This window comes from Henckelia pumila, chromosome 4 (genome assembly GCF_033568475.1).
Source record: "Henckelia pumila isolate YLH828 chromosome 4, ASM3356847v2, whole genome shotgun sequence".
Taxonomy (NCBI): domain Eukaryota; kingdom Viridiplantae; phylum Streptophyta; class Magnoliopsida; order Lamiales; family Gesneriaceae; genus Henckelia; species Henckelia pumila.
In genome coordinates, this window is record NC_133123.1 from 53,949,663 (window position 1) to 54,021,751 (window position 72,089).

Consider the following 72,089-nt stretch of genomic DNA (forward strand, 5'->3'; position numbering starts at 1 on the left):
TGGAGACTCTATATGCTAGTACTGTGCTTTGACTCGTTTACCGACTCTGAGGGGGTCATCAGGTGTCGAGATTGGGTACAGTTACGACACATATAGGAGTCAATGCATTGTTGTCAAGGATTCACCACATACTTGCGAGTGTGGATATCCTATGCGATCTGAGGAGATATTAGTGTGACAAATCTCTGGCCAGAGTACTTGATGTGATTTAAGAAATGGTTTCTTAGTAGCACATGCGATGTCACTAATTTGATCTTCAAGATGCATTGCATAGTTATCGAATCTTGAGCGACTCTCGATATACCAATGGTTGTTGATTCGATCGGGATATATGGATGAAGGGACCGTACTGTACGCTAACCAAAATCTACTGGTTCTTGTAGGCACTATCAGTGATACCTAGGGAATCATGGGGCGATGTTGCTAGGCGCTTTACCATGATTCGTTGGGCAAGTCGGAAAGTGTTGTTCCGAGTCACAAGGAGTTGTGAGCCCACGGCTAGCTGTATCCCTGAACCATTGAGGGTCACACAGTGTAATGGAGTTTTAATCCCCGTTGAGATAGTTAAATTTAAAGAGTTAAATTTAATGAACTAAGGAGTTGGACTTCTTAAATAAGAGTAAGGGAGTAGGATTTCCTAAAATGACATAGGGATGGACATTTTTGGAAACCACTGAATTCGGATTCAGGAAAATTTATTTTGACTTTAAAACGTGCAGAAATGGTTTCTGTGCACATTGGTGAAATCGTTTCATCAATCGGAGTCACGATGAATTTTATATTAATTTCTGAACGAGCGGGCTTTGCTTGTCGGGCCCCAGCTTATGACTAATGGGCCCTAAGGTGTTAGTGGCCTGCATTATAAATAAGTTATTTCAGTACAGAAATTACAACACAACAGGTCATTATTTTGAGAGCAATTTTTCGAAAACCCTAGCCTCTCAAAACGTTTTTTGGCCGCCCCCTCCCTACTCTGTCAGAGAAAATTCCGGTCTGTGATTTTGAATCGCAGTAAGGAATAACGAATCAAATTCGTGTATTCTCTTCGCAGAAAACTTCTGATAGATTTTCTAGTGCAATCTATCAGAGGGATTAAACCTCTGTTCGTGGACCTGATTGAAGGCGTTCATCGGTTCCAGGGAGAGACAACAAGAGCAGAATTGTTCTGTTGGTGTCCATTAATCTCGTTGCGAGATTTGAGGTAAAATTTATTTAAATTGTTATTTAAATTTTACACACACGTAATTCAATCGATGAACGGTTGATACCCATACCATGGAAACGTTCCATGAAAAATTTTTAAACTTCCGCTGCACCGGGTATCAATCGTAATTGGTCTGGGAACTCGCCAGTTTTCCAACAGTGGTATCAGAGCCAGGTTGCTCAGATCAATCGATTGAATAATCAATTGTACAAAATTTTTGAGTCTCGGTTTATGAAACAAAATAAATATTTTTAATAAAAAAAAATTTTTTTCGGGGCAAAACCCGGGCAGCGATTGGATCGCTGCCCGGTGGGGCAGCAATTGTTGCTGCCCCGGGCGGCGCACGGCGCCGCCCAAAGGGGGCGCACAGCGCCGCCCAAGGCGGCGACCGTCGCCGCCCAGGGCGGCGCACGGCGCCGCCCAGGGCAGCGCTGTGCGCTGCCCAGCGCAGCGCTGGGCGCTGCGCAGGGCAGCGCTCGGCGCTGCCCAGGGGCGGCGCTCGGCGCCGCCCAGGGCAGCGCACGGCGCCGCCCAGGGGCGGCGCCAGGCGCTGCCCTAAGGGGGCAGCCGGGCTGCCCCCGGCCCGCGCCCCGGGTGCGGGCCGACCCGGGAGTGTCCCGGGTGGCCCGCGGGAAAAATTAATTTTTAATTTTTATTAATTTTAATATTTAAAATTTTATTTTTGGTCCGGTCAAAAATTGTTTTTGATTGGTTCACGAGATTTCGGATCGAATTGTTCGAGTCCGTAAATTTTAAAATTGATTTTGGATAAATTTGAATTTTTGGAAAATTTTAATATTTTATCCGTAAATTGAATTTTGAAATCAATTATTTTGGTACAATTGATGATAAGATATGATCTTATGATATATTAGATAAAATATGATTTTATTTGTAAAATTGGATTTTATAGATAAAATATGATTTTATTTGATATGGAGATAAAATATGATTTTATATGTGAAATGTGATTTTATATATAAAATATGATTTTATCTTGTTTAAATTTGAATTGCCACAGCATGTTATCCAATAAATTAATTTTGAATTAAATGTTATTGGATAAGGATGATCGATTGCCATGACCAATTTTGTAGGTGTATGTTAGGAATTTACATTTTGTCTTTATTGTTGTTGGTTTTATTAATGGGCCTGGTTTATGGCCCGATATGAATGTCATATGTAATAAAAGTGGGCTTGGTTTATAGCCCGTTCCCACCCCCTAAAAATGTATCCCCTACTTGTCATTGTTATTTAATTGTAATTACATTAGATTTAGTGGGAGATCAAGATTTGAAGATGGTGGGCCCAGCAGACAATGAAGACTGAAGAAATGTAAATTGGAAGCATATGTAATAGGATTGCATTTGCATACTGCATATTACCTAGGATTGGACTAAGACCCGTGATTGGCAACCACGGGTCAATTAGAAATGGAATCGATCATCCTATATAATATGTGATATTATGATTGTATGCATGTTTAGACATAAATTGCGTGAATCCGGCAATGCATGCAATAAATTAAAAATGATGAGACAAATATTTTTATAAATAAAATCCCTCATTTTAAATATGATTTAAAATTTATATCAAGATAAATAAAGGAAATTTAAATATTGTTTAAATGTTCCTACCTTCCATCAACGGTCAATGTATGTGATGCTACCCGCGGATACGGTCCGGCTCATATTATTGGGGGGGCCCGTTTGTCGGAAAGCTGTACATTGGATCGACAAATGTTGTAAGTTGGGTGGAACTCCCATGGGATCGGCTCATATTATTGGGGATCCACATGGCGACCGTCCATCACAACTTAATATTGATGGGTCATCTTGACATGTCACTTTAAACGGCGTCATATTATTGGGCCCTTATTGGACATGAGGTAAATACATGGGGGTTGCTTTGGAAGCAATTGGGCTCTACCTTTTGAGAATTATGGTTGGCTGATATTATTCGGGACCATAAGTTTGTCAATTGGACTCCATGTTCTCACTAAGGAAAAAGTTTCCCGTTTTCACTAGAGGGTGGTGAAATCGTTAAAATAGTGGGAGTGAGATTCATAAAATAAAATTCGCCAATTTTATGTCTTAGTAAATTATTTAAACAATCATCGATAATTGTCTGTTTTATCTCAGTAATCCACATGTTTCTGTTCTCCAACAAAACAAACTTATTGACGCAAACAATACAGAATGATTCCATAAGTTAAGATTGTCCTAAGTTCGGGAAAAGATTTTCTAAGTGTTAGAAAAGGCTTCTCCGAAAACAGCCCCGGCTGATGTAACTGCCGAAAGGTTGGCCGAATTAGAGAAATGGTTGGACCATGATCTCAAGGCCAAATGTTACATGCAAAATTGGACAAGTCTAAACAAGTTTGCCATCACTGCAAGAAACCCGGTAATTGGAAACGTAACTGCAAGGAATACCCCAAGCAGTTGCGAACTGCAAAGGGTATGTTTTACATTGAAATAAATGTTTTTCTTAATACTACTTCTTGGGTATTGGATACCAGATGTAGATCTCATATTTGCAATGAGTTGCAAATGATGACAAGAAGTAATAGGCTAAGGATGGGTGAGACCCAGTCAAGGCTCGGGAATGGTTCCAGAGATAAATCCAAAGCTATAGGAGACATTTTTGCAGAACGGTTTTAAATTATTGTTGAGAGATGTTTTATTTGTGCCAGATTTAATTAAAAACATTATTTCTATTTCTATGCTTGATAGAGATGGTTATTCTTGTAATTTTGTGAATGGGATTTGCAGTATTTACAAGAATGAATGTTTAATTGGAAATGGACAACTTGAAAACGATCTATACAATTTAAAACTAAAAGACGTTCCAGTGAATTGTATTGACAAACCGGCAACAACAAACAAAAGGAAAATCGATAGTCAAAACCCGGCAAACCTTTGGCACGCTAGACTAGGTCATATTTCCTCAAGGAGGATGAACAAGCTAGTGGGAGAGGGCATGTTTGATATGTCTGATATTAACTCTCTACCTACTTGTGAATCCTGCCTAAAAGGGAAAATGACTAAATCTCCTTTTAAGGGGAAGCCTGAACGTAGTCAAAATCTGTTGGATTTGATCCATACAGATGTTTGTGGTCCATTTAGAGTAGGGACTCAACATGGCCACAACTACTTCATTACCTTTACTGATGATTATTCAAGGTATGGGTATTTATATTTAATGAAATATAAGTCTGAAGCATTTGAAAAGTTCAAAGAATTCAGGGCTGAAGTAGAAAACAAGCTAGGTAAAAATATTAAAGCACTTCGATCGGATCGAGGTGGAGAATACTTGAGTACCGAGTTTTTGGACTATCTAAAAGAGAATGGGATTCTCTCTCAGTGGACTCCTCCTATGACACCACAGCTTAATGGTGTATCGGAGCGCCGTAATCGAACTTTGTTGGACATGGTTCGATCCATGATGAGCTTCACTGAGCTTCCACCTTCGTTTTGGGGCTATGCGCTTGAAACGGCGGTATTGTTGTTGAATAACGTCCACACTAAAGCAGTGGACAAAACACCATACGAGTTATGGAATGGCAAAGCTCCTAAGTATTTATACTTGAGGATTTGGGGATGTCCTGCTTACGTGAAGCGGACAGTGGGAGATAAGTTGGATAGTCGATCCAGCCTGTGTTATTTTGTGGGGTATCCGAAGAATTCAATCGGATATTATTTCTATTATCCTGCTGAAACAAAGGTGTTTGTTTCGCGGAATGCCACCTTCTTGGAGAAGGAGTTCTTATTGGATAAGAAAGGCGAGATGATGGAACTCGAAGAAGTTCGAGAAGAACCCGAAATACAAAATAACGATCCCACACCTCAGGAACCATTGCTGGACACGCCTGCACCTAGAAGATCCGAGAGGACTTCTAGACCTCCAGTTCGATATGGTCTTCTTCTTGAAGAGGGTCAAGATGAACCCGACATTGGATGTGATCCAAGAAGCTTCAAGGAAGCAATTTCTGATGCGGATTCGAATTTATGGCTTGAAGCTATGCAATCAGAATTGGATTCGATGCATACTAACCAAGTCTGGACTTTAGTGGATCCTCCCGATGGAATTGTTCCAATAGGGTGTAAATGGATCTACAAAAGAAAGCTTGGGCCTGATGGTAAGGTATTGACCTACAAGGCGCGATTGGTGGCGAAAGGTTATACTCAAAGGCAAGGAGTTGACTATGATGAAACTTTTTCACCAGTTGCTATGTTCAAGTCCATAAGAATCCTTATTGCCATAGCTGCTTGGTATGACTATGAGATATGGCAAATGGATGTGAAGACTGCTTTTCTTAATGGAGACATTAAGGAAGAAATCTATATGAAGCAGCCTGAGGGGTACACATCCATGGGAAGCGAGCATAAGGTATGCAAGCTTCAGAGATCAATTTATGGTCTAAAACAAGCATCAAGAAGTTGGAACCAGAAATTTGATGAAACAATTAAAGACTTTGGTTTCATCAAGAACCCGGAGGAACCTTGCGTGTACAAGAAAGTAGTTAAGGATGCGGTGACATTCTTAGTACTTTATGTTGATGACATCCTACTCATTGGGAATGATGTAGGGATGTTGCAGTCAACAAAGATATGGTTATCAGGTAGATTTTCGATGAAGGATTTGGGTGAGGCATCCTACATTCTTGGGATACAGATCTATAGGGATAGATCTAAGAGAATGATAGGACTCACTCAATCAACCTACATCGATACCATATTGAAACGGTTTTCAATGGATGGGTCCAAGAGAGGACATCTACCCATGTGTCATGGAGTTTCTCTATCCAAGTCTATGTGTCCCAAGACTGATGCAGAGATAGAGAATATGACACATGTACCATATGCGTCAGCTATAGGTAGTATCATGTATGGGATGATATCTACCAGACCGGATGTAGCATTTGCTCTGAGTGTCACGAGCAGATATCAGTCTAATCCTGGTCAGATGCATTGGAAAGCCGTGAAGGACATTCTTAAGTACTTGCGAAGGACTAAGAATATGTTCATGGTTTATGGAGGACGAGAACTCAAACTGGAAGGCTATACCGACTCTAGCTTCCAAAGTGATGTGGATGACTCGAAGTCAACCTCTGGATTTGTGTTCATGCTCAATGGCGGTGCTGTCTCTTGGAAGAGTTCCAAGCAGGACACCACAGCGGATTCCACCACTGAGGCTGAATACATTGCAGCATCAGCTGCTGCTAAAGAGGCCGTTTGGATGAGGAATTTCGTCCAAGAGTTGGGCGTCATTCCTGAATTTGTTGGTCCAGTCCCGGTGTACTGCGACAACACGGGTGCCGTTGCTCAAGCAAAGGAACCAAGGTCTCATCAAAGATCCAAACACGTACTGAGGAAATACCACATAATCCGGGAGATTGTGGAAAGAGGAGACATCAGTGTCGAACGAGTGGCCTCTGCAGACAATATCGCTGATCCACTTACTAAGCCTTTGCCAGGACCATTGTTTGACAAACATCGCGAAGCAATGGGTCTACGTAGTATGACTAGTTGGCTATAGGGCAAGTGGGAGATTGTAAGAGTGGGTGCCCAGTGAGCCAACTGTGTGGCTATGGGCTTTGTTGACTCTTTGTATAAACAATCTTTTGTTTAATATTATTTACACTTTTATGGCAATGACTTTATATTACTTCATATTGTTATATTGTGATATACTATTGTTGTTTTGATAAAGACCTTGAATATACTATAGTGTATGTAAGATGTGGTAGAACATGGAGATGTCTATCATGAAATACATCTTATAGTCACTGTATATTCTAAAACCGTTCCTAGTCGATTGAGCCGTCCGATAATAAGGATAAGGATCGCTCGAGTTTGAGACTAGCATTTGCGATGCGGAGTACCACGTTTCATTGGTAGGGAACATGGAGATGTTCGAAGCATGCAAATGGATATTCATAGGATGAATAGTCGAACTACCCTATCCGGACTTTCCAAGTGGTTATCACTTATCGAGTGGATAAAGTCCGCGGTTTTGGTTGTACACCATTAGTCCTTACGACTTGAAACATCATGGAGACTCTATATGCTAGTACTGTGCTTTGACTCGTTTACCGACTCTGAGGGGGTCATCAGGTGTCGAGATTGGGTACAGTTACGACACATATAGGAGTCAATGCATTGTTGTCAAGGATTCACCACATACTTGCGAGTGTGGATATCCTATACGATCTGAGGAGATATTAGTGTGACAAATCTCTGGCCAGAGTACTTGATGTGATTTAAGAAATGGTTTCTTAGTAGCACATGCGATGTCACTAATTTGATCTTCAAGATGCATTGCATAGTTATCGAATCTTGAGCGACTCTCGATATACCAATGGTTGTTGATTCGATCGGGATATATGGATGAAGGGACCGTACTGTACGCTAACCAAAATCTACTGGTTCTTGTAGGCACTATCAGTGATACCTAGGGAATCATGGGGCGATGTTGCTAGGCGCTTTACCATGATTCGTTGGGCAAGTCGGAAAGTGTTGTTCCGAGTCACAAGGAGTTGTGAGCCCACGGCTAGCTGTATCCCTGAACCATTGAGGGTCACACAGTGTAATGGAGTTTTAATCCCCGTTGAGATAGTTAAATTTAAAGAGTTAAATTTAATGAACTAAGGAGTTGGACTTCTTAAATAAGAGTAAGGGAGTAGGATTTCCTAAAATGACATAGGGATGGACATTTTTGGAAACCACTGAATTCGGATTCAGGAAAATTTATTTTGACTTTAAAACGTGCAGAAATGGTTTCTGTGCACATTGGTGAAATCGTTTCATCAATCGGAGTCACGATGAATTTTATATTAATTTCTGAACGAGCGGGCTTTGCTTGTCAGGCCCCAGCTTATGACTAATGGGCCCTAAGGTGTTAGTGGCCTGCATTATAAATAAGTTATTTCAGTACAGAAATTACAACACAACAGGTCATTATTTTGAGAGCAATTTTTCGAAAACCCTAGCCTCTCAAAACGTTTTTTGGCCGCCCCCTCCCTACTCTGTCAGAGAAAATTCCGGTCTGTGATTTTGAATCGCAGTAAGGAATAACGAATCAAATTCGTGTATTCTCTTCGCAGAAAACTTCTGATAGATTTTCTAGTGCAATCTATCAGAGGGATTAAACCTCTGTTCGTGGACCTGATTGAAGGCGTTCATCGGTTCCAGGGAGAGACAACAAGAGCAGAATTGTTCTGTTGGTGTCCATTAATCTCGTTGCGAGATTTGAGGTAAAATTTATTTAAATTGTTATTTAAATTTTACACACACGTAATTCAATCGATGAACGGTTGATACCCATACCATGGAAACGTTCCATGAAAAATTTTTAAACTTCCGCTGCACCGGGTATCAATCGTAATTGGTCTGGGAACTCGCCAGTTTTCCAACATTGTCAAGAAGGCATTGGAATGCTTGAAGATCACTTTGAAGGATGTTACAATATGATTGAAGTCCAAAAAAGTCAAGAAAGTAGAGAAAATGTCAAAGAGAACACAAAAATAGGTGACAAAGCCCGAGAGGCATGCGTGTCTGTGCCTTGTTCCACGCGCGCCCGCACGTCCTTGCAGGTTTGAAGACTTTGAGGCAGAGTGTTATATGTGCCCGCACCACTTCCACACGCGCCCGCGCGTCAATCCAGGGAGCTATGCGCGCCCGCGCGTCAACTTCGTGCGCCCGCGCCTGACCCAAGTGTTTTCAAGATTTCTGGACAGAGTCTTATGCGCGCCCGCGCCTGTACCTTCTCTCTGACATAGTTCGGCATTTTGTGTGTGTGCGAGACTTTTTGATATTTTTGGAATGATTTTTTTTATTTTGAGTCTTTTATTCCTACTAGGAAGCTTTTAGGAAGATATTATCATATCTTTAGATATATTTTTGAATTATTTCACGATATCTTTTATTATTTTTAGTTGTATTATAAATACAACAAAAACATTCATAATTAATATAGAATTCAGATTTTTGATATTGATAAATTAAAATTCTCTCTAGAATTTTTATTAAGCTTTTTTTTTACTCAAAAATCAAACTTATCAAAGTTTTCAATTTTGTGACGTTTGTCGATTGATTATACTCGTGGGTTGTCAGAAACAGGTTTTCTGAAGGTCCCGTTGTGATCAATTGTTTTCTCTTCGTGATTGTTTGTTGCTAGTTTCAAGTAAGCTAGAGGTGAATAATCCAAACCTATTACTTGTTTTCAAGATTGTGCAAATTTCTTGTTTTCTTTTGTTATTGGATTGAGGGTACGATTTTAATATAGTCGTGTTTGTCTTCCATACATTAATAATTCATATCATTTGGTATCAAAGCCAAGGTTTTGAATCAAGTAAGTATATATCTTCATCTATATCTGTTCTTCGTATTCTTGTTCTTCATCTTTTATTCTTCATCTTAGTCTATTTTTTTCCAAAATTCTAATTCGTTTCTGTGTCAATCTTGTCGCCCAAGTTTTCGTGTCTTGTGCTACAAGTTATCTAAAAAAAAAAAAGAAAAAAAGGTGAAAAAAATCGGTCAAAAAAAAAAATAGAAAGACTGAAAGCTTCAAAAAAAATAAAAAATAGAAGAAGCAAGGTAACTTGTGGACAAATTTTGTTCTTGTTCATCCTTGGGTGCAAGTCAAAATTCGAGCATCTATAAATTTCTTATTCTTGTTTTTTTGTTTGTCAATCTTCGAGAGTCGATCTTCAAGCGTTTAAAATTTGTGCACTTGAGAGTTTGATTCACTGTTATACCAAGCAAAAGCCTACATAAATTTTGAGTGGAAAGAAAAAGAGTGATTGAGTGAATTCGTTTGGAGGGACTTGTGAGAACTTGTGTGATGAATTTTATTACTAACTTTTCTTTCAGGTACGATGAGTTCTAATATTCAAAATTTTTCAAAGGAAGATTTGAGTACGATGATAAGGGAAGCGATGAGAGCTGAGTTGGAAACGATGCATGAAAGAATAAGTAAACTTGAATTTATTGAGGATGATGAGAGTTTTGGTGAGAATTCGGGTAGGAATAGACGAGGTCAAGAGGATGGAAGAAATAGAAGAGAAGCAATGCGAGGGAGATATACTAAAGGGGTAGAGAAGATGAGAATATTAGTGGAATTAAGATGAAAATTCCATCATTTCATGAGAAATCTGATCCAGAGGCTTATTTAGAGTGGGAGATGAGAGTGGAGTCGGTGTTAGATTGCCACAACAACAGCGATACGAAAAAAATAAAGTTAGCGGTTGTTGAGTTTGTGGATTATGCTCTAATTTGGTGGGATCAGCTGGTTACAATTAGGAGGAGAAATCGTGAGAGGCGTGTTGAAACATGGGAAGAGATGAAGCAAATAATGAAGAAAAGGTTTGTTCCTAATTACTATTATCGTGATATGTTTAAGCGATTGCAGAATTTGAAGCAAGGCTCAAGAAGTGTAGAGGACTACTCCAAGGAGTTGGAGATTACTATGATTCGGGCTAACATTGTGGAGGATAGTGAGGCAACCATGGCTCAATTTCTGTGTGGTTTTAATAGAGATATTCAAGACCAAGTGGAGCTACAACATTGTGTGGATCTTGAGGAGATGGTACAATTAGCTATGAAAGTGGAGCTACAACTTAAAAGGAGAGGCATTGGTCGATTGTCCTCGGTTGGAGGAACTACTACACCTTGGCGTCCAAACGTTGGCAAACGAGAGGATGTCAAGCCGGTGTCCAAACCAAAAGTTGACACCAAGCAAGAAACACTAAAGCAAGGAGTGCAAGGTAAATATGAAACTCCCAATAATCGTTCTAGGGACATTAAATGCTTTAGATGTCAAGGTCTTGGTCATATTGCTAGTCAGTGTCCTAATAAAAAAATAATGATTGTGAATGATGGTGGTGAGATTGAATCGGAGAGTGAGGAGGAGAATTATGATGATATGCCTGCGTTGGAGGATCCCGATGACGAGGGATATAATGCAGTTTTTGGTGACTAGCAGAGTGTTGAATGTGCAACAAAAGGAGGAGGAAGAAAATCAAAGAGAGGACTTGTTTCATACTAGATGCTTTGTGAAAAACAAAGTGTGTAGTGTCATAATTGATGGGGGTAGTTGTACTAATGTGGCGAGTAGTGAGCTTGTTGAAAAATTGAGTTTGCCTACTTTAAAGCATCCTCAACCATATAAATTGCAGTGGTTTAATGATAGTTCCAAAGTGAGAGTGACTAGGCGAGTTGTGGTGCCTTTCTCAATTGGTAAGTATGAGGATGAAGTGTTGTGTGATGTTGTTCCTATGCAAGCTTGTCATATCTTGTTGGGTAGAACGTGACAATATGATAGGAAGGTGACACATGATGGTTTTAAGAATCGTTATTCTTTTACTATGAAAAAGGAATCTGTTGTATTGTTGCCTATGACTCCAAAACAAATATTGTAGGATCAGTTGAACAAGAAAAATAAAGAAGAGGCCGAAAAAAAGAGTGAACAAAAAAGTGAGATGACCTTAGAAAAAAAGAATGAAAGAAAAAAAGATGAGAAAAAAATTGAGAGGAAAGAGGCCGATAAAAAAATATACATGACCCAAAAGAGTGAGTTGCGAGAGATTTTACATGTGCATACTCCACTTGTGTTGATTTTGTATAAGGAGATTCTTCTTAACACAAGTTATATAGCCGGAAATCTTCCGAGCAGTGTTGTTTCTCTCTTGCAGGAATTTGAAGAACTATTTCCGGAGGATCTACCTCAAGGATTACCACCTTTGAGGGGAATTGAGCATCAAATTGATCTTATGCCCGGAAGTGAATTACCGAATCGTCCAGCTTATAGGAGTAATCCGGAGGAAACAAAAGAGCTACAAAGGAAGGTAAGTAAACTTCTCGATAAGGGATTTGTGCGTGAGTCTATGTCTCCTTGTGCTGTACCTGTTTTGTTAGTACCTAAGAAATACGGTTCATGGAGAATTTTTGTTGATTGTAGTGTAGTAGCCCGTACCCTAATTGAGTAATTAAAGGATTAATGCTAATTAATTAAATTGGGTATTGGACGGATCGGAAGCTCCGAAGGCACGATCGGAAGCTCCGAACAGGATCGGAAGCTCCGATGAGCGATCGGAGGCACCGATGTTATTACGTCAGGCATGACGTGTGGTTGGATCGGAAGCTCCGATCACCCCTATCCGGAGTCAACAAGTGATATTTTGACACGTGGCAGATCAGGATCTTCTGAAGCTCCGATGGCAGGATCGGACGCTCCGATCGAGGTTCGGACATTCCGATCAAGGATCGAAAGTTCCGATCGTTGTCTATAAATAGAAGGCCGAGACTTCACTTTCATTTGCCAATTCCGAGTTCTCCTTTCCTTTCTAGTCCTTTTGGAGCTGTTCTAGTCTTCTTAGGCTTGGTCCGGAGGTCGGCGAGGCGTTTGGTAGTCGTAGCGGAGTTGTGCCCAAGTTCTGGAGGCATCGACATCAAAGGGCTAACGACGGACGAAGGTATAGCTTTTGCTTCCTATAAATATTTAGGAGTATGCAATAGCTTAGTTAAGGCTTTTAGAGCACTTTAATGATAGTAGTATCATTTGGCAGTGTAGAGCAGACTATAGGCGTGGACCTAGAGTTGGTAGATCTTGCACTGTATTGATATACGAAAGTACTGTTCGAGATATCCTGACTGAGTATGCATGTATTATGTGACCGCATGATGCTGCATTTATTTGCATCTTGCTGTATCTCCTTCGAGATGTCTGTTAGTAGGGTTGTACCCTATCCTATTAGTGGATGGACTTCCATCGATTTGGGTCCGGCGTTTCCACGGTTATCTCGGTATGGGAGCAACCTCCTGAAGCGACGGCACATCGTGCTACATACCAGGGCCCGGTCTGTCTCTGTTATCTGATCCTTGACCTCGAGTCTATAGGGAGTTCACTTTGCATGCATGTATATTCATACTCTCGCATTGAGCGTTTTATGCTCACGTCTCGTACTCTGTATTTTCTGGACACCCTATTCCATGGGGCAGTTTTGCGATTGGACGAGGAGGGTGGATCTAGGAGGGGCTAGTCAGCGGTTGGCCGGCTGGAGCTTCGCTTAGGTTTTATTACTGTTGTTTGGGTTTATACAGCTATTCGATTTGGTTGTATATTATTGGATAAATTACAGATTCCTTTACTTGGGATTGTATTTTGTTTATGGATTCCGCAGTTTTATTCTGATATCTGTTTTATTAAGTTAATTGCATGCCTATGTTCTGTTTAGTAGGTGATCCGGGTAAGGGTCACTACATTTATGGTATCAGAGCATGCAAAAGATTTCTTGGGATTTAGTCTCATCTTAAGGTATTTTTGTAGATGTCAAACGTGACGACCAGAGTTCTCATGGCAGTGTTGGTGGGCGTTGGGGTGATGCCGACAAGGAGCCTCGTCGAGAACGGCGTCATCGTCACCATGACGACGAGCGTTTCACTGTGCGTCGATTCTTAGCTATGGGTCCTAAGCCCTTAGTTGGAGGTGAGTCTCCGGAGGATGCGGAGAACTGGTTAGACCGCATGGAGATGACTTTTCAGACTTTCCAATGCACCGATGAGCAGAAGGTGGAGACCCTTGGCTATCTTCTAGATGGGCGTGCGCGCAGGTGGTGGAGGTTTACTTCTGCACCTTTTGTTACGGCGAGAGGAGTGGCCACCTAGGCCGAGTTCCGCACAGCTTTCCAAAAGCGGTATTTTCCTCCTGCACTCCGTCAGTCGAAGGCAGGAGAGCTACTGAGTCTGCGACAAGGAGCCATGTCTATCGATGAGTATCAGCAGAGGTTCTTTGATCTGCTATCCTATTGCCCCGAGATTGCTGATAGCTCAGAGATGAAGTATAATCTGTTCCTTCAGGGCCTTAACCCTGAGATCCATGACCGTGTGGCGGTTGGCGACGACATGTCCTACGAAGGTTTGGTGAGCCGTTGTCACCAGGCGGAGGACAGCATTCGGCGGAACAGGTCTTTCTCTCAGTCGAGACCTGCTAGTTCTTTGGGTCCCCGTGCCCAAACTTTCAAAAAGTCTGGATCTTCTTCTTCCTCTGGTTCTAGAGGTGTTGTCCGTTTCGGTAAGAAGGACAAGTGTGATCACTGTGGGAAAAACCATCCATCCGACAAGTGCCGTAGAGCTTCTGGAGCTTGTTTCCGTTGTGGAGAGACTGGTCATATCCGGAGAGATTGTCCACTGTCTGGGGGAGGCGGTTCTGGTTCAGGATCGGGTTCTCAGGCCACCGTACAGCAGAGGTCGCAGGGACAGTCTGCTGGGAGTTCCCATTTGAAGCCACGAGCTTCTGGCCAGGTGTTTGCCCTGAGACATGATCAGGCAGTGGAGGAGAATGAGAAAGTCATCGCAGGTACATTTCTGCTTTATGGTATACCTGCTCTTGTACTTATTGACACTGGTGCATCTCATTCCTTCATTTCTGCACGTTTTGTTAAGAGGCATAAGTTACCATGCATTGCACTAGACGTAGTGATGTCTGTTTCTTCTCCGACGGGCCAATCTGCTTTGGCTAAGCGTCTAGTGATGGGTTGCCCTTTAGAGTTCGAAGGGAACATTCTGTTAGCGAATCTCATGGTCCTGGCGATGGACGACTTTGATTGCATTCTGGGAATAGATATGTTGACTACCTATCGAGCTTCAGTGGACTGCTATCAGAGATTAGTACGCTTTCATCCGGAAGGGAGTGAGAGTTGGTTTTTCTATGGTGAAGGAGCGCGACCCCCGATGCCTTTGGTATCAGCTTTGAGAGCCTGTCGAGCTCTAGAGTCTGGCGGGGAAGGCTACCTTATCTATGCAGTTGATTCGTCCGCTGAGAGTATTGGGATAGAGAGCATTCCTGTTGTAGATGAATTTCCAGATGTGTTTTCTGATGAGATTCCGGGTTTTCCTCCAGCTAGGGAAGTTGAGTTTGGCATAGAGTTGATGTCGAGTACTTCGCCTATTTCTAGAGCACCGTATCGTCTGGCTCCGTCAGAGATGCGTGAGTTGAAGAATCAGCTACAGGATCTTTTGGACAAGGGGTAAATTCATCCTAGTGTATCTCCTTGGGGAGCTCCTGTTCTCTTCGTGAAGAAGAAGGATGGGTCGATGCGGCTGTGCATTGACTATCGGCAGCTGAATCGAGTCACTGTGAAGAACAAGTATCCGTTGCCTCGTATTGATGACTTGTTTGACCAGCTGCAGGGCACGTCATTTTACTCCAAGATTGACTTGAGATCTGGGTATCATCAGTTGAGAGTCCGTGATCAGGACGTAGCCAAGACTGCATTCCGTACTCGGTATGGGCATTACGAGTTTCTAGTGATGCCATTTGGTTTGACTAATGCGCCGGCTATATTCATGGATTTGATGAACCGTGTCTTCAGGGAGTATTTGGACAAGTTTGTCGTGGTCTTCATTGACGATATCTTGGTGTATTTGCGTAATACGGAAGAGCATGTTTCTCACTTACGGTTGGTACTACAGACTCTTTGAGATGAGCAGTTGTACGCCAAGCTGAGCAAGTGTGAGTTCTGGATGGATAGAGTGGTCTTTCTTGGCCATATCATATCCAGGGAGGGGATTTCTGTTGATCCAAGCAAGATTGAAGCAGTACTTAATTGGTCGCGTCCGACGACAGTTGCTGAGATCCGTAGTTTTCTGGGTCTAGCAGGGTATTATCGTCGCTTCATTCTGAACTTCTCTCAGTTAGCTCGACCGTTGATGCAGCTTACCCGCAAGGGTGTGGATTTCGAGTGGTCCTCCGAGTGCGAGGAGAATTTCCGTGAGCTTCGACGGCGGTTAACTTCTGCGCCGGTGTTGGCATTACCGTCAGGATCTGGAGGGTATGTAGTTTACACGGATGCTTCTCTTTAGGGGTTAGGTTGTGTCCTGACTCAGAATGGGCATGTGATCGCATACGCTTCTAGACAGCTGAAGCTTCACGAGGACAATTACCCAGTCCATGATTTGGAGTTAGCAGCCATTGTGTTCGCTTTGAAGATCTGGCGTCATTATCTGTATGGCGAGAAATTTGAGATCTTCACCGACCATAAGAGTCTCAAGTATTTGTTCACTCAGGCGGAGTTGAACATGAGGCAGAGACGTTGGATGGACTTGCTTAAGGATTATGATTGCGAGATTAAGTACCATCCGGGAGCTGCTAATCTCACCGCTGATGCTTTGAGTCGCAAGGTGCGACTATCTGCACTTCACACTTGTTCGATGTCTAGTGCGATTAGTGACTGTTGTACTTCAGGTTATACCTTAAAGCATAAGAAAGGTATGCAGAGTATCCAGATGTTTGCGATATTATCTGAGCCAGCCTTGTATTCGCGGATCCGAGATGCTCAGATGTCTGATTCGAAGACCCAGCGTTTAGCTCGTCTAGCTAACGAAGGTAGCTCGTCTGGATTTCATTATCAGTCAGATGGCTTTTTGTGTTTGTCTGGTAGGCTTGTGATTCCGCAGGATGAAGAGTTGCGAGAGGAGATTTTATCTCAGGCACATCGCACTAAGTTGAGTATTCATCCTGGGAGCAACAAGATGTACAAGGATCTACGTACTCGTTTCTGGTGGAAGGGAATGAAACGCAGTGTTTATCAGTTCGTTTCGAGATGTTTGGTGTGTCAACAGGTCAAGGCAGAGCACCGACGACCAGGAGGATTGCTTCACAGTCTGCCTATTCCTGAATGGAAATGGGAGTTTATCACAATGGACTTTGTGACCCATTTGCCGGTATCCCCGAAGAACTGTGATGCTATCTGGGTTGTGGTGGACCGACTCACCAAGTCAGCGCATTTCATTGCCTATAGCCGAGAGTACTCTGTGGATCGCATGGCACGGATGTACATTCAGGAGATCGTTCGACTTCATGGAGTGCCTGTGAGCATTGTCAGCGATCGGGACCCCAGGTTTACTTCTAGATTCTGGGGGAGTGTTCAGCGTGCGATGGGTACTACTCTCAGTTTGAGTACAGCCTATCATCCGAAGACTGATGGTCAGTCAGAGCGCACTATCCGTACATTAGAGGATATGCTTAGAGCGTGCGTCTTGGATTTTGGTTCAGTCTGGCATGATCATTTGCCGTTGATCGAGTTCGCTTACAACAACATCTATCATACTAGTATTGGGATGACACCTTTTGAGGCGTTGTATGGGCAACATTGTCGTACTCCACTCTTCTGGGAAGAAGTGGGGGAGAGACAGGCTGAGGGACCGGAGTTTATCCAGCAGGCGATAGACATTGTTGATCAGATCAAGAAACGGATTAAGACTGCACAGGATCGTCAGGCCAGCTATGCTAATATCATGCATAGGCCTTTGCAGTTCGAGGTCGGGGAGAAAGTGTTTCTGAGAGTGTCACCTTTCCGCAAGATTCTCAGATTTGGCCTTAAGGGCAAGTTGTCTCCCAGATTTATCGGTCCGTTTGAAATCTTGGAAAGCATTGGCGATTTGGCTTATCGACTAGCTTTGCCACCGCATCTATCCAGTATTCACGACGTGTTCCACGTATCTCTATTGCGACGGTATGTGGCGGATGAATCTCATATTCTGCAGCGGTCTGAGGTTCAGATAGCCAAGGATTTGACTTATGTTGAGAAACCTCTTCGTATCCTGGATTATAAGGATAAGGTCTTACGGAACAAAGTCATTCCTTTGGTTTTAGTTCAGTGGCAGCGCAGAGGCACTGAAGAAGCTACTTGGGAGCTTGAGGACAGGATGCGTAAAGACCATCCTGAGTTGTTTTGATTTCATTCTTTAAGTTGTATTCAGTTGCAAACTCTGTAAACGTTTGATTTGAATAAAGAATGTTTTTGATTTCTGTATTTGCATTCGGTACTTAAGATCTGTTTTCGAGGACGAAATATCTTAAGTGGGGGAGAATGTAGTAGCCCGTACCCTAATTGAGTAATTAAAGGATTAATGTTAATTAATTGAATTGGGTATTGGACGGATCGGAAGCTCCGAACAGGATCGGAAGCTCCGATGAGCGATCGGAGGCACCGATGTTAATACGTCAGGCATGACGTGTGGTTGGATCGGAAGCTCCGATCACCCCTATCCGGAGTCAACAAGTGATATTTTGACACGTGGCAGATCAGGATCTTCGGAAGCTCCGATGGCAGGATCGGACGTTCCGATCGAGGTTCGGACGTTCCGATCAAGGATCGGAAGTTCCGATCGTTGTCTATAAATAGAAGGCCGAGACTTCACTTTCATTTGCCAATTCCGAGTTCTCCTTTCCTTTCTAGTCCTTTTGGAGCTGTTCTAGTCTTCTTAGGCTTGGTCCGGAGGTCGGCGAGGCGTTTGGTAGTCGTAGCGGAGTTGTGCCCAAGTTCTGGAGGCATCGACATCAAAGGGCTAACGACGGACGAAGGTATAGCTTTTGCTTCCTATAAATATTTAGGAGTATGCAATAGCTTAGTTAAGGCTTTTAGAGCACTTTAATGATAGTAGTATCATTTGGCAGTGTAGAGCAGACTACAGGCGTGGACCTATAGTTGGTAGAGCTTGCACTGTATTGAGGTACGAAAGTACTGTTCGAGATATCCTGACTGAGTATGCATGTATTATGTGACCGCATGATTTATATGCCATGATATTATGCTGCATTCATTTGCATCTTACTGTATCTCCTTCGAGATGTCTGTTAGTAGGGTTGTACCCTATCCTATTAGTGGATGGACTTCCATCGATTTGGGTCCGGCGTTTCCACGGTTATCTCGGTATGGGAGCCACCTCCTGAAGCGACTGCACAGCGTGCTACATACCAGGGCCCGGTTTGTCTCTGTTATCTGATCCTTGACCTCGAGTCTATAGGGAGTTAACTTTGCATGCATGTATACTCATACTCTCGCACTGAGCGTTTTATGCTCACGTCTCGTACTCTGTATTTTCTGGACACCCTATTCCATGGGGCAGGTTTGCGATTGGACGAGGAGGGTGGATCCAGGAGGGGCTAGTCAGCGGTTGGCCGGCTGGAGCTTCGCTTAGGTTTTATTACTGTTGTTTGGGTTTATACAGCTATTCGATTTGGTTGTATATTATTGGATAAATTACAGATTCCTTTACTTGGGATTGTATTTTGTTTATGGATTCCGCAGTTTTATTCTGATATCTGTTTTATTAAGTTAATTGCATGCCTAAGTTCTGTTTAGTAGGTAATCCGGGTAAGGGTCACTACATGTAGAGCCATTAACAATATTACCATCAAGTATATGAATCCTATTCCTAGACTAGATGATATGTTGGATGAATTGCATGGTTCTAGCATCTTTAGTAAAATTGATCTTAAGAGTGGTTACCATCAAATTCGGATGAGATAAGGTGATGAATGGAAAACTGCTTTTAAAACTAAGTATGGATTGTATGAGTGGTTGGTTATGCCATTTGGGTTAACTAATGCACCTAGTACTTTTATGAGGTTAATGAATCATGTTTTGCGTGCTTATATTGGAAAATTTGTTGTGATATATTTTGATGATATCTTGGTGTATAGCAAAATTTTGAATGAGCATGTTGAACACTTGAGAATTGTGCTAATCACACTAAAAGCTGAACATTTGTATGCTAATTTGAAAAAGTGTGTGTTTTGTACAAAAGAACTTGTGTTTCTTGGTTTTGTTGTGAGTGCTCAAAGTGTCAAAGTTGATGAGGACAAGGTAAGTGCAATTCGAGATTGGCCAACGCCTACTTCTATTGGTCAAGTTTGGAGTTTTCATGATCTTGCAAGTTTCTATAGGAAATTTGTAAAATATTTCAGCACTTTGGCGGCTCCTATGACTGCGGTGATAAAAAAGAACGTTCCATTTCATTGGGGCGAGGAGCAAGAGAAGTATTTTGATATTATTAAACAAAAATTAATTAATGCTCATTTACTTGTATTACCTGATTTTTCTAATACTTTTGAAATTGAATGTGATGCGTCAGGTGTAGGAATTGGTGGTGTTTTAATGCAAAGTGGACGACCAATTGCATACTTCAGTGAAAAGCTAAGTGGAGCAGCATTGAATTATCCTACATATGATAAGGAGTTCTATGCCTTGGTTCGTGTGCTTGACACGTGGCAGCATTATTTGAGGACAAAAAAATTTGTGATTCATACGGATCATGAATCTTTGAAGCATCTCAAAGGACAAAAAAAGCTGAACAAGAGACATGCCAAGTGGGTGCCGTTTTTAGAGACTTTTCCCTACATTATAAAGTACAGCAAGGGAAGGAAAACGTGGTAGCGGATGCTCTATCGCGACATTATGTGCTTCTATCTACTCTAGATTCTAAGTTTTTGGGATTTGAGTATGTGAAGGAGTTATATGCTAGTGATCTTGATTTTTGTGAGATTTATGCTGTTGGAACACGGTCGTTCTCCGGATTTAAAAATAAAGTGAAACCCGGTGCAGCGGAAGTTTTAAAATTTTATATGGAACGATTCCATATGGGTATCAAATTCCTACGATTAAAATTGATAATATAAAATTTAAACAATATAAATTTTACCTTAAAATCTCAAAACGAGATTATGGACACCAACAGATTAAATTGCTCTTGTTGTATATCCCAGGAACTGATGAACGAACAATTCTTCAATCAGGTCCACGAACAGAAGTTTAATCCCTCTGATAGACTGCACTAGAAAGTCTATCAGAAGTTTCTACGAAGAGATAGAACAGATATGATATGCTAATTCAGACTGCAAATTCGAAATTCGCAGACTGAAAATTCTCCAAGACAGAGAGGGGGGGGGCGGCCGAAATTCCTAGACTAGAGGCTAGGGTTTTCGAAAATCTGAGTGTAAGTTGTGTGTAATTTCTGTACTGCAATAACTTATTTATAATGTGGGCTGCTAACAGCTTAGGGCCCATTAGTCCTAAGTTCAAGCCTGACAAGCAAAGCCCGCATGTTCAGAAATTAATATAAAATTCATCGTGACTCAGATTGATAAACCAATTTCACCAATGTGCACAGAAACCATTTCTGCATCTTTTAAAGTCAAGATAAATTTTCTGAATCCGAATTCAGTGGTTTCCAAAAATGTCCATCACTATGTCATTTTAGGAAATCTTACTCCCTCTACTCTTAAATAAGAAGTCCCACTTATTTATTCACTAAATTTAACTCTTTAAATTTAATTATCTCAACGGGGATTAAAAATCCATTACTTGTGTGACTCTCAATGGTTCAGGGATACAGCTAGCCGTGGGCTCACAGCTCCTTGTGACTCGGAACAACAATTTCAGACTTGCCCATCGAATCATGTTAAGAGCGCCTAGCAACATCGCCCCATGATTCCCTAGGTATCACTGATAGTGCCTGCAAGAACCAATAGATTTTGGTTAGCGTACAGTACGGTCCCTTCATCCAAATATCCCAATCGAATCAACAACCATTGGTAAATCGAGAGTCGTTCGAGATTCGATAACTATGCAATGCATCTTGAAGATCAAATAGTGACATCGCATGTGCTACTAAAAAACCATTTCTTAAAACACATCATGTACTCTGGCCAGAGATTCGTCACACTAATATCTCCTCAGATTGCATAGGATATCCACACTCGCAAGTATGTGGTGAATCCTTGACAACAAAGCATCGACTCCTATATGTGTCGTAACTGTACCCAATCCCGACACCTGATGACCCCAATAGAGTCGGTAAACGAGTCAAAGTACAGTACTAGCATATAGAGTCTCAATGATGTTTCAAGTAGTAAGGACTAATGGTGTACAACCAAAACCGCGGACTTTATCCACTCGATAAGTGATAACCACTTGGAAAGTCCGGATAGGGTAGTTCGATCATTCATCGTATGAATATCCATTTGCATGCTTTGAACATCTCTATGTTCCATACCAATGAAACGTGGTACTCGGCATCGCAAATGCTAGTCTCAATCTCGAGCGATCCTTATCCTTATTAACGGACGGCTCAATCGACTAGGAACTGTTTAGAATATACAGTGACTATAAGATGTGTTTCATGATAGCCATCCCCATGTGCCACCACATATTACATACACTATAGTATATTCAAGGTCTTCATCTAAACATCTTATAGTATGTCACAACATAATAATATGATAAAAGATAAAGTAAATGCCATTATAAAAGTGTAAATTATATTAAACAAAAGATTGTTTATACATAGAGTCATAAAAGCCCTTAGCCACAAGTTGGCTCATCGGGCACCCACTCTTTCAATCTCCCACTTGCCCTAAAGCCAACTAGTCATACTACGTAGTCCCATTGCTTCGCGATGTTTGTCAAATAATGGTCCTGGCAAGGGCTTAGTAAGTGGATCAGCGATATTGTCTGCAGAGGCCACTCTCTCGACAGTGATGTCTCCTCTTTCCACGATCTCCCAGATGATGTGGTATTTCCTCAGTACGTGTTTGGATCTTTGATGAGACCTTGGTTCCTTTGCCTGAGCAACGGCACCCGTGTTGTCACAGTACACCGGGACTGGACCAACAGCTTCAAGAATAACGCCCAACTCTTGGACGAATTCCTCATCCAAATGGCCTCTTTAGCAGCAGCTGATGCCGCAATGTATTCTGCCTCAGTGGTGGAATCCGCTATGGTATCCTGCTTGGAACTCTTCCAAGAGACAGCACCGCCATTGAGCATGAATACAAATCCAGAGGTTGACTTCGAGTCATCCACGTAACTTTGGAAGCTAGAGTCGGTATAGCCTTCCAATTTCAGTTCTCTTCCTTCATAAACCATGAATACATTCTTAGTTCTTCTCAAGTACTTAAGAATATCCTTAACGGCTTTCCAATACATTTGACCGGGATTGGCTTGATATCTGCTCGTGACACTCAGAGCAAATGCCACATCCGGTCTGGTGGATATCATCCCATACATGATACTCCCTATGGCTGACGCATATGGTATGTGTGTCATTTTCTCTATCTCTTCGTCAGTCTTGGGACACATAGACTTGGATAGAGAGACTCCATGACACATAGGTAGATGTCCTCTCTTGGACTCATCCATTGAAAACCTTTTCAATATAGTGTCGATGTAGGTAGCTTGAGTAAGTCCTATCATTCTCTTAGATCTATCTCTATAGATCTGTATCCCTAGAATATAGGACGTCTCACCCAAATCCATCATCGAGAATCTACCTGATAACCATATCTTTGTTGACTGCAACATCCCTAAATCATTCCCAATGAGTAAGATGTCATCAACATAAAGTACTAAGAATGTCACAACATCCTTAACTACTTTCTTGTACACGCACGGTTCCTCCGGGTTCTTGATGAAACCAAAATCCTTTATTGTTTTATCAAATTTCTGGTTCCAACTTCTTGATGCTTGTTTGAGACCATAGATCGATCTATGAAGTTTGCATACCTTATGCTCGCTTCCCATGGATGTGAATCCCTCGGGCTGCATCATATAGATTTCTTCCTTAATGTTTCCATTAAGAAATGCAGTCTTCACATCCATTTGCCATATCTCATAGTCATACCATGCTGCTATGGCAATAAGAATTCTTATGGACTTGAACATTGCGACTGGTGAAAAAGTTTCATCATAGTCAACTCCTTGTCTTTGAGTATAACCTTTTGCCACCGTCGTGCCTTGTAGGTCAGTACCTTTCCATCAGGCCCAAGTTTTCTTTTATAGATCCATTTACACCCTATTGGAACAATTCCATCGGGAGGATCTACTAAATTCCAAACTTGGTTTGTATGCATCGAATCTATTTCCGACTGCATAGCTTCAAGCCATAAATTCGAATCTGCATCAGAAATTGCTTCCTTGAAGTTTCTTGGATCACATCCAATGTCGGGTTCACTTTGATCCCCTTCAAGAAGAAAACCATATCTAATAGGAGGCCTAGAAGTCCTCTCGGATCTTCTAGTAATAGGCGTGTCAATCAATGGTTCCTGAGGTGTAGGATCATTATTTTGTATCTTGGGTTCTTCTCGAATTTCTTCAAGTTCCATCATCTTTCCTTTCTTATCCAATAAGAACTCCTTCTCCAAGAAGGTGGCATTCCTTCAAACAAACACTTTTGTTTCAGTAGGATGATAGAAATAATATCCGATTGAATTCTTCGGATACCCTACAAAATAACATAAGGTGGATCGACTATCCAACTTATCTCCCACTGTCTGCTTCACGTAAGCAGGACATCCCCAAATCCTCAAGTACGAATACTTAGGAGCTTTGCCATTCCATAACTCGTATGGTGTTTTGTTCACTGCTTTAGTGTGAACGTTGTTCAACAACAATACCGCCGTTTCAAGAGCATAGCCCCAAAACGAAGGTGGGAGCTCAGTGAAGCTCATCATGGATCGAACCATGTCCAACAAAGTTCGATTGCGACGCTCCGAAACACCATTAAGCTGAGGTGTCATAGGAGGAGTCCACTGAGAGAGAATCCCATTCTCTTTTAGATAGCTCAAAAACTTGGTACTCAAGTATTCTCCACCTCGATCAGATCGAAGTGCTTTAATCCTCTTACCTAGTTTGTTTTCTACTTCAGCCTTGAATTCTTTGAACTTTTCAAATGATTCAGACTTATATTTCATCAATATAAGTACCCATACCTAGAATAATCATCAGTAAAGGTAATGAAGTAGGTGTGACCAAATTTTGTACCAATACTAAATGGTCCGCAAACATCCGTATGGATCAAATCCAATAGATTTTGACTACGCTCAGGTTTAGTCATTTTTCCTTTCAGGCAGATTTAGTCATTTTTCCTTTCAGGCAGGACTCACAAGTAGGTAGAGAGTTAATATCAGACATATCAAATATGCCCTCTCCCACTAGCTTGTTCATCCTCCTTGATGAAATATGACCTAGCCTAGCATGCCAAAGGTTTGCCGGGTTTTGACTATCGATTTTCCTTTTGTTCGTTGTTACCGGTTTATCAACATAATTTATTGGAACGTCTTTTAATTTTAATTTATATAGATCGTTTTCAAGTTGTCCATTTCCAATCAAACATTCATTCTTGTAAATATTGCAAATCTCATTCACAAAATTGCAAGAAAAACCATCTCTATCAAGCATAGAAACAGAAATAATGTTTTTAATCAAGTTTGGAACAAATAAAACATCTCTCAAAAGTAACTTAAAATCGTTCTGCAAAATTTAAATAAACGTCTCCCACAGCTTTGGCTTCAACTCTAGAACCATTTCCGAGCCTCAACTGGGTCTCACCCATTCTAAGCTTGCGACTTCTTGTCATCGCCTGCAAATCATTGCAAATGTGAGATCCACATCCGGTATCCAATACCCAAGAAGTAGTATTAAGTGAAACATTTATTTCAATATAAAACATACCCTTCGCAGTTCGCAACTGCTCTACATATTCCTTGCAGTTACGTTTCCAATGACCGGGTTTCTTGCAGTGATGGCAAACATCCTTGGACTTTTCCATGTTTGAAGCCTTTGTCTTGTTCTTCTTCTCGGGTCCGGTTTTCTTGGATGGGGCAGAACGTTTCTTACCCTTTGTACTTGGCCCCTTCTTAGCAGAAGAAGAGGAGCCCACCAAGAGAACCGGTTTATCCTTTTTTAAAGTGGCTTCATAAGTTACAAGCATATTGACCATCTCTTCAAGGGAGGCCTCTATCTTGTTCGTATTGAAATTCACCACAAAACCGTCAAATGATGAAGGAAGAGAGAGAAGTAATAAGTCCACATTGAGTTCATGCTCCAATACCAAATCAAGCGTTACCAACTTCTGAATGAGCCAAATCACACGTACCCCATGATCACGGACCGAAGTCCCTTCACGCATGCGACACGTCATTAACTCTTTTACAGTAGCGAACCTTTCAGCTCTCGATTGAGCCCCAAAAAGTTCCTTGAGTTGTACGTGAATGTCAGCAGCATTCACGGTATCCTCAAATCGCCTCTGGAGTTCATCAGACATCGAAGCTTGCATATAGCATTTGGCCTTGATATCATGGTCCCACCATTTATCAAGTTTGGCCAACTCTTCCGGACTTATATCAGCTGGTGCTTCCTTCGGAGGAGATTTTTCTAACACGTAGAACATCTTCTCCGAGGTCAAGACAATCTTCAACTTACGGAACCATTCCGTATAGTTTGCGCCAGTCAGTTTATTTTGTTCGAGAATAGAGAATAGTGGATTGCGCGAATTCATCTTAATGAAATACTCAAAAGAAACAGAAAATAATCAGTGATTGTTTAATTAATTTACTAAGACATAAAATAGGCGAAATTTATTTTATGAATCTCACTCCCACTATTTTAACGATTACACTACCCTCTAGTGAAAACGAGAAACATTTTCTTTAGTGGGAACATGGAGTCCAATTGACAAACTATAGTCCCGAATAATATCAGCCAACCATAATTTTCAAAAGGTAGAGCCCAATTGCTTCCAAAGCAACCTCCATGTTTTTACCTCATGTCCAATAAGGGCCCAATAATATGACGCCGTTTATTGTGACATGTCAAGATAACCCATCAATATCAAGTTGTGATGGACGGTCGCCATGTGGATCCCCAATAATATGAGCTAATCCCATGGGAGTTCCATCCAACTTACAATATGTGTCGATCCAATGTACAACTTTCCGACGAACGGGCCCCCCCAATAATATGAGCTGGACCATATCCGCGGGTAGCATCTCATACATTGATCGTTGATGGAAGGTAGGAACATTTAAACAATATTTAAATTTCCTTTATTTATCTTGATATCAATTTTAAATCATATTTAAAATGAGGGATTTTAATTTTGAAAATTTGTCTCATCATTTAAAATTTGTATGCTTGTGGGATTCATACAATTTAGTCTAAACATGCATACAACGATAATATCATATATTATATTTTAGGATTATCGATTCCATTACTAATCGACCCGTGGTTGCCAATCACGAGTCTAAGTCCAATCCTAGGTGATATTCAAGTATGCAATGCAATCCTATTACATTGTGCTTCCAATTTACATTTCTTCAGTCTTTATCATTGCTTGCTGGTCCCACCTCCATCTTCAAAAACTCCCACTATTTCTAGTGAATTTACAATAAATTACTATGACAAATAAAGAGATACATTGTAGGGGTGGGAACGGGCCATAAACCAGGCCCACTTTTATTACAAATGATAAAATCAAATTTGGGCCATAAACCAGGCCCATTAATAAAACCCAACAATCAATAATAAAGTCAAATGTAAACAACCTAACATACACCTATAATATTGGTCATGGCAATCGATCATCCTTATCCAATAATATTTAATTCAAAAATTAATTTATTGGATATCATGCAATGACAATAAATATAAATAGATAAAATCATATTTCATACATAAAATCTTATTTTATATATAAAATCATATTTTATCTAGTTTATCCATAAAATCATATTTTACATATAAAATCCAATTTTATACATAAAATCATATTTTATTATCAATTGTACCAAAATTAATAATTAAAGATTTAATTTATGGGATTAAATTTATAAATTTCCAAAATTCAAAATTTATACAAAAATTAATTTTCTTAAAAATTTTGGGCTCAAACAATTTTGACCCATTGCCTCGTGGACCAACTGAAACAATTTTCAATCGGGCCAAAAACTGGGCCCAAAACCATTTTGGGCTAGAATTCATAATTCACGAAAAAATTTAATTTTTAATAAAAAAAAAATTTTCTGGGCAGCTCGGGACAATCCCGAGCTGCCCGCCCGTCGCTGGGCTGGACTCGTCCAGCCCAGCCGCTGGGCCGCTCCATGCGGCCCAGCTGCGCGGGCTAGGGCAACGCTTGCCCTAGATCGCGCAGGGCTGCTGCGTGCAGCCCATCTGCGCGCAGCCAAGCTGCGCGCAGGGCTGCACGCGGCGCTGCCCGCTGCCTTCGGGCAGCGGGCAGCCCCGAAAATATATATATATATATATTTTTTTTCCGTTTTATTTTTCTGAAAAATCGAGGCTTTGTACAATCGATAAAATTTTAATCGTAAAATCCGAGAACAGCCTGGCTCTGATACCACTGTTGGAACACGGTCGTTCTCCGAATTTAAAAAGAAAGTGATACCCGGTGCAGCGGAAGTTTTAAAATTTTATATGGAACGATTCCATATGGGTATCAAATTCCTACGATTAAAATTGATAATATAAAATTTAAACAATATAAATTTTACCTTAAAATCTCGAAACGAGATTATGGACACCAACAGATTAAACTGCTCTTGTTGTATATCCCAGGAACTGATGAACGAACAATTCTTCAATCAGGTCCACGAACAGAAGTTTAATCCCTCTGATAGACTGCACTAGAAAGTCTATCAGAAGTTTCTAAAAAGAGATAGAACAGATATGATCTGCTAATTCAGACTGCAAATTCGAAATTCGCAGACTGAAAATTCTCCAAGACAGAGAGAGGGGGGCGGCCGAAATTCCTAGACTGGAGGCTAGGGTTTTTGAAAATCTGAGTGTAAGTTGTGTGTAATTTCTGTACTGCAATAACTTATTTATAATGTGGGCTGCTAACAGCTTAGGGCCCATTAGTCCTAAGTTCAAGCCTGACAAGCAAAGCCCGCATGTTCAAAAATTAATATAAAATTCATCGTGACTCAGATTGATAAACCAATTTCACCAATGTGCACAGAAACCATTTCTGCATCTTTTAAAGTCAAGATAAATTTTCTGAATTCGAATTCAGTGGTTTCCAAAAATGTCCATCACTATGTCATTTTAGGAAATCTTACTCCCTCTACTCTTAAATAAGAAGTCCCACTTCTTTATTCACTAAATTTAACTCTTTAAATTTAATTATCTCAATGGGGATTAAAAATCCATTAATTGTGTGACCCTCAATGGTTCAGGGATACAGCTAGCCGTGGGCTCACAGCTCCTTGTGACTCGGAACAACAATTTCCGACTTGCCCATCGAATCATGGTAAGAGCGCCTAGAAACATCGCCCCATGATTCCCTAGGTATCACTGATAGTGCCTGCAAGAACCAATAGATTTTGGTTAGCGTACAGTACGGTCCCTTCATCCAAATATCCCGATCGAATCAACAACCATTGGTAAATCGAGAGTCATTCGAGATTCGATAACTATGCAATGCATCTTGAAGATCAAATAGTGACATCGCATGTGCTACTAAGAAACCATTTCTTAAAACACATCATGTACTCTGGCCAGAGATTCGTCATACTAATATCTCCTCAGATTTCATAGGATATCCACACTCGCAAGTATGTGGTGAATCCTTGACAACAAAGCATCGACTCCTATATGTGTCGTAACTGTACCCAATCCCGACACCTGATGACCCCAATAGAGTCGGTAAACGAGTCAAAGTACAGTACTAGCATATAGAGTCTCAATGATGTTTCAAGTAGTAAGGACTAATGGTGTACAACCAAAACCGCGGACTTTATCCACTCGATAAGTGATAACCACTTGGAAAGTCCGGATAGGGTAGTTCAATCATTCATCGTATGAATATCCATTTGCATGCTTTGAACATCTCTATGTTCCATACCAATGAAACGTGGTACTCGGCATCGCAAATGCTAGTCTCAATCTCGAGCGATCCTTATCCTTATTAACGGACGGCTCAATCGACTAGGAACTGTTTAGAATATACAGTGACTATAAGATGTGTTTGTAAGAGTGGGTGCCCAGTGAGCCAACTGTGTGGCTATGGGCTTTGTTGACTCTTTGTATAAACAATCTTTTGTTTAATATTATTTACACTTTTATGGCAATGACTTTATATTACTTCATATTGTTATATTGTGATATACTATTGTTGTTTTGATAAAGACCTTGAATATACTATAGTGTATGTAAGATGTGGTAGAACATGGAGATGTCTATCATGAAATACATCTTATAGTCACTGTATATTCTAAAACCGTTCCTAGTCGATTGAGCCGTCCGATAATAAGGATAAGGATCGCTCGAGTTTGAGACTAGCATTTGCGATGCGGAGTACCACGTTTCATTGGTAGGGAACATGGAGATGTTCGAAGCATGCAAATGGATATTCATAGGATGAATAGTCGAACTACCCTATCCGGACTTTCCAAGTGGTTATCACTTATCGAGTGGATAAAGTCCGCGGTTTTGGTTGTACACCATTAGTCCTTACGACTTGAAACATCATGGAGACTCTATATGCTAGTACTGTGCTTTGACTCGTTTACCGACTCTGAGGGGGTCATCAGGTGTCGAGATTGGGTACAGTTACGACACATATAGGAGTCAATGCATTGTTGTCAAGGATTCACCACATACTTGCGAGTGTGGATATCCTATGCGATCTGAGGAGATATTAGTGTGACAAATCTCTGGCCAGAGTACTTGATGTGATTTAAGAAATGGTTTCTTAGTAGCACATGCGATGTCACTAATTTGATCTTCAAGATGCATTGCATAGTTATCGAATCTTGAGCGACTCTCGATATACCAATGGTTGTTGATTCGATCGGGATATTTGGATGAAGGGACCGTACTGTACGTTAACCAAAATCTATTGGTTCTTGTAGGCACTATCAGTGATACCTAGGGAATCATGGGGCGATGTTGCTAGGCGCTTTACCATGATTCGTTGGGCAAGTCGGAAAGTGTTGTTCCGAGTCACAAGGAGTTGTGAGCCCACGGCTAGCTGTATCCCTGAACCATTGAGGGTCACACAGTGTAATGGAGTTTTAATCCCCGTTGAGATAGTTAAATTTAAAGAGTTAAATTTAATGAACTAAGGAGTTGGACTTCTTAAATAAGAGTAAGGGAGTAGGATTTCCTAAAATGACATAGGGATGGACATTTTTGGAAACCACTGAATTCGGATTCAGGAAAATTTATTTTGACTTTAAAACGTGCAGAAATGGTTTCTGTGCACATTGGTGAAATCGTTTCATCAATCGGAGTCACGATGAATTTTATATTAATTTCTGAACGAGTGGGCTTTGCTTGTCGGGCCCCAGCTTATGATTAATGGGCCCTAAGGTGTTAGTGGCCTGCATTATAAATAAGTTATTTCAGTACAGAAATTACATACAACAGGTCATAATTTTTGAGACAGGATTTTCGAAACCCTAGCCCCTCTCAAAAACGTTTTCGGCCGCCCCTCCCTCCCTCTGCCCGAGAAAATTCCGGTCTGTGATTTTGAATCGCAGTAAGGAATAACGAATCAAATTCGTGTATTCTCTTCGCAGAAAACTTCTGATAGATTTCTAGTGCAATCTATCAGAGGGATTAAACCTCTGTTCGTGGACCTGATTGAAGGCGTTCATCGGTTCCAGGGAGAGACAACAAGAGCAGAATTGTTCTGTTGGTGTCCATTAATCTCGTTGCGAGATTTGAGGTAAAATTTATTTAATTGTTATTTAAATTTTACACACACGTAATTCAATCGATGAACGGTTGATACCCACACCATGGAATCGTTCCATGAGAAAAATTTTAAACTTCCGCTGCACCGGGTATCAATCGTAATTGGTCTGGGAACTCGCCAGTTTTCCAACAGTGGTATCAGAGCCAGGTTGCTCAGATCAATCGATTGAATTAATCAATTGTACAAAATTTTTGAGTCTCGGTTTTTGAAACAAAATAAATATTTTTAATAAAAAAAAAAAAAATTTTTTTCCGGGGGCAAAACCCGGGCAGCGATTGGATCGCTGCCCGGAAGGGGCAGCGATGGTCGCTGCCCCCAGGGGCGGCGCACGGCGCCGCCCAAAGGGGGCGCACGGCGCCGCCCAGGGCGGCGACCGTCGCCGCCCAGGGCGGCGCACGGCGCTGCCCAGCGCAGCGCTGGGCGCTGCGCAGGGCAGCGCTCGGCGCCGCCCAGCGGCGGCGCCAGGCGCCGCCAGGGCAGCAAGCGTTGCTGCCCTAAGGGGGCAGCCGGGCTGCCCCGGCCCGCGCCCCGGGTGCGGGCCAACCCGGGAGTGTCCCGGGTGGCCCGCGGGAATAATTAATATTTTATTAAAAATTAATTTTAATATGTTAAAATTTTATTTTTGGTCCGGTCAAAAATTGTTTTTGATTGGTTCACGAGATTTCGGATCGAATTGTTCGAGTCCGTAAATTTTAAAATTGATTTTGGATAAATTTGAAATTTACGGACTCGAACAATTCGATCCGAAATCTCGTGAACCAATCAAAAACAATTTTTGACCGGACCAAAAATAAAATTTTAACATATTAAAATTAATTTTTAATAAAATATTAATTTTTCCCGCGGGCCACCCGGGACACTTTATTAAAAATTAATTTTAATATGTTAAAATTTTATTTTTGGTCCGGTCAAAAATTGTTTTTGATTGGTTCACGAGATTTCGGATCGAATTGTTCGAGTCCGTAAATTTTAAAATTGATTTTGGATAAATTTGAATTTTTGGAAAATTTTAATATTTTATCCGTAAATTGAATTTTGAAATCAATTATTTTGGTACAATTGATGATAAGATATGATCTTATGATATATTGAGTAAAATATGATTTTATTTGTAAAATTGGATTTTATAGATAAAATATGATTTTATTTGATATGGAGATAAAATATGATTTTATATGTGAAATGTGATTTTATATATAAAATATGATTTTATCTTGTTTAAATTTGAATTGCCACAGCATGTTATCCAATAAATTAATTTTGAATTAAATGTTATTGGATAAGGATGATCGATTGCCATGACCAATTTTGTAGGTGTATGTTAGGAATTTACATTTTGTCTTTATTGTTGTTGGTTTTATTAATGGGCCTGGTTTATGGCCCGATATGAATGTCATATGTAATAAAAGTGGGCTTGGTTTATAGCCCGTTCCCACCCCCTAAAAATGTATCCCCTACTTGTCATTGTTATTTATTGTAAATACATTAGATTTAGTGGGAGATCAAGATTTGAAGATGGTGGGCCCAGCAGACAATGAAGACTGAAGAAATGTAAATTGGAAGCATATGTAATAGGATTGCATTTGCATACTGCATATTACCTAGGATTGGACTAAGACCCGTGATTGGCAACCACGGGTCAATTAGAAATGGAATCGATCATCCTATATAATATGTGATATTATGATTGTATGCATGTTTAGACATAAATTGCGTGAATCCGGCAATGCATGCAATAAATTAAATATGATGAGACAAATATTTTATAAATAAAATCCCTCATTTTAAATATGATTTAAAATTTATATCAAGATAAATAAAGGAAATTTAAATATTGTTTAAATGTTCCTACCTTCCATCAACGGTCAATGTATGTGATGCTACCCGCGGATACGGTCCGGCTCATATTATTGGGGGGGCCCGTCCGTCGGAAAGCTGTACATTGGATCGAAAAATGTTGTAAGTTGGGTGGAACTCCCATGGGATCGGCTCATATTATTGGGGATCCACATGGCGACCGTCCATCACAACTTAATATTGATGGGTCATCTTGACATGTCACTTTAAACGGCGTCATATTATTGGGCCCTTATTGGACATGAGGTAAATACATGGGGGTTGCTTTGGAAGCAATTGGGCTCTACCTTTTGAGAATTATGGTTGGCTGATATTATTCGGGACCATAAGTTTGTCAATTGGACTCCATGTTCTCACTAAGGAAAAAGTTTCCCGTTTTCACTAGAGGGTGGTGAAATCGTTAAAATAGTGGGAGTGAGATTCATAAAATTAAATTCGCCTATTTTATGTCTTAGTAAATTGTTAAACAATCATTGATATATGTCTGTTTTTCCTTTTCAGTATTTCATACAATGAATTCGCGAAATCCTTTATTCTCGATCCTCGAACAAAACAAGCTGACTGGCGCCAACTATACGGAATGGTTCCGGAAGTTGAAGATTGTCTTAACTTCGGAGAAAATGCTCTACGTGTTAGAGAAAGCACCTCCGAAGGAAGCACCAGCTGACATAAGTCCGGAGGAATTGGCCAAACTTGATGCATGGTGTGACCATGACATCAAGACCAAATGCTATATGCAAGCCTCGATGTCTGATGAACTCCAGAGGCGATTTGAGGACACGGTGAATGCTGCTGACATTCACACGCAACTCAAGGAACTTTTTGGGGCTCAGTCGAGGGCTGAAAGGTTCTCTACTGTTAAGGAGTTGATGACGTGCCGCATGCGTGAAGGGACTTCGGTCCGTGATCATGGGGTACGAGTGATTTGGCTCATACAGAAGTTAGCGACCCTTGATTTGGTGTTGGAGCATGAACTCAATGTGGACTTGCTGCTTCTATCTCTTCCTTCTTCATTTGATGGATTCGTGATAAATTTTAATATGAACAAGATAGAGGCCACCCTTGAAGAGATGGTCAATATGCTCGTTACATATGAATCCACACTTAAGAAGGATAAGCCAGCTTTCTTGGTGGGCTCCTCATCTTCTGCTAAGAAGGGGCCAAGTATGAAGGGCAAGAAACGTTCTGCCCCACCCAAGAAAGTGGAACCCGAGAAGAAGCAAAAGACAAAGGCTTCAAACGATGGAAAATCCAAGGATGTTTGCCATTACTGCAAGAAGCCGGGTCATTGGAAGCGCAACTGCAAGGAGTATCTTGAGCAGTTGGGAACTGCAAAGGGTATGTTCTATATCGAAATAAACATGTCACTTAATACAACTTCTTGGGTATTGGATACCGGATGTGGATCTCACATTTGCAATGATTTGCAGGTGATGACAAGAAGTCGTAGGCTTAGAATGGGTGAGACCCAGCTGAGGCTCGGGAATGGTTCCAGAGTTGAAGCTACGGCCATTGGAGATGTTTGTTTGATTTTGCAGAATGGTTTTAAATTATTGTTGAGAGATGTTTTATTTGTGCCAGATTTAATTAAAAACATTATTTCTATTTCTATGCTTGATAGAGATGGTTATTCTTGTAATTTTGTGAATGGGATTTGCAATATTTACAAGAATGAATGTTTAATTGGAAATGGACAACTTGAAAACGATCTATACAATTTAAAACTAAAAGACGTTCCAGTAAATTGTATTGACAAACCGGCGACAACAAACAAAAGGAAAATCGATAGTCAAAACCCGGCAAACCTTTGGCACGCTAGACTAGGTCATATTTCCTCAAGGAGGATGAACAAGCTAGTGGGAGAGGGCATGTTTGATATGTCTGATATTAACTCTCTACCTACTTGTGAATCCTGCCTAAAAGGGAAAATGACTAAATCTCCTTTTAAGGGGAAGCCTGAACGTAGTCAAAATCTGCTGGATTTGATCCATACAGATGTTTGTGGTCCATTTAGAGTAGGGACTCAACATGGCCACACCTACTTCATTACCTTTACTGATGATTATTCTAGGTATGGGTATTTATATTTAATGAAATATAAGTCTGAAGCATTTGAAAAGTTCAAAGAATTCAAGGCTGAAGTAGAAAACAAGCTAGGTAAAAGTATTAAAGCACTTCGATCGGATCGAGGTGGAGAATACTTGAGTACCGAGTTTTTGGACTATCTAAAAGAGAATGGGATTCTCTCTCAGTGGACTCCTCCTATGACACCACAGCTTAATGGTGTATCGGAGCGTCGTAATCGAACTTTGTTGGACATGGTTCGATCTATGATGAGCTTCACTGAGCTTCCACCTTCGTTTTGGGGCTATGCGCTTGAGACGGCGGTATTGTTGTTGAACAACGTCCACACTAAAGCAGTGGACAAAACACCATACGAGTTATGGAATGGCAAAGCTCCTAAGTATTCGTACTTGAGGATTTGGGGATGTCCTGCTTACGTGAAGCGGACAGTGGGAGATAAGTTGGATAGTCGATCCAGCTTGTGTTATTTTGTGGGGTATCCGAAGAATTCAATCGGATATTATTTCTATTATCCTGCTGAAACAAAGGTGTTTGTTTCACGGAATGCCACCTTCTTGGAGAAGGAGTTCTTATTGGATAAGAAAGGCGAGATGATGGAACTCGAAGAAGTTCGAGAAGAACCCGAAATACAAAATAACGATCCCACACCTCAGGAACCATTGCTGGACACGCCTGCACCTAGAAGATCCGAGAGGACTTCTAGACCTCCAGTTCGATATGGTCTTCTTCTTGAAGAGGGTCAAGATGAACCCGACATTGGATGTGATCCAAGAAGCTTCAAGGAAGCAATTTCTGATGCGGATTCGAATTTATGGCTTGAAGCTATGCAATCAGAATTGGATTCGATGCATACTAACCAAGTCTGGTCTTTAGTGGATCCTCCCGATGGAATTGTTCCAATAGGGTGTAAATGGATCTACAAAAGAAAGCTTGGGCCTGATGGTAAGATATTGACTTACAAGGCGCGATTGGTGGCGAAAGGTTATACTCAAAGGCAAGGAGTTGACTATGATGAAACCTTTTCACCAGTCGCAATGTTCAAGTCCATAAGAATCCTAATTGCCATAGCTGCATGGTATGACTATGAGATATGGCAAATGGATGTGAAGACTGCTTTTCTTAATGGAGACATTAAGGAGGAAATCTATATGAAGCAGCCTGAGGGGTTCACATCCATGGGAAGCGAGCATAAGGTATGCAAGCTTCAGAGATCAATTTATGGTCTAAAACAAGCATCAAGAAGTTGGAACCAGAAATTTGATGAAACAATAAAAGATTTTGGTTTCATCAAGAACCCGGAGGAACCTTGCGTGTAAAAGAAAGTAGTTAAGGATGCGGTGACATTCTTAGTACTTTATGTTGATGACATCCTACTCATTGGGAATGATGTAGGGATGTTGCAGTCAACAAAGATATGGTTATCAGGTAGATTTTCGATGAAGGATTTGGGTGAGGCATCCTACATTCTTGGGATACAGATCTATAGGGATAGATCTAAGAGAATGATAGGACTCACTCAATCAACCTACATCGATACCATATTGAAACGGTTTTCAATGGATGGGTCCAAGAGAGGACATCTACCCATGTGTCATGGAGTTTCTCTATCCAAGTCTATGTGTCCCAAGACTGATGCAGAGATAGAGAATATGACACATGTACCATATGCGTCAGCTATAGGTAGTATCATGTATGGGATGATATCTACCAGACCGGATGTAGCATTTGCTCTGAGTGTCACGAGCAGATATCAGTCTAATCCTGGTCAGATGCATTGGAAAGCCGTGAAGGACATTCTTAAGTACTTGCGAAGGACTAAGAATATGTTCATGGTTTATGGAGGACGAGAACTCAAACTGGAAGGCTATACCGACTCTAGCTTCCAAAGTGATGTGGATGACTCGAAGTCAACCTCTGGATTTGTGTTCATGCTCAATGGTGGTGCTGTCTCTTGGAAGAGTTCCAAGCAGGACACCACAGCGGATTCCACCACTGAGGCTGAATACATTGCAGCATCAGCTGCTGCTAAAGAGGCCGTTTGGATGAGGAATTTCGTCCAAGAGTTGGGCGTCATTCCTGAATTTGTTGGTCCAGTCCCGGTGTACTGCGACAACACGGGTGCCGTTGCTCAAGCAAAGGAACCAAGGTCTCATCAAAGATCCAAACACGTACTGAGGAAATACCACATAATCCGGGAGATTGTGGAAAGAGGAGACATCAGTGTCGAACGAGTGGCCTCTGCAGACAATATCGCTGATCCACTTACTAAGCCTTTGCCAGGACCATTGTTTGACAAACATCGCGAAGCAATGGGTCTACATAGTATGACTAGTTGGCTATAGGGCAAGTGGGAGATTGTAAGAGTGGGTGCCCAGTGAGCCAACTGTGTGGCTATGGGCTTTGTTGACTCTTTGTATAAACAATCTTTTGTTTAATATTATTTACACTTTTATGGCAATGACTTTATATTACTTCATATTGTTATATTGTGATATACTATTGTTGTTTTGATAAAGACCTTGAATATACTATAGTGTATGTAAGATGTGGTAGAACATGGAGATGTCTATCATGAAATACATCTTATAGTCACTGTATATTCTAAAACCGTTCCTAGTCGATTGAGCCGTCCGATAATAAGGATAAGGATCGCTCGAGTTTGAGACTAGCATTTGCGATGCGGAGTACCACGTTTCATTGGTAGGGAACATGGAGATGTTCGAAGCATGCAAATGGATATTCATAGGATGAATAGTCGAACTACCCTATCCGGACTTTCCAAGTGGTTATCACTTATCGAGTGGATAAAGTCCGCGGTTTTGGTTGTACACCATTAGTCCTTACGACTTGAAACATCATGGAGACTCTATATGCTAGTACTGTGCTTTGACTCGTTTACCGACTCTGAGGGGGTCATCAGGTGTCGAGATTGGGTACAGTTACGACACATATAGGAGTCAATGCATTGTTGTCAAGGATTCACCACATACTTGCGAGTGTGGATATCCTATGCGATCTGAGGAGATATTAGTGTGACAAATCTCTGGCCAGAGTACTTGATGTGATTTAAGAAATGGTTTCTTAGTAGCACATGCGATGTCACTAATTTGATCTTCAAGATGCATTGCATAGTTATCGAATCTTGAGCGACTCTCGATATACCAATGGTTGTTGATTCGATCGGGATATTTGGATGAAGGGACCGTACTGTACGTTAACCAAAATCTATTGGTTCTTGTAGGCACTATCAGTGATACCTAGGGAATCATGGGGCGATGTTGCTAGGCGCTTTACCATGATTCGTTGGGCAAGTCGGAAAGTGTTGTTCCGAGTCACAAGGAGTTGTGAGCCCACGGCTAGCTGTATCCCTGAACCATTGAGGGTCACACAGTGTAATGGAGTTTTAATCCCCGTTGAGATAGTTAAATTTAAAGAGTTAAATTTAATGAACTAAGGAGTTGGACTTCTTAAATAAGAGTAAGGGAGTAGGATTTCCTAAAATGACATAGGGATGGACATTTTTGAAAACCACTGAATTCGGATTCAGGAAAATTTATTTTGACTTTAAAACGTGCAGAAATGGTTTCTGTGCACATTGGTGAAATCGTTTCATCAATCGGAGTCACGATGAATTTTATATTAATTTCTGAACGAGTGGGCTTTGCTTGTCGGGCCCCAGCTTATGATTAATGGGCCCTAAGGTGTTAGTGGCCTGCATTATAAATAAGTTATTTCAGTACAAAAATTACATACAACAGGTCATAATTTTTGAGACAGGATTTTCGAAACCCTAGCCCCTCTCAAAAACGTTTTCGGCCGCCCCTCCCTCCCTCTGCCCGAGAAAATTCCGGTCTGTGATTTTGAATCGCAGTAAGGAATAACGAATCAAATTCGTGTATTCTCTTCGCAGAAAACTTCTGATAGATTTCTAGTGCAATCTATCAGAGGGATTAAACCTCTGTTCGTGGACCTGATTGAAGGCGTTCATCGGTTCCAGGGAGAGACAACAAGAGCAGAATTGTTCTGTTGGTGTCCATTAATCTCGTTGCGAGATTTGAGGTAAAATTTATTTAATTGTTATTTAAATTTTACACACACGTAATTCAATCGATGAACGATTGATACCCACACCATGGAATCGTTCCATGAGAAAAATTTTAAACTTCCGCTGCACCGGGTATCAATCGTAATTGGTCTGGGAACTCGCCAGTTTTCCAACAGTGTTTCATGATAGCCATCCCCATGTGCCACCACATCTTACATACACTATAGTATATTCAAGGTCTTCATCTAAACATCTTATAGTATGTCACAACATAATAATATGATAAAATATAAAGTAAATGCCATTATAAAAGTGTAAATTATATTAAACAAAAGATTGTTTATACATAGAGTCATAAAAGCCCTTAGCCACAAGTTGGCTCACCGGGCACCCACTCTTTCATATGCGTCATGTTTGCATGGTCCAAAAGATAAATTTTTCGTGCATGATGGGTATTTGTTTAAGGAAGATAAATTGTGTGTGCTTAAATCGTCCATTCGTGAGTTACTTGTTAGGGAATCACATGGGGAAGGTTTGATGGGACATTTTGGTGTGGCTAAAACTTATGATACTTTGCATGAACATTTTTATTGGCCACATATGAAGCATAATGTTGAGAATATTTTTTTTTTTTTAAATGATGTTGAGAATATTTGTGAGAAGTGTGTGACTTGTAGGAAAGCTAAGTCTAAGACACAACCATATGGATTGTATACTCCACTTCCTGTTCCTAGTGAACCATGGGTAGACATTTCTATGGATTTTGTTTTAGGATTACCAAGGTCTTAGAAGGGGAGGGATTCTGTGTTTGTGGTGGTTGATAAATTTTCTAAGATGACTCATTTTATTGCGTGTCATAAATCTGATGATGCATCTCATGTTGCGAACTTGTTCTTTAATGAAATTGTTAGATTGCATGGCATGCCTAGGAGTATTGTGTCTGATAGAGATACTCGTTTCTTGAGCTACTTTTGGAAAACATTATGGTGCAAGCTTGGTACTAAATTACTGTTTTCAACTACATGTCATCCTCAAAAGGATGGTCAAACTGAGGTTGTAAATAGAACGTTAGGAACTTTGTTGCGTACTATAATAAAAAAGAATTTGAAGAGTTGGGAAGAATGTTTGCCATTTGTTGAGTTTCCTATAATCGCAGTGTGCATTCTACTACAAATATTTCGCCATTTGAAATTGTGTATGGTTTTAATCCTTTAACCCCATTGGATTTAATGTCTTTTCCTATGAGCGAAGGGGTTAACATGGATGGAAAGAAAAATGCTGAATTTGTGAGAAATTTTCATGAGAAAGTTAAGGCAAACATTGAAAAGAAGAACTTGCAATACTCGAAGAAAGCAAATAAAGGTAAAAATAAGGTTGTATTTGAACCGGGTGATTGGGTTTGGTTGCATTTGTGGAAGGAGCGTTTTCCGGAGAAGCGGCTTTCTAAGTTGTTACCTAGAGGCGATGGACCTTTTCAAGTCTTGGAGCGGATCAATGACAATGCCTACAAATTAGACTTTCCAGGTGAGTATAATGTAAGTACTACTTTTAATGTTTCTGACTTATCGTTGTTTGATGTAGGTGATGATCGAGATTTGAGAACAAATCCTTTTCAAGAAGGGGAGGATGATGCGATTACAGATAGCTTGTATGTTGATCACGTGGCTAAGGATCAGTTGGAGATGCCTAGAGGACCAATTACGAGAGGTCGAGCTAAGAGATTCAAAGATGCGCTTCATTAATTGATGATGAATTGTCAAGAAGGCATTGGAATGCTTGAAGATCACTTTGAAGGATGTTACAATATGATTGAAGTCCAAAGAAGTCAAGAAAGTAGAGAAAATGTCAAAGAGAACACAAAAATAGGTGACAAAGCCCGAAAGGCATGCGCGTCCGTGCCTTGTTCCACGCGCGCCCGCGCATCCTTGCAGGTTTGAATACTTTGAGGCAGAGTGTTATACGCGCCTGCGCTACTTCCACGCGCGCCCGCGTGTCAGTCCAGAGAGTTATGCACACCCGCGCGTCAACTTCGTGGCCCGCGCCTGACCCAAGTGTTTTCAAGATTTTTGGAAAGAGTCTTATGCGCGCCCGCGCCTGTACTCTCTCTCACACAGTTCGGAATTTTGTGTGTGTGCGAGACTTTTTGATATTTTTGGCATGATTTTTTTTATTTTGAGTCTTTTATTCCTACTAGGAAACTTTTAGGAAGATATTATCATATCTTTAGATATATTTTTGAATTATTTCGCGATATCTTTTATTATTTGTAGTTGTATTATAAATACAACAAAAACATTCATAATTAATATAGAATTCAGATTTTTGATATTGATCAATTAAAATTCTCTATAGAATTTTTATTAAGCTTTTTGCTTACTCAAAAATAAAACTTATCAAAGTTTTCAACTTTGTGGCGTTTGTCGTTTGATTATCCTCGTGGATTGTCAGAAACAGGTTTTCTGAAGGTCCCTTTGTGATCAATTGTTTTCTCTTCGTGATTGTTTGTTGCTAGTTTCAAGTAAGCTATAGGTGAATAATCCAAACCTATTACTTGTTTTCAAGATTGGGCAAATTTCTTGTTTTCTTTTGTTATTGGATTGAGGGTACGATTTTAATATAGTCGTGTTTTCCTTCCATACATTAAGAATTCATATCAGGGAAATAGTTCAAGAGGCAGGGGAACAGTTCTTCTAGTTCCAGTGGTTCCAAGCAGTTTGGTTCAGGATAGAGTTCCGGATCTTCATCTTTGTTCTGCAATAAGTGTGGGGGTAGACACTCCCCGGATCAATGTGTAGGAGTCTTTGGGAACTGCAATACCTGTCAGCAACCGGGACACTTTTCTAAGGTATGCCCTCAACGTAGTAGAGATCGATCTCAGAGTCGGAGTTCATCTAGACCTACAACTCAGCATGAGATATAGTCTTCGGCAGTTCACTCCTTCCAGACTCAACAGCAGAACAGACAGGGAGGGAACCCAAATGCAAACTAGCCTCCGAGACAGCAGGCACGAGTCTTTGCTTTGATAGAGGATCAGGCTCAGGCAGCACCGGAAGATGTTATAGCAGGTATCTGTTTGATTTTCGGTTATTCTGCTCATGTATTGATAGATACAGGCGCTTCTCATTCCTTTATCTCTGAAAAATTTGTGTTGATGCATGCTTTGCAAACTGAGTTGTTGCCTACTGTAGTAGCTGTTACTTCACCTTTGGGTGGAGGAATTGTTTCTGTCAGATTAGTCAAAAACTGTGAACTCTGTTCTGAGGGAAATTTGTTAGAGTTTGACTGTATTGTACTTGGGCTTTCAGATTTTGACTGTATTGTTTGTATAGATGCTTTAACCAAGTACAGGGAAACCGTCGATTGCTTTCTGAAGGTTGTCAGATTCAGACCTAAAATGGCAGACGAGTGGAAAATATTTGGTAAGGGTTCTTGATCTAGAATTCCTTTGATTCCAGTGTTATCTATGACTCGTTTGTTACAGAGAGGTGCAGAGGGATTTTTGGTTTATGCAGTTGATGTACAAAAATATAGCCCTGAATTGCTTGATATACCAGTGGTTAGAGAATTTGTTGATGTGTTTCCGGAAGATATTCCTGGATTGCCGCCTATTCGAGAGATCGAATTCAGTATCGATTTATTGTTAGGTACTCAACTTATTTCCAAAGCTCCGTATCGTATGGCACCAATCAAATTGAGAGAATTGAAGGAGCAGCTTGAGGATTTGATTGCCAAGGGATACATCAGACCTAGTGTATCGCCTTGGGGTGCTCTTGTTCTGTTTGTTCGGAAGAAGGATGGTTCTATGCGGCTCTATATTGACTACCGTCAACTGAATCAGGCTACAATAAAGAACAGGTATCGTTTACCTAGAATAGATGACATTTTTGATTAACTGCAAGGTTCTTATGTTTATTCGAAGATTGATCTGAGGTCAGGTTATCATCAGCTGAGAGTGCGAGAGGAAGATGTTCCTAAGACCGCATTCAGAACGAGGTATGATCATTTCGAGTTTATAGTCATGCCGTTAGGTTTGACTAACGCTCCAACGATTTTTATGGGTTTGATGAACCGTATCTTTCAGCGCTATTTAGATGAGTTTGTTATTATCTTCATCGATGATATTTTTATCTACTCAAAGAACCGTACTGACCATGCAGAGCATTTGAGGATCATCTTGCAGATTTTGCAAGTTGAACATTTGTTTGCCAAACTATCTAAATGTGAGTTCTGGTTGGATCGATTTGTCTTCCTCGGTCATATTATTTCTAGAGATGGGATTTCTTTCGATCCCAACAAGATTGAAGCGGTTATGAATTGGCCTAGACCGACATCAGTACCTGAGATCCGGAGATTTATGGGTTTAGCTGGTTATTATCGCGGATTCATCGAGGGATTCTTGTCTATTGCCAAGCCAATTACCCAACTAACTCAGAAGAATGCGCCTTTTATCTAGACTGCAGATTGCGAGGCTAGATTTGTTGATTTGAAGAGGAGACTGACCAGTGCTCCGATTCTTTCTATTCCAAAAGGTACTGGAGGTTTCATAGTCTATTGTGATGCTTCAAACCAAGGCTTGGGATGTGTTCTTATGCAATATAAGCATGTGATAGCGTATGCATCGAGGCAGCTGAAGCCGCACGAGACTCGTTATCTGGTTCATGATATTGAACTCGCTGAGATCGTCTTTGCTCTAAAGATATGACATCACTATCTTTATGGTGAGTCTTTCGAGATCTTTTCCAACCATAAGAGCCTTAAATACTTGTTTTCACAGGCAGATCTGAATATGAGACAGAAAATATGGTTAGATCTATTGAAGGATTTTGACTTTGTGATCAAGTATTACCCGGAAAAGTCGAATGCAGTTGCAGATGCCTTGAGCCGAAAGCTATGTTCTTTATCTCTTTCTACTATCGGTGTTTCTCAGTTGATCGATGATTGTTGCACTTTTGGATTAGAGTTTGAAACAGATAGGAAGACTATCAGAGTATTTGCTATTCAATCTGAGCCAGAGTTAATTATTTTGATCAAAGAAGCACAGAAGTCTGATCCGAGCACTCAGATTTTAGTAGAGAAAGTCAGATCTGGGCATCAGTCTGAATTCCAGGTTAGAGATGACGTCTTGTTTGTGAATAACCATATTGTTGTGCCTGATATTTCGGAGTTGAGGCAGTGTATTCTTCAAGAGGCACATTGCAGTCGGTTCAGTGTTCATCCTGGAGGTCGGAAGATGTACAACGATCCGAAAAATCAGTTTTGGTGGAAGATAATGAAGAGAGATGTTGCGAGGTTTGTATCTCGATGTTTGAACTGTCAGCAAGTGAAAGCAGAAAGGAAACAACCGGGTGGTCTGTTGCACAGTCTATCTTTTCTTGAATGGAAATAGGATCACATTTCTATGGATTTTGTCACGAAGCTACCGCGATTTGTTCAAGGATGCGATGCTATTTGGGTAGTGATCGACAGATTGACGAAGTCTGCTTGCTTTATTCCGTACAGGATGTCGTATCGTCACGATCAGATGGCTGAGTTGTATGTTAGCAACGTTGTGAGATTGCATTGTGCGCCGAAATAGATTGTTTCATACCGAGACCCTAGATTCACTTCGCACATTTAGCATAGTCTTCAGGAGGCACTTGGTACTCGATTGCATCTGAGTACAGCTTATCATCCTCAGACCGATGGACAGTCAGAGCGGACTATCCAGACGTTAGAGGACATGCTTCGAGCAGTGGTGCTAGACTTTGGCACTAGTTGGTAGGATTCTTTGCCTCTTGTCGAGTTTTCTTACAACAACAGAATCCAAGAAAGTATCGGTATGGCGCCTTTTGAGGCTTTGTATGGAAAGAAGTGCCGATCCCCGTTGTTTTGGGATGATTTGTTCGAGTCACCTGATTTGGTACCGGATATGCTTCGAGATATGGTAGAGCAAGTTAAGATCATTCAGTCTAGAATGAAGTCAGCTCAGGATAGACAGGCAAAGTATGCGAATGTCAGACGTAGACCTCTGAGTTTTGAGTAGGAATACCAGGTTTACCTTAAGATTTCTCCTTTCAGAGGCACTGTCAGATTTGGTAAGAGAGGGAAATTATCTCCAAGATTCATCGGACCGTACGAGATTCTCGAGAAGTTAGGCGATCTTGTGTGATAACCGTGAAAATTTATAACATACTAAAATACTTATATATATGTATACATATGAAATCAATTTTAAAATTTCCATAAATATATATATTCATATATTCTTTCGTAGTTTTATTTTATGTTAATGGATTTTAATTTCTTAATTAATTTTCAATTACCAGAATTTATAATCTTGTAACCCCATTTGACCATCATAATTAACCAATTTATGGTGATTATTCAGCCATTATGAGGCGATTAAAAGACCATAAATCAAGGTTAATCACCATTAATAAGGACCATAGAATGTGACCATCAAGGCCAATTAAGTGGGAACCTTCCATCTACCCTCTTTCCCCTATAAATACCACACCAAGGTGAAGGCATGAGCACAACAAACATAAGACTTACTCCTCCAGAAATTTGAGCAAATAAGGGTTGGGGTGATAGAAATTCCGTCTAGTCTTAGAGCCAAGGTCTGCCCAAGAATCAAGTAAGGAATTGCTACCCGATTTCAAACAAGGTTTCGGCCAAAGAAAAATCAATTGAATCCCCTTCTTTTCGTGTGAATCAAAGTAAGTGGGCTTATATATGTTTTTTAAACATTATTTATTTTGTTAAAATCTGGTCGTACACTATTTCGTTCATGTTTGTTATGAATAGCCTTATTCTATTTGGATTGTTCGTGCTTTGCACAATAGTTATTCAGTTTCGAAATCCATTGTACATCATGTGTTGAGTCCTTTGTTTTGTATATGTCCAACAAGTCTTTCATTCTTTTATTATGCTTTGAACCTTCGAAACGACACTGTTATGAATTGACTTTGAAGTGGAGAAAATATGATATGCTATGGCCCTGTAGTATGGTGGGTATAAAACCATACCTAAGGCCCTGTACAATGGGTTTAAAATCGTACCTATGGCCCTGTAGTACGGTGGGTATAAAAGCGTACCTATGGCCCTGTAGTACAGTGGGTATAAAACCGTACCTATGGCCCCCTTCGGTGGGTATAAAACCGAACCCTTGCCCCTTAGAGGAGTAACATATAGGGGACATAAAAAAAACCATGAATAATGAAATGAAGTTTCAGTGCCATCTATATGTTTTTGTTCTGTTTCTGATGCGATAGTATTCCCTACTTTGAATTCTGTTGCTATCGTGTTTTGACCCATGTTGTGACCGGTCTTGTGACATGTCCTGAGACATGTTACGTCCAGAACCATTTTTGTGTATATATGTATTATGTATTTTGGTGTACGAATATCCCCCACTTGCTGAGTGTTTCCCAAAACACTCACCCCTTACTTTCCTCCCCGGATAGGAATGAAGATCAAGTCGAAGAAATTGAGAACAATTCATGTCTTGGAGATGGTGATGAAGAGATATTATTTTGAGATTTTATAGTTATTATACTGATTTTTAAGTTGTAAGACGTTTCCGCAAAATTTTATTCCTTATTTGGAAATTTTGAGTTGTACAGAATATTTATTTTTGATTTTATTCATGAAATAGACTGGTTTTAGTTAAATTCTGTACTAAAAGCCTGGTTGTTTTGAATTTTATTTGAAAGCAACGACGATGTCACCCGACCCCGAGATCGGGGCGTGACAAAAATGGTATCAGAGCAAAACCAGGTTCATGATCTTGATGGAAAATTAAGATCTAGAATGAGAATGAACCACTTGGGAACTAGTATTATTTTTAAGGTTAATAGAAATTTTGAGAATGGTTATTTAGATTTATGTTTGACTCGGTTTTGGGACTATTATTTAAGTACATGGCCGATATAAATATTTAAGTTATGATTTCGAATTTATACAATATTATTTGGGAGCTAGCATCCATTACATTATAGATACAGATTTTAAGTCTTGATTCTTGAAGTTTAGGCTAGTTTGATATTATTGGGTTATAGATCAACAAGTTTAGGTTATAGTTTGACTCCAAGATTTTTTTTTTACTATTGAAATATCGGAATAATATGAAAATAATTTTTTTTAAAAAAAGTTATATATATAATAAAAATTCATGAGATACAAATTTTTGCTATTAGAAAATTTTTCTACAACTCTTTCGAGTGAAAAATATTTCAAATATATTGCATATTATTTATATGTACATTCCCTTCTGAATTTAAACAAATTATTTGTCAAGTTTTGAGGACGTAACTTTTTATAAGCAGGGGAGAATGTGATAACCGTGAAAATTTATAATATACTAGAATACTTATATATATGTATACATATGAAATCGATTTTAAAATTTCCATAAATATATATATATATTCATATATTCTTTCGTAGTTTTATTTATGTTAATGGATTTTAATTTCATAATTAATTTGCAATTACTAGAATTTATAATATTGTAACCCCATTTGACCATCGTAATTAACCAATTTATGGGTGATTATTCAGCCATTAGGAGGCTATTAAAAGACCATAAATCAATGTTAATCACCTTTAATAAGGACCATAGAATGTGACCATCAAGGCCAATTAAGTGAGAACCTTCCATCTACCCTCTTTCCCCTATAAATACCACACCAAAGTGAAGGCATGAGCACAACAAACACAAGACTTACTCCTCTAGAAATTCGGGCAAATAAGGGTTGGGGTGATAGGAATTCCGTCTAGTCTTAGAGCCAAGGTCTTCCCAAGAATCAAGTAAGGAATTGCTACCCGATTTCAAACAAGGTTTCGGCCAAAGAACAGTCAATTGAATCCCCTTCTTTTTGTGTGAATCAAAGTAAGTGGGCTTATATATGTTTTTTAAAACATTATTTATTGTGTTAAAATCTGGTCGTACACTATTTCGTTCATGTTTGTTATGAATAGCTTCGTTCTATTTGGATTGTTCGTGCTTTGCACAATAGTTATTCAGTTTCGAAATCCATTGTACATCATGTGTCGAGTCCTTTGTTTTGTATATGTCCAACAAGTCTTTCATTCTTTTATTATGCTTTGAACCTTCGAAACAACACTGTTATGAATTAACTTTGAAGTGGAGAAAATATGATATGCTATGGCTCTGTAGTATGGTGGGTATAAAACCATACCTATGGCCCTTTACGATGGGTATAAAATTGTACCTATGGCCCTGTAGTACGGTGGGTATAAAACCGTACCTATGGCCCTGTACGATGGGCATAAAATCGTACCTATGGCCTCCTTCGGTGGGTATAAAACCGAACCCTCGTCCCTTAGAGGAGTAACATATAGGGGACAGAAAACGAATCATGAATAATGAAATGAAGTTTCAGTGCCATCTATGTGTTTTTGTTCTGTTTCTGATGCGATAGTATTCCCTGCTTTGAATTTTGTTGCTATCGTGTTTTGACCCATGTTGTGACCCGTCTTGTGACATGTCCTGAGACATGTTACGTCCAGAACCATTTTTGTGTATATATGTATTCTGTATTTTGTTGTACGAATATCCCCCACTTGCTGAGTGTTTCCCAAAACACTCACCCCTTACTTTCCTCCCCAGATAGAAATGAAGATCAAGTCGAAGAAATTGAGAACAATTCATGTATTGGAGATGGTGATGAAGAGATATTATTTTGAGATTTTATAGTTATTATACTGATTTTTAAGTTGTAAGATGTTTTCGCAAAATTTTATTCCTTATTTGGAAATTTAGAGTTGTACAGAATATTTATTTTTGATTTTATTCATGAATTAGACTGGTTTTAGTTAAATTATGTACTAAGAGTCTGGTTGTTTTCGAATTTTATTTGAAAGCAAAGGCAATGTCACCCGACCCTGGGATCGGGGCATGACATCTTGCTTATAGACTTGCACTTCCTCCGTCTTTATCTGGTATTCACGCATTTTTCACGTCTCTATGTTGCGGAAATATCATCCAGATCCTTCTCATATTCTTTAGCCTGACGAAGCAGAGTTAGACGAGAATCTGAGCTATTTTGAACGACCAATTCAGATCCTTGATCGAAAGGAGAAAAACAGCTCAGAACCAAGTTGATTCCTTTGGTGAAAGTGCAGTGGAGCCGTCACGGAGTCGAGGAAGTGACTTGGGAGACAGAATCCGACATTAGATAGCGTTTTCCTCAGTTATTCGGATGACGTGAGTTCTTCTTACTGTCTTTAGTTCTTTGTTCTATCTTATGAGTTGTGATTCTTATTGATTTCGAGGACTAAATCTCTCTTTAGAGCAGGAGAATTTTAACGCCCCGATTTTATCTTAATTGAGCTTATTTGAGATAATCATTGTTTCCAGAAGTCGAGGGATGATTTGATTATGATCAGAGTCTATTTTGCAAATTTTGAAAATTTCAGGGACTAAAGTGCAAAATTGGAGTTTATTATATTATCTAGCTTGGGTTGACTTGTCTCTTCACTCTACCTCCTTCCCCTTGCACGCCTCCCTCCATTGTTAACGCCTCCAAGCTTTTCCAAGCTTCCAGATTTCAGCTCGAGCTCGATCTGTCCGTTGGAAATTATTTCTGAAAACACTTTAGCGATCACTGCAGCGAGATCTTCGTTATATCGTAAGTTTTTCTTCGATCAACTAAACTTTGATTTTCGGATGTTGTTAGAATCGATTGAGTTTCGGTTATGTTGTGCTTGGCAGAGTTCTGATCGTTTATTCTCAATCGGTTTTGAATTAGAGCGTCGTTCGGATTTGTTATGATTTTTGGAAGCCTATTTCGAAAATTGAGTTTTGAGATTTGTTGGGTTTTACTGTTGTCTTAGCATTGATATGAGTCGATATCGATATTTTACTATTGTCTGCGTTTCTGGTTTGATCAGTTTATAACCGTTATGCCGCCGGTTTGAGTTTTGGGATTTTGAACCGTTTGAATCGTAGAATTTTGGCTTTTGAATGCTTTATGTTTCTTATGCATTCATCTTGAGCCAAATCTTTGATTTCAGTGGGCAGAACAACCCTTTTTATTTAGACGTTTTGGGGGCTATGTTGTGAGTAGCCTGGATTGTAGAAGTTCACCTAGTGTCAGCATACTCCTCATAGTCGCACCAAAGTCTAGTGGAATGGGATACGTGGCACCACCTCGATTGGGGGAGTCGGTAAGTTGTTATGTGATCTCATCCTCGAGATCCCAAAAGCAGAGCAGCAATCCCTTGTTTATCAGAATTGATATCCCGATTTTAAAGATATGCATATCATTCGTTTTGATTTGATTATGTTGTCTTGAAAGCATGTTGTTGATATATTATTTGTATTGCTTGTTATGTTGCTTTTACTGGGAATATCATTCTCATCGGAGTTATCCGGTTGTTGCTTTGTTTTGTATGTGTACTTGGCAATAGGAGGGGTAGGATCAAGTCAGCGAAGACCTGGTTAGCATCAAGAGTGAGAGATAGTAGTGGGACTCGGTTTAGAAGTCGTGTCAGTATGTCTATCTAGTTTATGTTGTAGCATGTTTAGATCTCGAACTTCATTGTTTTTGTTGTATCGAATATGCGAGCTTTATGGTTAAATGTTGCTGTTGCATGTTCTATCCGTTTGAGCACTTGATCAAATCTAGAACTTCATGTATTAATTGGAGAGATTGTGATTGTAATGCATGATTATGATTTGAATGTATTGAACTTGAACTCTAGCTAGTTTCTGCTGTTTTATTTTGCTCTGTTCTGTCACCGCTCGATCGGTAAGATTTAACCGATCAAGCGATGACATTGGTGCCAAGTTTCTGTTTTGCTTTTTTTAGTGGCCGCTCGATTGGTTGAATCTTACCGATCGAGCGGGGCTAGTTTTCTTCGGGCAGGGAGTTTGCCATTTCTTGCTCGCTCGATCGGTTGAATCTTACCGATCAAGCGAGGCACTATTTAAAAAAAAATTTAATTGCTTTTAATCTTGGATCTTGTATGCTTAATTCTTGTTTAATCCGAGATTAGTTGTTTAGAACCGAGGTCTCACAAGAACAAAATGATATTAAAATATGCAACACAAACATGACTATCAAAGAGCCAACGAAGGAGATGATCGTTATGTCGTTATAAGCCCAACTCACCTTTTCTAATCCGTAGAGAGTAAAGAGTGAATAATTCCAGCCATTAGATCGCCAACTAATAATTAGGCTCAAACTCCACCGTTTGATCAGTCATATAGAGTCCAACTCCAATCTTCACAGTCGGTGACAGGGCTTGGTAGCAGAGGTCGCCGGTGGTTTCTAAATCAAGCTTTTATTTGGTATTTATTGATATTTGCTTTGGATTATATTTATCGGTTGTTTTTATAGTGTTGGTTTATTTTCCGTAGTAACTCTGATTAAGTTTTCTGATTATTGTTATTGTATGCTTAAGACTCTGGTTAGTAGGTGATCCAGGTAGAGTCACTAAAAAACCAATACAATGGCCTCCTCCCTTAGAGAAGTAATATATAGAGGAAAGAAAAACGAACAATGAATAATGAAATGATGTTTCAGTACCTTCTGTATGTTAACATTTTGTTTATGATATGATTTCATGCTTTGTTTTTAATTCTGTTTGTGTCATGTTTTGATCCATGCCGTGACACGTCTTGCGACACGTCACATCCAAAATCATTTTTATATGTATATTCATATTATGTATAGTGAGATGAATTCTAGTATAATATTTATATGTTTATGTTTCACTCCTGGTATGTTTCAATGATTTATTCGATCGACTACTGTATTCGTCCTGTCTTGACTCATGTTGTGACATCACTAGTAGAATTTCTAGCTTTTACTTCGCCATCATTTACTTCATCAATTATTAATTACGGAGTTAAATGTAACAATACATTTCAGTAATTAGACTGTCGAAGTAAAAACGCACATTTTACTTTGGTTTTTAAAAAACCCGGGCTTCACTAATAATTTTGTGATATTTTTTACTTCGGCATATTATATTTGATGAAGTAAAAAGGTCAAAAAATAAAATTTATAATGATATTTTCTGAAGTAAAAAGACGAGCCGGATGATTGACTTAATCTCTCGTTTACCTTTAACTTTCTTGTATCTTTTCTCTCGTATCTTCTTCAACCCTAGCGGCTGCCGTTTTGCATCTCCAGCCATCCTCCACCACCGGGAATTGCTCGCTAATGCTGTAATTGGAAAGCCCAAGGTCTGAATCCTAGCGGCTATGACTGTTTCCTCCATGCTATTTCACATGTGATTTTTCAATGATTCGAGCTTTGATTTTTGTGTTTCCGACCATCTTTAGTCTGTATTCGATGTATAAAACAACTTCAAGTGGAGACCCACCATTTTCCCAATTTTCAGATCTTGTCTGCATCGCATCGAAGATTTATCTGATCTCGGCACCGGAAAGGAAGGTTGGCTCGTGGAGAATGCCAACCTCCTTGCATCCTTTGTAGTTTACTGATATATGGTGTTTCATTTTCTTTATTAGGCATGTGGGCAGTGGCTCTTGTTTGACTTATATTAAAGCCTTGTCTTTCCTCTTAAATGTGATTAAACAGGGATTCCAATGCGGACAATGTGTGTTTGGAGCACTCGATGAGGTCGATAGAAGAGTTGGTGAGCCCTTTGGATTCAACTACTACAGTAGAAGCGGAGGTTCTTCCCTTCTGATTACTTCGAAGATCCCATCGCCATTGGGGCATACCATGCAATGAAAAACAGAGTGTTCACATCAAATTCTGTGGGCAATTCCAGACCTGGCCCTGAATCCATTGTTAACTTCTCCCCTTAGTCACTCTTAGTTGCTGCAAATGTCATAGACAGGAAGTTCTTGGCTAAGGTTCAGTTGGGAAATGGTAAAACTTATGAGGTAAGCAGATTTTGTGTATAAAATATTTATAAATTAACCATCATGTATAAAATATTAGCCAATTTTTAATATACAACTTCTCTTATGTATGTATGTATGTAAAGGGAGTGAGTGTAAACACATTTGACCTCAAGGGCAGCTCGTACCCTAATACCTATTGTGGAGGTTGCGATTCCCTGGACCCCGAAGCAGTGAAAGATATCTTCATCCTTTGCGATGTTTTGAATTATTCGGAGCCAACAGCAGGTGCAAACTGTAGCGACCCTACCCGGATCCACTACCTAATCAGAGTTAAGAGCATAATTAAACATGCATTAAATAAATTGCTGTGGAAGACTTAAATAAAAACAGACCGGCAGAATACAACCGGTTAAATAAATTCGATTATACAACCCAATCGAACGAATAAACCCGAAAGGCAAAACCTACAGCTAATCCTGCTGTCTTCACTGGTCACTGGCTACTCCAAGCTCCTGGTGCTCAATCCTGCACCTACAACTGCCCCGTCGAATGGGGTGTCCAAATACACAGAAAAGACTGGACGTGAGCTCTAAGCTCAATACGAAAGCACTGGGTAAAACATACAAATATGATGCATGCAAATGATAGGGTATCCATATCTAGGATAACTGTATATAATTGCTCAGTAATGGCGCCTAGGACATGAGTGGTACAACCCGGGGAGCAAACCCTGTGTACACTGCTCATTCCTATAGGACGTGAACTGTGTCCCCCGATGCTAATCACCCATGACCCGTCAGTCACTGGGCACTAGACATCAACCGTCCAGACAGGGCTGAGCGGCCCTTCATGGCTCATCTCATAAGATGGACAGGCACAATATGATATGCACATGCTGCATAATAAATGACATACAAATGCAACATATAAGCATGCAAAACCCGCTGGCTATCTCAGTCTGTACTTACGTACCTTACTACAGGCAGTTCCTAGCTGTCCCGCTATAGGTTCCAAGCCTATATCAGCTCTACAGTGCAAATATCCATGCATCATTATTTAAGCTCTTAAAGCCTTAACTAAGCTATTGCATACTCCTAAATAATTTAAGGAGACCATAGCTATACATGCGTTCGTCGTCAGCCCGCTGATGATAATTGCCTCAAAACTAGGCCACAGCTTCGCCTCGACGCCTGGATCGCTATGCCACTTCCGGATTTCTAATAGGATGCCTAGAACTCCCTAGATCCAAGTTAGAAGGCTTAGGAATCAGAGAAAAGAGAGGGAAAGGTGTACTTGAAAATGAAATCTCGGCCCCCTATTTATAGACGGAGTTCGGAGCCTCCGAACCCGGTTCGGAACGTCCGAACACGATCGGAACCTCCGATCCCATCTTCGCAGCGTCCGATCGCCCAATATTACGTCAGTCATGTCGTCACTTTGCTGACATCAGCGATGACACGTGCCCTGGTCCCGATCGGAACGTTCGATCTTACCGACGGAGCTTCCGATCCACTTCGGAGCCTCCGATCCTGAGTTCGGATCCTCCGATCCAGTTTGGAGCCTCCTGACTTGGTTTGGAGCTTCCGAACTCTCCGGACCTTCGGAACCTTCCAGGCTATTTTGAGTGTCCTGAATCCATTTCTTGACTCCGTTAACCCATTTGGGATTTCCTTAATCATGTTTTACTTAATCTAAACATGATTACACGATTAATATACTCATTAATCGCTAATTCTGGATACGGGTCACTACATTCTCCCCCCCTTAAAAGATTTCGTCCTCGAAATCTAAGGTAATACCTCGAGAGCATACCAGAAACCCTTGCTCGAGTGTCTGGTCAAAATATCCTCCGACACACTCAGACTCCCGTTGAATTCTCTGCAAGCTTCATTAATGCTGAACCGCATTAACATTTTCCCAGCTAAAAATTACTGCGCTACGGGTCAACAATCGAACTCCTCTAGCACTCGCATATCACAACCTTGATACGTCTTCCAAACTGACCCCGATCTCTCTGGTCACGAAAGATACCAACACCCACTTGATCGAGATTATCGTCCTAAAGTAAATTAAGACTAACGAAGACCAAGTCATGAACTGACTGGTTTACGACATTCGTCGAATTACTTATCGAATCTAACCATTTAATGGTTCCAAAAGTTCTCGGTGCTCAACACCTCTAGTCAGGAAATACTATTCCCAACACTGTGCCAACACAACAAAGCCCAAATTATCCTCAAGAGAATCTAGTTGCTCAAGTCTATACTTCAACGTAACTACTCACATTGTTCCCTAGACTGGTTGCCCTCCCCACTTTCCTTGAAGCACAAACGGCTTCCCAAGAAATACTGGGAACTTAAACCATCATGTCTAGTACATTCTGCTGTCCACGTTTCTTAGTATAACCTCAACACTGTGTCCTCATGATAACTATCATCACTTGCAATTTATGACGCTACATCATCTCCTAGCCATTGGCCTGCGAATTCATGCATACATTGCAATAGAAGTCATCACGCCTCTGATGATCTACACCATCTCGATCATAGGTTATTCACCTCATGAATTTCAATCGTTGGACATCCTCCTGATAGTTATACATACTTGAAATCACTGTACGCTCATCAAGACTAAGGCAAGCTCCCACCAATATGCTCGACTGGGACATTGCACAGTGCACAGACATATGGAAATGCTTCCTATTTCGTCTCGAAAATCGACAGTCGTTGCACCTGGTATAACTCAATTCAGAGTCTCTGATAATACCATCAGCTCATACCAACCTCCCAAAGTTGATGATACTGATCCTGGAACTAAATCCCAACGAATTCTCAATAGTCAAATCGTTCCCTTGCCGAACGCATCAGTCTCAACAATGAAAGACCTAATTCGTCAATTCCCTAGTCAATCCTGGGAAATACTTGTTCTTGAAGTAACTTGCCAACCGACGCACATCCGAATATCGATTCTTGCTAACGCGCAATATTCTTGTCAAAACAATCCGCATAGATGTGACTTACTGACTCGAAAGAACAACTTTGATCCGTCACGATCTTGCGAAATCTTCTATCCCAAAGGAAAACCTCGTTGGTTACTAAGTCAACCCTTGACTATCTCTGTCATTTCAGAGACATTGTTCATCACACACTGGAAGACTAGTGAGACATCCTGCTAGATTTCGAGGATCACATCCTAGCTAATGTCACACCTCACAATCAAACAACTGATGTCCATACAAGTGCACATTCCTCGTTGGATCTCAACCCAATGGTATACTAAGACATCATCACAAAAGCACTATCCTGGGAGTTACCAATTCCTTCGCTTGTTCCTCCTATCAAGTTAACACATAACTTGATCATACAAGTCCACTTGAAATCTTTCAATAGATTCATCTCTGGAAAACCTAGAGATTTTAAATCATCCAAATTGTCGAATGCTCTGAGACTGTACCAAGTACTCATCTCTTAAGCACTAAGCAACAAAATACTACCCCAAGTATTCTTCGATTGCTCTATCCTGATTAACCCTGATTGGTCGATCTACTTAAGCTCGCACTTATCAGATCAGACCACTACTGATCGTCCCACCTTCATGGCTCAGTCAATAACTATGACTCAGCTGCCACAAAGAACCATTTCCAAACGGTGTCAGATGACAGTACATAAGTAGTTTACTTGGCACAAGTCCTACGCCTTTTTAGCACTATTAACCGCCGCTTCGTATTCTGAACTTAATCATCCTAACTCTGACAGTGTTACCCAATAATCACTAGTAATCACTTAGCACAGATCCCGTGCCACCTTAGCACTACCAATCGTTGTATTGTTCACCCAAGGCAAACATCAAGATAAACTAAGCCCATCTCCATCCCATGGAATATCATATGCTCAATCTCTGAAAATATCAGACAGTACTTAGTTCAATCACCGAACTCACTTGCCTCGTTCATTCAGGATGAACATCGCGATTCGCCAAGTCCAAAGTTATATCTAAGGAATTCCAAAGATTCCCAACATTCCCGGACATGCTCTTGATTATATCCCTACGCAAAGATTGTGCAACAAATTAAGACTGAGGTAGCTTACCACGATAACCCACCTGGACAATCACCAAGGTTTCTCGGGTATAGGCCACGCTTCCCAACATCTTAAATAGTCATGTACAATCCTCGACGTCTGATATAATCCAATACTGATGAAGCCAATCATCAAGGAGTCGTCCTCGTATTCGAGTCAAAGTCTTAAAACAGCATCCCATCCAGTATCTTGGATAATTCCTATCACAAGGAAATTCTAACCACAACTCTGATGACAACCCCTAGTCATTGCTGGTAGAAATCCGTCCACCTACTAGATCCATACGTCTAGCAGTAACCCAAAGGTTAAAACCTATCTGCCCAGAGTACACACTTGTAAAGAAAATCCCTCCATGACTGGTTCCTACAGCAGAATACACAAACTATATCTCTGGCACACCAGACGATATCGAACCATTGATATCAAACCTAATATCTAATCCAAGGTCATACCCTGTCGTGACTGTCACCAAATCCCTAGACTGAACAGCCTTCCCACCGCCAATCCTGAAGCACATGGCTCCTAGATAACCTCTGAAGTACAAGGACTCCCAGAGTAACACTAGCATAGGGTCGCGCCCCATCACGTCTAGTCCTGGTCATGGTCCACAACTCTCGGCATATACTGGACCTGGCATCCTGATGAAAACCCATCATCACAAGCCTCAACCTAACAAAGGTCAGACAGCCTGTTCTAAGGAAACAACCTAGAACAAAGTTCTAAACCGAACAATATCCATAATGCCTCTAGATGAGTCCACCCATCACTGGCACTAACATAGTCCACTGACTAACTAGGTCAATCCTAGGAAAACGCCTAGACTAACCACAAGTCAAACTGTCATAGTCGGCCCACTCAAATCCCATGAGCTGCTAATTAACCAAAACAATGCCAATCCTAGAAAAATCATTCGCAATCATTCACGAATTGCTGGATAAATAAAACATGTATCATTGCTTCCATTTATGTACAATTTCTCAATTACAATCCCATGTAATACATACAGTATTCAAAATACAATGAAATGTACAATCAAACTTGAAATGAGACAACCAAAGTATGATGATTCATTACAACTGAAATACTGTTTACAACTACATCAATACAGTAAAAATCATCGTACTAGTCTTCGTTTCTTGAGCATGAAGCTTCTAATCGACACATGCATCAATACAAGTATACTCCCAACCAAGTCTTTCTACCTGTCCTCCTACGAAGATCTCCAGAGAAATGGCTCGTGATAGCTAACCAGCTATGCTCTGCATCAGTGCATGTCAGTCGACCCCTTCTGCTCACGATCTACCGTCAGCTTTCTTCTTGTATTCATGTCATGCTTTTGAACATGAAGTTTCTCGTGTGCCTATCGAAAGCATCGATACTAGAATACCGGCAAAACCATGTTCTGCATGAGGTTAAAGACCTCACGCTCGAAACCTATCATGCTTTAGGCACTCGAGGCATTCTCTTGTGAAGGTCTATCTGACAATCTCTCCAACTATGACTGGAGAATCTTCAAAGTAGTGCCATTATGGTATGGACGATACAGATGCAAGCATCAAGTGCGTCCCATCCAATGTTCTGCCACTGTCTCTGACATCCGGTACTCGATCCAAAACTAGGATCCACCTAAGTAGAAATCTTGAAAATTTGGACACGATTCATCACTCCTGTCCGCACTTGCTAGAATCCCATAAGCCAAATCTTCAGAAATCCTGCCGATGATGATAGTCTCTGGGCAAACTAATTGCCGCATCATCACCTCTTCCAAGGTCTTATCAATCCTATAAGGATAACCCAAAGTCTCATTACTATATTTCAAGTCTCTTGCATGCATATGCTCTGATACCAATAAATGTAGCGACCCTACCCGGATCCACTACCTAATCAGAGTTAAGAGCATAATTAAACATGCATTAAATAAATTGCTGCGGAAGACTTAAATAAAAACAGACCGGAAGAATACAACCGGGTAAATAAATTCGATTATACAACCCAATCGAATGAATAAACCCTAAAGGAAAAACCTACAGCTAATCATGTTGTCTTCACTGGTCACTGGATACTCCAAGCTCCTGGTGCTCAATCCTGCACCTACAACTTCCCCGTCAAATGGGGTGTCCAAATACACAGAAAAGACTGGACGTGAGCTCTAAGCTCAATACAAAAGCACTGGGTAAATATACAAATATGATGCATGCAAATGATAGGGTATCCATATCTGGGATAACTGTATATAATTGCTCAGTAATGGCGCCTAGGACATGAGTGGTACAACCCGGAGAGCAAACCATGTGTACACTGCTTATTCCTATAGGACGTGGACTGTGTCCCCCGATGCTAATCACCCATGACCCGTCAGTCACTGGGCACTAGACATCAACCGTCCAGACAGGGCTGAGCGGCCCTTCATGGCTCATCTCATAAGATGGACAGGCACAATATGATATGCACATGCTGCATAATAAATGACATACAAATGCAACATATAAGCATGCAAAACCCGCTGGCTATCTCAGTCTGTACTTACGTACCTTACTACAGGCAGTTCCTAGCTGTCCCGCTATAGGTTCCAAGCCTATATCAGCTCTACAGTGCAAATATCCATGCATCATTATTTAAGCTCTAAAAGCCTTAACTAAGCTATTGCATACTCCTAAATAATTTAAGGAGACCATAGCTATACCTGCGTCCGTCGTCAGCCCGCTGATGATAAGCCTCAAAACTAGGCCATAGCTCCGCCTCGACGCCTGGATCGCTATGCCACTTCCGGATTTCCAATAGGATGCCTAGAACTCCCTAGATCCAACTTAGAAGGCTTAGGAATCAGAGAAAAGAGAGGGAAAGGTGTACTTGAAAATGAAATCTCGGCCCTCTATTTATAGACGGAGTTCGGAGCCTCCGAACCCGGTTCGAAACGTCCGAACACGATCGGAACCTCCGATCCCATCTTCAGAGCATCCGATCGCCCAATATTACGTCAGCCATGTCGTCACTTTGCTGAAGTTAGCGATGACACGTGCCCTGGTCCCGATCGGAAGGTCCGATCTTACCGACGGAGCTTCCGATCCACTTCGGAGCCTCCGATCCTGAGTTCGGATCCTCCGATCCAGTTCGGAGCCTCCTGACTTGGTTCGGAGTTTCCGAACCCTCTGGACCTTCGAAACCTTCCAGGCTATTTTGAGTGTCCTGAATCCATTTCTTGACTCCGTTAACCCATTTGGGATTTCCTTAATCATGTTTTACTTAACCTAAACATGATTACACGATTAATATACTCATTAATTGCTAATTTTGGATACGGGTCACTACACAAACTCTACCGAAACCATAATGCAGGACGATGGCTTCAAAGATTACACCGTCTCTTTTCCTATATCAGCTTCATACTTGGGTTCAAGCGATGGTGCTAAAGTTTTTCAATATTTCAACACCACTAGGTATCATTTTGAAATACTATAATGGAATTCAGATTTCAGACTTCCAGAAATGTTTTTCCATAGAGGAGGCATCAAATTTTATATACACCATGTTCCAATTAATAATTTGCTAGAAAAATTTAGTGAAATACCGTAAACCAATTGGATGTATTATTTGTTGTAGGTACAATTTTTGAGTTAATTGAAGGTACAGATCAAATTTCCGAATTTTTTTGGGATTTATTTTGATTTTGCAGCGTATATTATTTGGGCATTTTTCATTTTAGATCCGTATAATTCATAATGTGTATGTTTACACGTTGAAGGCAGCCAATCCATATATCTGTTTTTGTTTATTTTTGGAGAGGTTATAACTTCACCTGAATTTCATCCTTGTCATTGCAACATGTTATCATATAGTAGTTCTAAGGGATCAATTCGTCTCATTGATCTGCAGTAATCTGCCCTGTGCGATTCACATTATAAAATGTAAGTGATGCGTTGTATTTCGGTATTCTAATTAATGATTTTGTACTTTATTAGTTGGACTGGAGGAAAGATCAATTATGGTGCCCCTATTAATCAAATACTGGTTTTTGTGTTTTTTTTCTCTAAATGAATTCGCACTTCCAAGTCACTTGAAGCTTTATTTATATTTTGTTTTGTGATGTTCTTGAAGATGTTATGTCCTTTTGCACCCTCGTGCCATCAACTGCAAGAAGAAGAATTGTGGATACAACAACCAGGTATGGGGATGTGATTTTTAACGGATTCATGTTTTGAAACTTTCAAATCTGTTCTTTATGGCGAATATGAACGAATCATGATTATGTTAATTTATTTTAATTCTGAGAAATAATTAGTTAAAGAGAGTTTTATTTAGATTTTTTTTATTTTTCTACATATGATATATATATATATATATATTTATCATTATTACATATTCATTCATTCTCAGTTTATGTGATTTATACATACTATATTTTATTAATGCAATGAACGATGACATCAAATTGTTATTTTTTTTTATCAAATGTAATTGATATTTTTTTGTTTATGCAATTGTTATAAAATGGTTATTGGTGAAAATTTTTCATTTGATCGTTTTGAGTTAAAAAAAAAAAAATCTACCAGTAATTTTTATGCTAATCAATTCTTTAAACAATAAAAATTATTGTACGAGTATTCATTCAAAACAAAAACTTATTTCCTCTTAAAAAGCAAACACATATTTTGATTTCTCTTTTGCATATATCCAAAGTCCAAACAAGCTAGTATATATTTCTTTGAAAACATCATACTTTTGATCAAACTAACAAGTACTTGATCAAACCAAAGACTTGATACTTTTAGCATATATATATGCATAAATGCATGCACACAATCATACATTTGGATTTGAATTCATGATGTAGCTTTTGACAATTAACATTTGCAATTTTGTATTGCTGACCCTTTATTGATTTCCATGGATTTGAATGATGTTTTACTGTTGTTTCTAATACAATTGATATTTCGCATTCAGCTTGGTGCTCTTTGGTCTATTTTTGATGTATTAAGCTGTGTCTTTTGAGATCTTCAAATTTATTTCTTTGGAATCTTTGGTCCATTTCAATTTGTTATGCTGTGTGATTTTGAGATCTTTGAGTTTTTTTGCAGAGCCGGTGGATCCTCGATTGGAGAACCATGGGCTAACAGTATGATTTGGCATCAAGGTTTACTTCTCGTTTGTTAAGTTTATATTCACCATTTTTTCATGTTTTCATTTAGTGAAGAGCCTTCAGTCATTTTAATTACTTTTTGACTTGGTTGAAAGTAATTTTTTCTCGATGGATTAAGGAAGGATGTCTTAAAGGGAGTAACTTCAGTTGTATGTATTCATCTATTTAAATATATAATTAAACATATGTAGCATGTTTGATCGACTTTGGACCTTGAAATTTCATAGGCATATTATATTTGATGAAGTATAAAGGTAAAGAAATAAAATTTATAATGATTTTTGCTGAAGTAAAAGATAAACCAGATCCTTGACTTAATCTCCCATTTACCTTTAACTTTCTTATATCTTTTCTATCGTATGTACAGTGAAAAAAGACACATTGCAATCGATCCCCTTTCTTTTTCAACCCTAGAGGCTGCCGCTTTGCATCTCCAACCGTCCACCACCGTCGGGAACTGCTCGCCAACGCCGTAATTGAAAAGCCCAAGATCTGAATCCTAGCGGCACTAGACGGTTCCTCCAGGTTTGATGTTTCCATAGGAAGAGATCTGTTTCTTGCTTTTAATTTTATGTATTTATTGCAAGTTTGACTTGAAATTCCGTTTTTGATGGATCAAAGTTCCATATTCATGTATTTACTTATTGACTTCCTTAATTTCTATTTTCAATTTTATGGGTTTGAATATAGGGAAAGTTCTTATTGTTTCAAGAATTGGTTTATGCAGGAAACAATCTACTTCTGGAGCGACTGGAGCAAAGGTTTTTTCCTTCAAAATTTTCAGGTTTGGGCAGTTTTTATTATTAGAACTTTCAATCTCAACGATCTTGCGATTATTCTTTTTTATGTTTATTTTTCATGACTATTTGTCCTTTAATGATTCTTTTACAAATTCTAATAATTTTGAATCCAACAAATCGATAAAACTGATACTATATTTAAGTAGTTTTTTTTTATTTTGAGAGTTAACCAGATTATATTTCAAAACACGCACTTAAAATAATAATTATCTGATGAATCAGTCATCTCCTCAATATTAGAATGGCTCAATAGAGTCTAGAAATGTTAAATGCTAGTCTATTCACTCGTACCTAATACCTCTACTGTTAAATGTTATCACACTATTTATGTGTTTTTATGGAACACACTCTGCAACTTTGCCTGTCAAATTATTCGTTTGCTAAATAGCTTAGAGTTTTGCCTTTTTGGTTTACCGTGGCTAGCAGACAAGACCAAACGCATTATGTAGTGCAAGTCACACTATAAGCATGTATCATCTTATGTATCAAGCATGAAATCTCATATATGTTTTTACATTCAAGTGACTTCACCCAAAAAAAAAACAATTGATGTTTAATTGTTTTCTGAAGATGATGACATTCCTATTGACATTGAGCCATCTTTTTTTACATTTCAGTTTGCAGGATCCATCAAGAACCAATATTATAGCCAAGATCAATTTGATGAAATTAGAAGTGAATGGAGTGAATTCGTCTACTCCAATTGTTTTGAAAGAGAAGAAGATGTGCTGCTAGTGTTCTATTCTTCACATACTTAAGCTTATGAAGTTAAAGTTTTTATTCTTATGTATTTTAAATAAAAAGGTTGTATAACATCAACTCTACTGAACAGTCCATGTAAATCTGTCAGTGATGCGATTAGGTCTCTATCTTCTGTTTGAAAATTTGAGTTTGGCAACCATCAAACATAAAAAATGTCGAGCCTTTGTTGATTGAAAAAATATGAAGATAAATATTTATTTGGACTTGTGGAAAAGAATTCGTTTGCCAGTGATTCATTGCAGGTGTCCTTACTCTTTGGTTTCTGTTAGTTGAAAGAGTGGGTGCCCGGTTAGCCAACTTGTGGCTAAGAGCTTTTATGACTCTATGTATAAACAATCTTTGTTTAATATAATTTACATTAATTAATGGTATTTTCTTTATCTTTCTTCATATTTTTATATTGTGATATACTATTGTTGTTTTGATAAAGACCTTGAATATACTATAGTGTAAGTAAGATGAGATAGTGAATAAAGAGAGATCACTATTATGAAACACATCTTATAGTCACTGTATATTCTAAACAGTTTCTAGTCAATTGAGTCGTCTGCTAATAAGGATAAGGATCGCTCGAGATTGAGACTAGCATTTGTGATGCCAAGTACCACATTTCATTGGTAATGGACATGGAGATGTTCAAAGCATGCAAATGGATATTCATATGATGAATGATCGAACTACCCTATTCGGACTTTCCAAGTGGTTATCACTTATCGAGTGGATAAAGTCCGCGGTTTTGGTTGTACACCATTAGTCCTTACTACTTGAAACATCATTGAGACTCTATATGCTAGTACTGTACTTTGACTTGTTTACCGTTTCTATTGAGGTCATCAGGTGTCGGGATTGGGTACAGTTATGACACATATAGGAGTCGATGCTTTGTTGTCAAGGATTCACCACATACTTGCGAGTGTGGATATCTATGCGATCTGAGGAGATATTAGTGTGACGAATCTCTGGCTAGAGTACATGATGTGTTTTAGGTTACTCGGTTTTCCTAGTAACACATGCGATGTCACTATTTGATCTCCAAGATGTAATGCATAGTTATCGAATCTCGAACGACTCTCGATGCACCAATGGTTGTTGATTCGATCGGGATATATGGATGAAGAGACCGTACTGTACGCTAACCAAAATCTACTGGTTCTTACAAGCACTATCAGTGATACCTAGGGAATCATGAGGCGATGTTGCTAGACGCTCTTACCATGATTCGTTGGGCAAGTCGGAAATTGTTGTTCCAAGTCACAAGGAGTTGTGAGCCCACAGCTAGCTGTATTCCTGAACCATTGAGGGTCACACAAGTAATGGATTACTAAACCCCGTTGAGATAGTTAAATTTAAATAGTTAAATTTAATGAAAGAGAAGTTGGACTTCTTAACAAAAAGGGAGTGGAATTTTCTAAAATGACATAGGGATGGGCATTTTTGTAAATCACTGAATTCGGATTCAGAAAAATTATCTTGACTTTAAAAGGTGCAGAAATGGTGCACATTGGTGAAATCAGTTTATCAATCGGAGTCATGATGAATTTTATATTAATTTCTATAATAACGGGCTTGGCTTGTTGGGCTTAAGTTATGGATTGTGGGCCCTAAGGAGTTAGAGTCCTAATACAATCATAACTTAATCTAGTCTAGAAATTATCTATAAATAGATGAGTAGTGTTTGAAAATCACAAGAATTAATTCTAGAAATTTTCGAAAATCACTCATATTATTTCAAGGGGATTTTTGAAATCCTCTGTCCCTTTTTGAGAAAATTCAGTTTGTGATTTTTCGGAAAATTACATTCTGAATTGACAGATGAAATCTGTTTATTCCCATCGATAAACATCTGATTGATTTCTAGTGCAATCAATCAGAGGGTTTCTGTTTTCTGTTCGTGGACCTTATTCCGGAGATTGATCGTGAAGCCATCGGTTCCCGGGATATACAAGAAGAGCAGATTAAATTCTATTGATGTCCATAATCAAGACGTTACTTGAAGAGGTAAAAATTTAATTGTGATTTTATTTTTACTTGCATAATTTAATCGTAAAGTTTTGATACCCATGATATGAAATCGTTACATATATAAAAATAAAATTTTTAAACTTCCGCTGCACCGGGTATCAATTCTTAATTGATCTGAACACGTTTTTCCAACAGTGGTATCAGAGACAGGTTGTTCCGATCAAACGATTAAATTAATCGATTGTACAAAATATTTGGCCTCGGTTTTTTGAAAACAAAACGAATTTTAAATTTAAGATCTTGACGGAACAGGGGCATCGGGGCAGCGATCGTCGCTGCCCACGGACAGCGACGAAGCTGCCCACCTCCATGTGGGCAGCCCTGTCCCACGTGGAGGAGGGGGCTGCCCGAGAATGTCCCGGGCAGTCCGGGAAAATTAAAATTCATTTTTTAATTAAAATTTTAATATTTTGGAATTTTAGTTTTTGGTCCGATCGAAAATTATTTTTGATTGGTCCACGAGGCATCGGATCAAATTGTTATGAGTCCGAAATTTTTTAAAATTGATTTTTGGATAAATTTGAATTTTTGGAAAATTTGTAAATCTTATCCGTTAAATTAGATTTTATAAAATTAATTGTTTTGATACAATTGATGATAAGATATGATCTTATGAATGTATTAGATAAAATATGATTTTATCTTTTGATTATGATGCCATTGCATGTTATCCAATTTTTAATTATTGAATTAATTATTGGATAAAAGGATGATCGATTGCCATGACCAATATTGTAGGTGTATGTTAGGTAGTTTACATTTGTTTTTATTGTTGTTGGGTTTTATTAATGGGCTTGGTTTATGGCCCAATTTGAATTGTCATTTGTAATAAAAAGTGGGTTTGGTTTATGGCCCGTTCCCACCCCTTAAATATGTATCCCCTACTTGTCATCAAAATTTATTGTAAATTTGTTAGACTTAGTGGGAGATAAAGATTTGAAAACAATGGTGGGCCCAGCAGACGATAAAGACCAAAGAAATGTAAATGAAATCTCAATGTAATAGGATTGCATTGCATACTTGCATATCACCTAGGATTGGACTTATACTCGTGATTGGCAACCACGGGTCGATTAGATAATGGGATCGATCATCCTTAAATAATATATGATATTATTGATGTATGCATGTTTAGACTAAATTGTATGAATCCCGCAAACATACATAAATTGCATGATGAGAAAGATTTTCAAAAATTAAAAATCCCTCATTTTAAATATGATTTAAAATTGATATCAAGATAAACAAAAGAGAATTTAAATATTATTTAAATATTCCTACCTTCCATCAACGATCAATGTATGAGATGCTACCCACGGGCACGGTCCGGCTCATATTATTGGGGGGGCCCGTTCGTCGAAAAACTGTACATTGGATTGACACAAGTTGTAAGTTGGGCGGAACTTCCATGGGATTGGCTCATATTATTGGGGATCCACATGGCGACCGTCCATCACAACTTAATATTAATGGGTCATCTTGACATGTCACATTAAACGACGTCATATTATTGGATCCTTATTGGACATGAGGTAAAAACATGGGGGTTTCTTTGAAAGCAATTGGGCTCTACCTTTTGAAAATTATGGTTGGCTGATATTATTCGGGACTATAGTTTGTCAATTGGACTTTCCCACTAAGGAAACCAGTTTCCCGTTTTCACTAGAGGGTAGTGAAATCGTTAAAATAGTGGGAGTGAAATTCATAAAATAAATTTCGCCATATTTTATGTCTTAGTAAATTAATTAAGCAATCATCGATTATTGTCTGTTTCTTCTCAGTATATCATTATGATGAATCTTCGTAATCCACATGTTTCAATTCTTGAACAAAATAAACTTTCTGGCGCAAACTATACGGAAAGGTTCCATGAGTTAAGATTGTCCTGAATTCGGAAAAGATTTTCTAAGTGTTAGAAAAGGCTCCTCTGAAAAACAGCCCCGGCTGATGTAACTTCGGAAAGGTTGGCCATGTTGGGGATCGGTTAACTCGTGCCCGGAAACGCAGCGGAAATATAAAATTTTTAATAAAAGAAATCCGAGCACTTGTGTAGTATTCAAAAACTCAAACAACCATAGGGTGTTTTAGAATTTTACCTAACAATCTCAAAGATTGATTTATGGCTCCAACCAAGTTGATAAACAACTAGGCTCTTGAAAAATGGTAGACTCAATCTACAAGCTTCCAAGAGCACTCCTTGCTCAAAATGGATTCAACTCTTCGAGCCTCCGAATTAGGTCCACGACTAGACGATCTATATCCACTCTAAATATGCACTAGAATATTTAGAGGATTTTTCATTGAGATTTTTCTTTCCTTCTCCCACAAAAATGAAAGAAAACTTGGAGGAAATTATAATGGAGTGTTCGGCCACTTCAAGTTGGAATTGAAAATGAATTGTGTAATGTGTGTATATTATATTAATGAAAAAGAATTGATTAGATACAATTAAAACCATGCATAGAACAATGCATGACTTGCATGGAAAATTGCATCCAATCTTCCAACCCTTCAAATTCCATCACACACATACATATATATATTATATATATATATATATATACACGCCTATATATATATATATAAATATATATATTTAAATGGTATTTTGAAATTATTTTAATTAAATATTAAACCTAAACCCATTTAAGTTTAATCAATTAATTAAATTCAACTTGAACTCATTCAAGTACACTAGTAACAATAATTATATAACACTATTTTATTTGAGCTCTACAAGACTCAATAGTGTTTAATTATTTGTACATTAAAATGTCAACTAGTGTTAAATTAATTCAACACTTGAATTAATTAACTAAGTTCAAAATAATAGTTTAGAAAATCACCATTTTCATAAACTAATTATTTTAAGTCAACTTTTAATCTTGGAACACATTCACAAATTAAAAGTTACTTATTCCATTCATTCTCCCATTTAGAAGTCAAACTTCTAATTTATTTTACTTATAAACTCCTTTATAAGTTGTTCAACACATTGAACTTATTTTAATCTCAACGGGATCTAGAAAGCTAGTACTTGTGTGACCCTCAATGGTTCACTGATACAACTAGCAGTGGGTTCACATCTCCATGTGATTCGGGATCAACAAGTCCCTTATATGAGCATACCCTATATAGCTCCATTCTTATTAATCAACACATTGATAATAAGAACGTCAGAAAACTCAAGTCTGATAGTACCCAACCAGTCATGTAAACGTCTAGCAGCATCGCTTACATGACTCCCTAGGTATCAAATGATAGTGCCTGTAAGAACCAATCAATTATGGTTAGCGTATAGTACGGTCCCTTCAACTCATATATCCCGACCGATTCGACAACCATTGGTTTATCGAGAGTTGTCATTGAATCAATAACTATGTGTCATGCCGTAGTTGCATCAAAAATGTAATTCAAGAAACTCCTTTCTTAATTACACTTACTCTGATCAGAGATTTCAAGCTACGTATGCATGATATAACATAGGATATCCATACCCGTAGGTAAGCGGTGAATCCCCGACTACAATGCATTGACTCCTATATGTTTCGTCACAACACCCAACATTGCCACCTGATGACCCCAGATGAGTCGGTAAACAAGTCAAAGTGAAGCACTAGCATATAGAGTCTCCATGTTGTCCCGGGTTATAAGGACTAATAGTGTACAACCATAAACTAGGACTTCTCCACTCGATAAGTGAGAACCACTTGGAAAATCCTTTAGGGAGGGTTGTTCAGTGCACTTTACAAGGAGCACCTATTTGCATGCTTGGACATCTCCATGTCCCCTACCAATGAAACATGGTACTCACATCGCAAATACTAGTCTCAAGATCGAGCGGCCTTTATCCTTCTTTATGGCGGCTGAATCGACTAGGAACAGTTTAGAATATACAGTATTCCAAATATGAGTTTCATGATAGTCATCACATGACCATCTCATATTCTTTCTACTATTTGTATATTCAAGGGCTTTATCTATGCAGCTTGCATGTGTATAAAGATAAAGATGTGCCAAATTAAATAATGTCAAATATTATTAAAATAAAGGCTTAGTTAGTGGATCAGCAACATTATCTGCGGAGGCGACTCTGTCTAACAAGACATCTCCTCGTTCCACAATTTCCCGGATGATGTGGTATTTTCTCAGTACATGTTTGGATTTTTGATGAGACCTTGGTTATTTTGCCTGAGCAACGGCACCAGTGTTGTCGCAGTACACCGGGACTGGATCAACTCCATTAGGAATAACGCCCAACTCTTGGACGAAATTCCTAATCCAAACAGCTTCCTTTGCAGCATCGAATGCAGCAATATATTCTGCCTCAGTGGTTGAATCCGCAGTGCTGTATTGCTTGGAACTCTTCCAACAAATAGCAGCACCATTGAGCATGCATATAAAATCGGAAGTTGACTTCGAATCATCAACATTGCTTTGGAAGCTAGAGTTGGTATAGCCTTCCAATTTTATTTCTCCACCCCCATAAACCAAGAACATATTCTTAGTCTTTCTCAAATACTTGAGAATGTCTTTCACAGCTTTCCAGTGTGGAAGACCAGGGTTCGATTGATATCTACTTGTAACACTAAGTGCAAAGGCCACGTCAGGACGTGTAGATATCATCGCATACATGATACTACCAATTGCAGATGCATATGGAATGCGTGTCATCGTCTCTATTTCTGCATCATTCTTGGGAGACATGGACTTGGATAGAGACATGTCATGACACATTGGTAGATGTCCTCTCTTAGACTCATCCATCGAGAACCTCTTCACGATGGTATCAATGTATGTGGACTGGGTGAGACCAAGCAATCTTTTCGATCTATCCCGATAGATTTGTATTCCCAATACAAAAGATGCTTCACCCAAGTCCTTCATCGAGAACTTACTCGATAACCATACTTTAGTTGATTGCAACATTCCTACATCATTCCCAATGAGTAGAATGTCATTAAAATAAAGTACCAGGAATGTCACACCACTCCCACTGACCTTCTTATACACACATGGTTCCTCAGGATTCTTAGTAAACCTAAACTCTTTGATTGTACCATCGAATCTGAGGTTCCAGCTCCTAGATGCCTGTTTGAGACCATAGATAGATCTCTGAAGTTTGCATACTTTATGCTCACTTCCGATAGATGTGAACCCTTCAGGCTGAGACATGTAAATTTCTTCCTTAATATCCCCATTAAGAAAAGCTGTCTTCACATCCATCTGCCATATTTCATAGTCATACCATGCGGCAATGACAAGCAATATCCTTATGGACTTGAACATTGCGACTGGAGAAAAAGTTTCTTCAAAGTTAACTCCTTGCCTTTGAGTATAACCTTTTGCCACCAATCGAGCCTTGAAGGTCAGAACCTTCCCATCCGTCCCAAGCTTCCTCTTGTAAATCCATTTACACCCTATAGGAACAATTCCTTCAGGTGGATCCACAAGATTCCACACTTGGTTCGAATACATGGAATTCATCTCAGATTCCATAGCTTCAAGCCACTTGGATGAATCGGCATCAGACAATGCTTCCTTGAAGGTCCTTGGATCACATCCATGGTCAGGCTCATCTTGGCCCCCTTCAAGAAGCAGACAACACCTCATAGGTGGTCTTGAGATCCTCTCGGATCTTCTAGGAGCTTGTATCTCCTTTCTTGGCTGTTCGGGTGTGGGTTCCACAATCATGGGTGTTTCTCGAACTTCTTCGAGTTCTATCATCTCCCATTTTCTATCCAATAGAAATTCCTTCTCCAAGAAGGATGCATTCCTAGAAACAAACACCTTTGTTTCTTTGGGATGATAGAAATAATATCCAACCGAATTCCTTGGATATCCCACAAAGTAGCATAAAATGGATCGAGCATCCAATTTATCTCCCACTATCTGCTTCACATAAGCAGGGCATCCCCATATTCTTAGATAA

At 39.7% G+C, this 72,089-nt stretch overlaps 1 pseudogene; it reads left to right on the plus strand.

The window, feature by feature from the left end:
• The first annotated feature begins 10,330 nt into the window (after nucleotides 1-10,330).
• On the plus strand, nucleotides 10,331-41,271 carry LOC140861023 (uncharacterized; annotated as a pseudogene).
• The last annotated feature ends 30,818 nt before the right edge of the window (nucleotides 41,272-72,089 follow it).